We start from the raw sequence: 62,115 nt of genomic DNA, 5'->3' as shown, positions 1-62,115 counted from the left end.
AGGAATGGGTTACATTGGAGTAAGTGTAAATGATGGTATGCAGTGTGGTGTCAAAAACTGTTTGATCATTTTTGTGACAACAATAACACCTACCCTTTTACTTTTATTTTTTTCCTCCTAAATTTTACTCTCTTTTGCTTTTCACTTTCTTCAGTTTTGCAGGGTAGGCCAAGCGATGGGCAGATGACTTGTTTTATTCATTGGTGGTGGGGTTGAGGGTATTATAGACTTTTACCCATAACTCATTAAATACATCTATTTAGATGTATATATCTATGCTATATAAAGCACATTTTCTTTTGACTAAATCAAACTAAATATATGAGTTTACTAAATTCATAAATTGTACAAAGACAGAACACTTGGAGAGAAAAAAAAAAAAAAAACTTAATCAGGAGCTCTAGTGGAGTAGTGGTTGTAGAGCGGTTGGTTGTGGATGAGCAATATTTGGTGATTGATGATGACCTTATAAGATGGTAAAATATTGGTTGATCAATTCCAGTTAACAGAGTTAAATTATATAAAGATAAACCTTAGAGGTTGAAGTTGTGATAGTCTTTTAGGTACTCAAAGCACCATAGTCTAACATAGCGGAGTTAATGCCATAGGCTAGCCTTTCTTAACTGCTTGTGGTGGTTTGAGAGAGAAAGGAGAGGCATAATATGTATCTCAAAAGAAAAAGTAAATATCGATTGAAGTCATTCCGTTATTATAGGAACATACATAATCAGTCAAAACTAATTACTTTTGAGCCGTCTTTATTATGGCCAATTGGTAATGGGCAACATGTAGAATTGGCTAAATAGATTGGTGGTTGGACAAGATTTTCGTGATTATGAATGGGCTAATATTAGGAAGAATCATATTACAGTTTAATTTAAGTCACTTAAAGATCAAAGGCGTATTATAAAGTATATATTGTAACAACAATATAAGCTAGGTAAGGCTCATTATCACATTCAACGCGTCGTTGTTGATGTGGTTTGGTTCCTTCAAAACAAGGTTTGACTCTTAGTATACATGATGAGCCTGTAAGTTCTAATAATCGTGGTACCTTTCTTGAAGATTTGAAAAACGATATTATCAACGTAATGATGGAGACATGAAGTAGATAAGAAGGGTTATGACACACTTTGGTTGAAAGTCTTGTGATTGTTATGTGAAAAAGCAAATAGCGACAAATATAAGATATGCGGATGGTGGTTAAGAAATGACCGAACGATTTATCGGGTTTGCACATATTACTAGCATTTTATGCATCATCTTTGTGGATTAACATTATCTAGAGTTAGGTTATGATTATGACAGAGCTTGTCAAACAGATTGTAAAAATGTAATTAATAAATATTACGAAATTTATTTTCATCGTTTTGCTTACCAATTAGTCTTTTTGGTTACATCATCATAACATGCATGCCAATTACTTTTCTTAGTTTGATGGCGATGATTGTGAATACTTATATAGCTTCGTATAAAAGAAAAGGAATTCCAGGATCTTGGCGATAGAAATTGGCTTTCTTTCAAAAGTGAGCTTATTTCTAATCTTTCATAAACACCAAAATGTTGTTAGAATAATAAAAATGAGACTGAAGCGAACTTCTGAACCTCCAAAAGATTTTTAATACAAAAGGCTAAATCGATGAAATCTTACACCACTAGGATATAATTTGCCAAATGGATTGTGCAAGACCCTAAGTAACTAACATATGATCTGATGTCTGGACACACTCACCGCAACAGAGTACAAAAATAGAGTCGGACATAGCATTCCGTTTAGCCAACTCCATCAACTTGGGTAACCTCTCCAATTCAGCCCTCATAACAAGAATACTAACCTATTTAGGTACCCAATTATTCCATGTAATCACAAAGTTTCTGAGCTCCATAACTGATTCTTGCATATTATCTTGGTAATTGTTGATGGACCCATTACTAGAAAAGAGTAATGTTTCCTACGAAAATTTCCAACGCATTTCTTACGAACATTATTTCCGACAAGTTTCCAACGACATTCCTACGAAAAAAGAAAACCCAAAATTTGCAACGGAATTGTGACAATATAGTGACAAAAAGCAATTGTGTTGCAAATGCGTAGCAAATATTCCAACGCATTTACAACAAAAAATAGTTGCACGCTTTTATTTAACATTTTTGTGAGAAATGCATAACAAAAAAAACACATAATAAATAAATAATAGATTTCGTTGAAAATGCGTCGGAAGAATTCCAACACCATTAATCATGTTGATGTTTGCTTTTAATATAATAATTGTTTTATTTATAATTAAGTTATATTTATTGTTAGTAATAATAGTAATAGTATCACTTTTTTTTAATCTTGGGCTTGACTAATTTATTATTTATTAATTGATTTATATAAATTTTTTTATTATTTTATATATTTTGATAAAAAAATTTAAATGAGCATAACGCTAGCTCGAGCTCGTGTATACATTATTCATGTTTGAATTTCTAAAGAAAGTTTCTAATTTTTATGCCATTTCTGGCAAAAAAAAAAAAAGTTCGTGTTTTTTTTTTGTTTTTGTATTTTTTTTAATATTTGTAATTTTTTTTGTCAGAAATATGTAAGGAAAAGATAATTTAATAATATGTTCTTGTTGAAAATACGTTGAAAACTTAAAAAAAAACAATTATTATATGCTAATAATTATTTTCTTAAAGGTGACACACACACACACATATATATATATAAAGAGAAAAAACAAAAGACCACAGCTAGCAAGAAACTAGACAGGCCACAAACGGAAATACCGTTACAACTACATCAGGGGAGTCATCATATACTCGGTCTAAGTAAAACAACATTGACTATAATTAGGGGTGTGCTTTTTAACCGCACCCGAATACGAACCCGACCTGAATAACTTGACCCAAATTTACCCTACCCGATTAAACTCATATGCCGAACCTTAGATCAAAAAGTCGGGTCGGGTACTTGGGTTGAAATACCCAAAATCGGGTAGACCAGAACAACCGGAAGTAGGAATGATGCATGTATCCGATGCAATTATTAATACAATATATTAATATGTTTGTAACAAGTTTGTGTAAGCCATCGATTGGGTTATCTGAGAAGACTCCAATTCAAACATATCTATAAGCAATCCAAGACTAATGGATTCCATCCTTAATGTTGCTGACTCAGATTCAAGTTACAAAGCATATCTACTAGTAGCAGTATGTGTAAATCGCAATTGAGTATCAGTATCGTTCTTTAATAAATCGTAATTGAAAAACATATGGTTGTATGTTGAATTTTATTTGATTGTGGTTGTATGAAAGTTTAGAATATGGTTTTATTTATTTATGATATTATTAAAAGGTGAATAATTTTTTTATTTTCACTTGTTAAACCCGAAACCCGGCTCGAATGTACCCGACACATTCAACTCAAAACCCGAAAAAAACCCGGACTCGTATGGATCGGTTCTTAGGTCAATTTGCTTTGAGCTCAAACTATAACACCCTTAACTAGAACGACTATAATACCATAAAGAAATAAGTTGAAAAATATCGTCATAAAGACCCTCCTTGATTCCTTTCGATTGTGTAACATCTCGGATTTTTCAAACTCGTATTCGTTTACGTTTACTCGATTAGGGAAAGTATTCGGATCTTTCTTATTAATAAAATTATGCATTTATTAGTGAAATAATTATTTTTATCTTATTTTATAATTCCTAACTTTCATTAGTGCCAAATAGCCCTTAGAAACTCTTAAAATCGCTTAAAACGGCTTAAAAATGCGTTTTTGAAACTACAGGGACTAAAACTGTCAATATTTGAAAGTCTGGTGAAGTTGCACCTTCACGCGGCGCGAAGATGCAACCGGATCAGCAGTTTTCGTATTAGATCTTCGTTTAATGCTAAATATTTCCTAAATTAACCCTAAATCCCGAAATTTGAGCCACAAGTCATTGTATTTAGTGTTTAATGATGTCTGGGTTCATAATCTGTAATTATATCAATATATCGATGGATTCAAGACCCGATTTCATCCTTAATTGTATGATTCAGTTACCAAAATCGACCCGTTTCTTGTCCAACAAGTTGATTAAACCCCTATATAAACACATCATAACTCCAAACCCTAAAGTTTACTACAACTAAGCATTCCCAGCCGTCACCTACCCTCAACCGACGTTTTCTTGCTCGTTTTGCTCGTTTAAAGTGAAGATTCGTTAGCTGCAGTTTGACTTACCGGTTCTATTATCTTTGACCTTGATTTCCCGTTAATCTAAGCGTATTCCGGGTAAGTTGTTAACTGATCAAACGTTCATCAATACTCACTTGTCGATAACCCTCAATCAATTTATGAGATTGAGGGGTATTTACGGGTCAATTAGAGTCAAACCCGTTTAAGGGCAAAATAGTCAATAACTTTGACTATCCGTTTTCTCATACTTCTGGTAGGATTCAACGTTCAGTCCAGAAGACTTTTATTCTCGTAATGAAATTTTAAGACTGCTATCCAAAACCCGACTTCCGACTCGCTGTTCGAATTATGGTCAGTGCAGCTCGCTTAAACGTTTAATTCAACATAACTAGAGTTCTACTCATCCATTTGGATTTATTCCAACGGCATTAAGTTTGTTTTTATTTATAGTTTCATATCATATAGCTTCAGGTTCTGATTAGTAATCTCATTTGACGCGTTAGTGGACAACTCGCTTAAGCCTTACTCGTTTATTCGTAGTTATATTCACTTGCCTTTAATCTAAGGTGAGTTTTATCATTCCCCCTATTTTACTCAGTTTTCACAACGTTTTGGGTACATATGCGTATATTATACTATATATAAATATATATATATATATATCAAAATAGCAAACGTGTAATTGTGTGTGATTAATCAAATATACTTGTCATGTGCTTATTTGTCTTTGTATGCAATCGTTTGACATATCCCCTTGGAGAGGGTTCTCATTGACCAACTCCCAATTCGATTGGCAACGGTCTTATTGTCACTTGCTCATGTTTGATTACCAACGCCCAATTCGCTTGGCAAACGTTTAATCGACAACTTACTTGCTCATGGTTTGATTTCATTACCGCATTTATTACGTTTTGCTTATTTTTCTTATTTATTATATTAACATTATTTATGGTGTCAAAAACTGGTGATAAACTCACTCAACATGTGTTGTTGACAAAAACTCCATTTTCTACGCATATGCAGGTTGCTTGTATTGAAGATTGAAGTTTGGACACATAGACAAGACCTTAGGATATAATCAAGATAACCGTTATTAGAGCTCATATTCGTGTATTTGAATTGTTCTGTTATATTTGGATATTGTGGGTGTTATTTGAATAAATAATTAATTAGATATTGTCATTTATATTTATGATAGTATCTTCAAGTTGTGAACAATCAGATCACGCCCCGACATTTCCGCCTTAGGTTGGGGTGTGACAGATTGTAAGAGAGTGTAATTTCTCATTCTCCAAATAATCCACCAACTGATGATTAATTGATCCTGCTAAATCATTTTTAGAAGGAACTTGACGAACCGAACCAAACCAAGCTAAAATAGAGGAAGGAGTTCGATCCATCAATAACACAATTCCAAACCAAGCAACAATTTTACTCAAGATCCCAAGGATAAAAGGGCAACTACCAAAGGTGTGATTACTCGACTCATACAAGAGATTGCAAACTGAACAAAGAACATAGGGACATCATAATTTCTATCGACGTAGGAACAGGTAGGAAGACGATTCAGTAAAACCCTCGAAGCACAATTAGTCAAAATAGTGGCCACTGATAAAACATACTCCTAGATCGACTTTCTCGTTTCCTTAACCGAGAATCCCACCACCCCATTACATTCCCAATGCCAACAATCATTACCATCTTCGAGATGTTACTATATTATTATATAATTATTATATTTGTTATTGTGTTTGTATGTTAGTATGTACATAAGTACGTAGTATGTATGTATTATATATACAGGAGTTGGATCTAATATAGAGGAGATTCTACGTGTGAAGTTAAGCAAAGGAAGAAAAAGCTTGGCTCATGAGTTGTTTTTCAAGATTGGGTTCGACTCACTTATTATTTATTAATTAATCTATATACATGTTTAATTATTTTTATATATGTTGAGAAAAAGCTTAAATGATTGTGGAGTGTGAAATTATAAAACATATAAATGCAAAGGAGATAGACCAAAAATATACAAGGCTTGGTAAGACTCGATAAGCCTAAACTTATCGAGTCTCCCATACAAGGCTAGAGCTTGGGCTCAATAACTAACGAGTGTTATTTGAAGCTCGAGTTCGAAAAAGCTCAACTTGTTTCGAGTTTTTCATCAATCAGAGCTCAAGTAGCTCGCGAGCGGCTCAACTTGTTTCTAGCTTATTTATCAATTTGAGCTTTTATCAAGTAACTTTCGAGCGACTATGCTCCTTTCGAGCTTTTATCGGTCCAATTTCAACTAGCTCGCAAGAGGCGACTTGTTTTAATTTTTTATCGATCTTAGCTTAAGTAGCTCACGTGGGCCTCGACTTGAGCTTATAAAAGCAAACCTCGGCTCGTTTAGAGATTTTTGTTTGTGTTTCTTATACATATATATTTTATATTTATATGAATTATAACGGTTAGTTTATAACAACTGCCTTAATTGGTTCCCCCCCCCCCCCCACCCACTTTTAACACAAAAAAAATTCGATTTCCCTCCAACCTAAACCCAATTAACCCTCCCTATCATCCCAAAACAATTAACCTACCACTTTCTCTCAACCTCTGGCCTCTCTCTCTCTCTCTCTCTCTGTTCTCATTAACGAATGCTTCAAAGGTAATTCGTCAACCAGTTTCTTTCACTAAATCTAAGTGAAAAAGGCCTGTAGTTTTGATGTATATCTAATTAACATCCATGGTCTTGATTTTTGGGGTTGGTTGAGATGATTTACTTTATCTTTTTGCTTTGTTCCATCATGCATACCAAGTGTTTGATAAAATGTCTAAGTGAGTTTCCGTGTATTCATGTAGTGTTTGATAAATTCTTGAATATTTTGCAAACATAGATAAAATATAAAGTAGTTAAATTTGACTTGTAAATTTCTAAACAGTAGGAAAAAAAATTTGGTGTGAGTTTGAAATGGTGATTAGTAGGGGTGGCAAAACAAACCCATTTGGGTTGTTTTGGGTCAATTTGGATAACTTTTAAAATTGAGATGGGTCAGGATGGATCAAAAATTTTTTGCAAGAAGGTCAAGATGGGTTGGGAAAATACTAGTGAGTTTTGGTTATAGGTTAGAATGGGCTAAAGCAAGTTTTATCCAATTTTATTTCACAAAACCCACGGAACCGAATGGAAACCGAGAAATCGAAACCGAAATCGTTGAAACCGAACATATACCGAAACCGACCGAAATGAAAAAAAGCAAAACCGAAGCGAAAAAAAACTGAAAAAACCGAACCTGAACCAAGACAAAACCGAGTTTTTTTTTAATGAACTAGGAATGCGGGGGAAACATTTTAGTTATTTTACTTTTTGCGTTTTTGATTTATATTTTGAGTTATTATTTTTTTATTAATTTTTTTGAATATTTTTTTAAGTGGTTTTTGAATCCTTTGTATTTTAACCTTTACTTGGTTCAAGATAGGGGTTAACTTTACGCATCTTGAGTTCTTGAACTATATCCATCCTAAACCGAATGAAACCGAGAAATAGAAACCGAACAAAAACCGAAAACATTGAAACCGAATAGATACCAAAACGAAAAAAAAGCAAAAATGAACCGAAAAAAAAACCGAGCCTAAACCGAGGTTTTTTTTTTTTTTTTTTTTATGAATCGAGGACAACGGCGATGACATTTTAGTTATTTTACATTTTGCGTTTTTGATTTATATTTTGAGTTATTAATTTTTTATTAAATTTTTTAAATATTTTTTTGAGGGGTTTTTGAAACCTTTTGCATTTTAACCTTTACTTGGGTCAAGATGGATTAACTTTATCCATCTTGACCCATACCCATCCTAACTCTCTATTTTAAAAATTCATTCTGACCCATATCCATCCTGACCCAAACTCATCCTAACCCATCACCTAAATCCAAACCAACCCATTCATATTGACACATCTGGTGATTAGGGTACTTTTTATGTACATTGTTGTTGTCGCCATACTTAAATGCAGGTTTACTGCCATAGCAGAGCAAGCTAATATCACATCAGATATCTTTTGATTGCAGAATATAGTGTTGGTATGATCCTTTTCTTTTTGCTACATTGATATTTTTCAACATTTTTTAGTTGGTACCAAATTTATAATGACAATTTTATTTGATAGAGGTGACAATAATGTGATTGGCAGCATGAAGCTAAAATTGGTTAATCAATGATATCATTTATTATCAATTTGTTTCCATGATTTGAACGTGATATGTTTTTATATGATTATTGATTGTTGAATCAACATGTATTTTCTGTGAATGAATTTCAGCTATGTTATATTTATTCTAATGAAGTTTTTTGTTTTTGTTTTTGTTTTTGTTTTTGTTTTTTTTGTTGCTGCAGATCATGGCTTTCTTTATGCAGGTTTGCTAAAGTGGATAATCTATGGAGATGTAGTAAGCTGAAGCACATAGACCTTGCTTTAAGTTAATTGAAAACAATTGCATCATTTATTAAGGTAAGGCTGATTAACATTTCTTTAAAGTTTTTTCAATTTTTGAGTTATATATTTGCATGAACTTGTTGTATATTGTTAGTGCTAGGTTCGTAAACCAAGAGCCCAGACAAATTCATGCCCTTTACATTCCCTTGATAAACTACCTGAACAAATTGCAAGTCGATAATTGAAACCAAAGTGTCAGCAGCGGTGTTTCCGAGCCACCCGAATAACTGAAGCACCGATGGTAGCTTTGTTCAGATTTTGACTCAAACTGCGTTGACCTATTCCATACGTCATCACTACTTTACACCCAATGTAGCATGCGGTTAGTACCAACTAATTTACTTTAAATAAAGTATATTTGTTATCAAATTATATATACAAATATAATTTTTACTGAAATTGTGTGTATATATAATTATATTATGACGTCATCCGGTCCAACCGATCAAATTATATATACAGATATAATTTTTACTGAAATTGTGTGTATATATAGTTATATTATGACGTCATCCGGTCCAACCGATCCGACCTGTTGACCAATCAACTGTTAAAATGAGCGGTTTGATGTCCGATTTGGTTCAGAAGACATTGGGTATGATTGTTAAGCATATATATTTTGTTTTATTAATGATTATGTTTTAACAAATTTTTAGGTACAAGTAGTTCAATCCCAAATGAAAGAACATTTGAAAAAGAACGGACAACATGAGAAGATTTGGAACAATGAATGAAAGAAATGGAAAACTAGCGATGGAAAGTGAGGAAGGAATTCAAAAGTTAAGATTAGTGCTATATTATGAACCTTTTATATTTAAGTTATTGTATTTGCGGTTGATTTGTAAAACATGTTTTGTATTACATATAAGCTTTTATGCATTTTTAGCATAATAGATCTTGATTTTTATTTTTTATTTTTCATTTTGGAATTTATTTCTAAATTTGCAAGAAAAAAAAAATTAAAACTAAAACATTATTAGACACGTTGGAAATATGTAGGAAAATAATAATAAAAAATATTTGATGTGTCGAAAATGTGTAGGTAAATCTAAAAAACTAAATAAAATAAAATATTATGCGTAGGAAATGTGTAAGAAAGTGAAAATACATGTTTAATTATTTGTGTTGGAAATGCGTTGGAAACTTCCAAAGACATTTTTTTGTAGGTAATGTGTTGGAAAATGTGTAGAAAATTATTTCCCATGGGGCTTTTTCCCACATATCCGTTTTTGTTGGAAATGTGTTGGAAACAATGATTTCCTACACATTTCCAACGAAAAGTGATGTAGGAAGTCGACCAGTTTTCTAGTAGTGACCTTATTACCCTTACTTGCTAATCATAGGTTTCCACTTGAGTGTATATAAATATATAGAGAGAATAATTAGCATCATAACTTAACCCTAATCACACACGCATACCAGTCCGTGTGTCCCCTCTCTCCCAAAACCGGGTTCCTCTCAAGAATCCTAATCTCATCCTTAACTATACATCCTAAAGCAGAGCTGGCTCTGATAAAGCAAAAAAAAAAATTTGGGCCAAAGAAAAGTTTTTTGGGCCTTAAGTAAAAGTATTATTTTTGTTGGATTTAAACAGTTTAATTATTATATGGGCTTATTTGGTTGTAATTTGGGTTGTGCAAAAAACTTTTGTATACAAATAATTAAACATGTCTCAAGAGAGGCTAGAACCCACAACCTCTTGGTTGTGAGTAATACCCTTTGCCATTAGACCAAACTAGTAGTTATGTAATGGTGTTTAAACATTAAATACACATATTGTTTTTAATAAAAAAATATATAATTTTTTTTCAAAAAAAAAAAATTTCAGGCCCAGCAAGGTGTCGGGCTTGTGGCCGTCGACCACACCGCCACCCCCAGGGGCCGGCCGTGTCCTAAAGGGGAACTCGACCAATCTGACAATCATGTCGTATACATCTTTCTTTGTTACAGTTACTACTCACCTTATTGTAACAGGTTCATAGGTTTAATATTTATTACGTTTTCTATTAGTTACATGAAGAACTGATCAACATTTCATTATTATGCATTTCAATTAACGATGTTTAACTTATTACGTTGTATGATAGAAATAAATATATTTTCTAGGCCTGTAAACGAACCGAACGTTCATGAAATATTCATGAACGGTTCGGCAGGAAGTTCGTTTATGTTCGTTTATTTAGTAAACGAACAAACATGAACAAAAAATTTGTGTTCGTTTAATTAAACGAACGAACATGAACACATGTTCCGTTCGTTCATTTATATTCATGAACATTCGTTTATGTTTGTTTATGTCTATTTATTTACGTTCGTTTATGTATTAATAGAAAATAATTAAATATTATCTTGATAGGTCATCTACTTAAAGGTTTTATATTTGTTAAGTTGTGTTCATTTAAGTTCGTTTATATTTGTGTGCATTTACATTTGTTCATACATGTTTGTTTATCTTTGTTCAGTTATGTTTGTTTAGATCTTAAACAAATGAACACAAATGTCCATTTTTAAATAAACGAACATGAACATAAATATTTGTTCGATTAAGTGTCCGTGTTCTTTTAAAGTTAAATAAACAAACATGAACATGCCCTTGTTCATGTTCATTCGATTCGTTTACAGGCTTTCATTATTCACATTGATGAATATATCCGTCTCAATCTCTAGGCTCTGCCAATTTTATTTGTATTCGTGAACCGTTCGTGAACACATTAAATTCCTTAATGAACGAACACGAACATAAAATCTTATTCGGTAAGTGTTCGTGAACCGTTCGTGAACACATTATTTTCTTAACGAACGAACATGAATAAGGTCTTGTTCGTGTTCGTTCGGTTCGTTTACAGCTCTAATATTTTCTTAAAACATTTTAGGTTGTCGATCTTCTTCTTGAAGAGATGAATGTGTTATGAGTGTTTTACTAAGTCAAACTTAGAGTTGCTTACTTGTATTGTTGTATAGTGCCCCCTTGTCATAGAGATTCATTTCACTTTTAGGATCGTGAGAGGTTAATTAGGCCTGCGGAGTTATATTCGGAAGATTTTATTGGATTTGAACTATGTTAATTAAGGATACGAATCGACTTATACATCTCAACTCCTAAAAGCCGATGAAGTCTTTTTCTTTATGATCTTTATAATATTGGACAGCTTGTTAGGAAGACACTCGATATGAAGCATTACAATATGTATAAGCTATTATATCCTCTTTTTGAGTTTGGTGTATGCTATAACATTTTTTGTCCAAAGATTTTTTTATGATGAAGTTTATTAAGAACTAGCTTTTGTCTTTCGTATTACGGGGGTTATTTTACATTATTTGTTTATAATATTTATATATTTTTTGGATTTTAATTTTATCTGTTGTAAGGAAATTAATAATATACGTACTTACATAGGGTTTGATGATGAATGAGTTTAACAAATAAATGAGATGTTATAACCCGATTTAAAAACTATATGGGTTTGGTGAGACACATGACCTGCTTATTATTATTATTAGTATTATTATTATTATTATAAAATCGTTTCTTAATTACAAATAATATATTAAAAAACGGATATTAATTTTTTTGATCCATATTTATAGGATTCTCATATTAAATATTTGGTGAGATTAATTTTTAATTTAATGAGATGTTACCCGTTTAAGGGCTATCTGGGCTTGGTGAGACACATATCCATAAATTCGGATAAAATGTATGAGAAACCTTTATTTACAAATAAAACAATTTGTTGTGAGAGAAGATAAGAAACAACTAGAAAGTTTTTAAAGATTTTGTTTATATACATTTAAGTGTTTAGATAGATAATATTTTTTCAAAGATTCATTGTTGTGCTATATCTAAATATGAATGTATACCTGGTACCAAGAACGGTTTCACTATCATCTACTTCAAATCATATAAAAAAACAAAGTGTGACCCTTGATCAATATAAATGATTTGAACGAATGTCAATAATTCAACCAAAGTATAAAAATTAGATATGCGTAGGTAAAACAACAGTTTTCCTATGAGCCTTATCATAATTGCATTCTTGAAGATTAGTTTGATATATGTTAGACAAATGGCTTCTTTTTTTTTAAAAAAAAAAGAAAAATTTAACTTTTCATTTATAATAAAAGGATCCAACTACAATATAGTCAGCTAAGTGGGCAACAAGCTGCGCCGCTAACTAAAACCATTGGTATGAGACTTGTCATATATTGGTTGTATGAGCAACTGATATGGGGTTTATAAGCTAAATGAGTATCAATAAATAGGCTGTTTCACTATTTGAACACAAATAAATGTTTAACACGAAAATAAGTAGAGGTGTTCACGGTCCGGTTTTCACAGTTTTTAGGTCAAACCGTTAGTAACGTTTTTTGATTTTCGTAAACCAAAACCAAACCGTTGAACTCTTAACCTGAACCAAACCGAACCATTATTAACGGTTTAGTTCCGTTTTGATTTCACGGTTTGGGCTTATATGGGTTTAATACAAAACGTTCAAAATAATTTTATGATATTTAATTGTAGAGTCCCCGATAAGAATATTACACAAACCAAACTTATTCTTGGGCTCTCTCTTTTAAAATATTGAAAGGCCACTTGAAAGTGCTTTGAGTTTTGAATTTGGGCTTAACCCACTTTTATATATTGTAGAATTTATATATAGTAATGTATATCATATGTATTAATAATTTTTATTTAATTATGCCTATTACTATAGTTGTATACACATATATAATATATAAAACATTTATAAATAAATATATAATTAAATCATACGGTCCGGTCCGGTTTAAACGGTTGTACCAGTATAAACCGTAAACCAAACCGTTCGCTACGGTTTGAAAATTTTTAAACCGACCGACCGAAAGCTGAGAAAGAAAACCAACCGTAAGACCAAACCGATGACCGGTTTAGACGGTTTCATACTAAAAAAATATAGAAACTTATGAATATATTATTTTAAATATTGATTTTAACCGTAATTTTGTATTATCTAAAAGTCGATAAAACCCACGTGGACTGTTTAGATCTACGATAGATCTTGGTTTAGTTATCTATCAACTACCATGTAAACAGAAAAGGGTCCCCAGAAAGTCAAACCTCAAATTAACTTGAATCTATTTACAGGAGATTATCATATATTTTCAAGATAATCTAGTCTCTAATTAACTGATCTATAAACCTTCACAGGTCAAACCCATCATCGATTTGAATGCTCAACTTTGGTGGGTGTTGACGTATGAGATGGTTAGGTTTGTTGGATCAATGTTAATCAAAAGCCTCTTGTAATTTAACTGGGTGATGAGACCACGTCGTTTCCTCATCACACAACCTAAGCGATTATTCCCAGAAGCAAGTCTCCGTACCATGAAGTAAGTTTCCATTATTCCTATATTAATTAATTTCCTAATATTAGAGACACAGCAGTTATTAGTTGTATACTTTGAATATGTATTTCCCGGTACAAGTGTTGTTATTTATATTAATATTAATTATAGGCAATATTAATTATAGGCTAGCTTATGTCTCCATTGTATGTATACATACTCAGGGCCGGCTCCAAGAGTTCGACGGTTTTTGTAGGCCTTGCACTAGATATAAAAATGGGCCTCAAAATATATTAAAAAAATTTAAAAACTCATATAATATATCAAATATATTCAAAGATATTAAAGACTTATGGGCCTCAATCCTCGATGGGCCTTGCACGATTGCCTAGCCCACACATGCTCTAAGGAGGCCTGGTACATAATGTATAGTGGTGTCTAACGCATTATCATGATCTATGAAAGTCATTTTTAAACGACCTAGTTTTGCTATTCAAAAAGTCAGGGCCAGTGATGCAGGCTGCAGCTTGTTGTCCGGTTGTCTTCTATATCGAAATAAACACCACCTTACCTTTTAATGGGAAAAAAAAACTTAATTTGCTAATATTATAGACAACCTGAATTCCCACAATTATTAATTATCTATTTTGAATATGTAGTTCCTAGTTAAAGTGTTGTTAGTATTCATTATACCCCAGGTTATGTTCTTCTCCATTGTGTGTGTGTGTCGATATATATCATCATCATCATCGTACTCAGATGTCCCACCAATAGCAAAGCTATGGTAGGGTCTGAGGAGGGTAAGATGTAGACAGCCTTACCTCTACCCCGTAGGAATATAGAGGCTGCATCCGGTAAGACCCCAGCTTGATAGTAGTTTTGCATCAAGCCTTGGACATAAGGCACATAACACCTCAACCATCGGGACGCCGGCCGATTGGTGCATGTACCCCTGTCTTTCGGTTATCAACGCCACCACATGATGCCTGATTAACCTTCCGCCACTTTTAACGTTATTTTCACAAGATTAGTAAAATAACGTCAAAATTAGTGCAATTTCACTTTTGCCCACCTGAGGGTTCACACATATATTCATTATATGCGTGCACCGCAAGCAGGGCGCATACTTTTATCCTTACAAACCTTAAATATATTATGAAAATCACAGGACTCGAAGATTGTTTGGGATATCTGTTTCTCTGATTATCATCAATCTGGCCTCCATAATGGAGCGTGCAGATGAAAATCTTCTTCCATCAGTATACAAAGAAGTCAGTGAAGCATTCAATGCTGGACCATCTGATCTTGGCTACCTAACATTCATTAGAAACTTTGTTCAAGGTTTAGCATCTCCAATGGCCGGAATCTTGGTATTAACCTACGACCGTCCCACTGTTCTTGCCATGGGCACGCTCTGCTGGGCGGTATCCACGGGTGCTGTAGGCGGCAGCCACTATTTTAGTCAGGTGGCGTTTTGGCGGGCTGTTAATGGGTTTGGACTGGCCATTGTGATTCCTGCACTCCAGTCGTTTATTGCGGATACTTATAGTGATAGTGTACGAGGGACGGGGTTCGGGTTTTTGAGCCTTGTTGGGATGGTGGGCGGGATTGGTGGTGGTGTGGTGGCGACGGTTATGGCTGGGCATGAGTTTTTTGGGGTGCCCGGGTGGCGGTTTGCGTTTGTTTTGATGGCAGGGTTAAGTTGCTTAATCGGGTTTCTTGTGTTCTTGTTTGTGGTTGATCCTAGAAGGCTAAATGATAGTGATCATTGCGGAGAATCGAGTTATCTTGAAAGGTTTAAAAATTAAAATCATTCTGGGATTGTGTGTGTGCGCGTGCTTTTATTTTTGTTTTTGCGTATCTTTTAATTTTTTTGTTCATTTTAGGAATGAATTATTGGAACGAGGACGCGATTCTGTTTCTGTTTGGGCTGAGTCGTGGACCGCCATGAAAGCTGTGATGAGAGTTCAAACTTTTCAAATCATCGTGTTGCAGGGTCTTGTTGGTTCGCTCCCGTGGACCGCAATGGTGTTTTTCACTATGTGGTTTGAACTTATTGGTGAGTATGTATGCACTTACCGGTGTTTTTCATCTAGCATGGTCCGATTTAGGGGTGCCAATCGTGTCAGGTTGAGCTGTTCAACACGGTAGCGACTCATATTTTTATTCATGTCAAAAGCATCAACCATAATCCGCACGCACTTAATACCCTGTAACCTGAACATGACACGCTTAACCTATTTAGATAACTATGAATGTTTCAAACAGGTTGACGGATAATAATCAACTTGTAAACGTGATTAACGGGTTGTGGGTTTAAGGAAAAATGGGTTAAATGGATCATACACGAGTTAGTGGGTCGACATGTTTAATTAAGTTGGCTAAACATGTTAATCCGAACATGACCTGTTTTTTAAATGGGCTGGATACGATAACTCAAAGCCTAATTATTTTCGTATCATGTTAGAACACTTGCCATCACATGATGTTTTTATGTTGATTTTCACTTTTGCATATTTAGGTTTTGATCATCAGAAGGCTGCAACCCTTTTAAGCCTTTTCGGGGCAGGGTGTTCTTTCGGGTCACTATTAGGCGGGATCATAGCCGATAGGTTATCCCAACATTTCCCTCATACGGGCCGAATCATGTGTGCACAATTTAGCGCGATCATGGGGATCCCATACACTTGGTTTCTCCTACGAGTAATCCCACAATCGGTCGATAGCTACCACACTTATGCAATAACACTTCTCTTAATGGGCCTTACAATAAGTTGGAACGGAACCGCATGCAATGCGCCAATGTTTGCAGAAGTAGTCCCCACCAAACACCGGACAATGATATACGCATTTGATCGTGCATTCGAAGGATCATTTTCGTCGTTTGCTGCGCCCATGGTTGGGATCCTGGCAGAGAAGATTTACGGGTACGACCCGAAATCTGTGGACCCAATAGCGGGGTCCACTAGAGAAGCGTTAGCATTGTCAAAAGGGCTTTTTGCGATGATGGTGATTCCGTTTGGTCTATGTTGCTTGTTCTACACCCCGTTGTATCGGGTTTTTAGACGTGACCGTGATAATGTGAGAATGGCTGTTATAAAGGAAGAAGAAATGATATGATATATTCTTGTTTTGATTTATATGAGCAACAATAGTGTAGATTAATCATACATGTAACACAAACATATTGAGGATTGGATACTGTATTTTGTTTTAGGACAGTTATATAAACTTTACTTTTTTCTCTTCTTATAATCAAACCAGCGTTGTAAAACTAGCTAGGCCGTCCCTAGGCGGCCGACCCTCTTGTAGGGAGTACTCGGGGAGTACTCGGACATGGTAAATTTAACATAAAATAATTATTGGATATTATATATATATGTTAGGACAAGCATAATTCACATCAAAATAAGCATAATTCATATAAAAAAACATCATCATCATCGTACTCAGTATATCCCACCAATAGCAAAGCTATGGTAGGGTCTGAGGAGGGTAAGATGCAGACAGCCTTACCTCTACCCCGTAGGAATAGAATGGCTGCTTTCGGTGAGACTCCCGGCTCGAAAGTAGTTTTGCATTAGGCCTTGGACGTAAGGCACGTAACACTCAACCACCAGGACTCCGCCGATTGGTGCATGTACCCTTGTCTTTCGGCTATCAACGCCACCACATGATACCTGATTAACCTTCCGCCACTTTTAACGTTATTTTCACGAGTTAGTAAACGAGTTAGTAAAATAACGTCAAAATTAGTACAATTTCACTTTTGCCCACCCGAGGGTTCACACGTATATACATTATATGCGCGCACCGCAAGCAGGGCTCCATATATAAAAAACATAATTCAAAAAAATTCATGTTTTGTTATTTTTAATTTTTTACTAAAAGAAAAAAATTGGTGGCCGAGTTGACCTTGGAGGCCTGGTAATCCCGAGTACTCCGACTTTTGACTGAGTTGGAACTTGGCGAGTAACGGTGGCCGAGTTGGGAAAAGGCGGTAAGGTTGACGTCCGAGGACCTTGGAATCGCCGATTCCAAGGCCCTGGAATCCGACTTTTACAACACTGATTCAAACAATGCGATTTACCGACTAGAAAATCATGAAAACAATATGTTTTTTTGCGCAGTTATATGCCGTTAAACATGCCATAGCAAATTGTATGTATATAATCATAATACCTATCTTTACGCATCATCATAAATGTATTGAACATGAAAAGTAGATACTGAATAAGAGTTTCAGCCTTTCATGTGTAAACAAAAAACACATGAAGAAAGTTAAAGATATAAGTAAGGTTTTACAAAACATTTATGATTAAAAGAGTTGCTTCTTCCTAAAATTCATACAAGCAATATTTAATCAAATCATTTCTTCCTCTTTTTGAGTAGCGATTCGAACACTGTCACGATCGTGTTTAAAAACCCAATACAACGGGCTGTAAAACAAACAACACATCCCAAAAGGAATCCCCATCATAGAGAAAAGCGCCTTCGACAACGCTAACGCTTCTCTTGTGGACCCCTTGGTTGGATGCACTGACTTCGGGTCATACCCATAAACCTTCTCTGCCAAAATCCCAACTATAGGTGCTGCAAATGACGAAAATGACCCTTCCAATGCGCGGTCGAACGCATAGATCATGGTCCGGTGTTTGGTGGGGACCACTTCTGCAAACATTGGCGCGTTGCAGGCGGTTCCGTTCCAGCTTATTGTAAGGCCCATTAAGAGAAGCGTGACTGCATACGTGTGATAGCTCTCGACCGTTGGAGGGATTATGCATAGGAGAAACCACGTGTATGGAATCCCCATGAACGCGCTAAATTGTGCGCATATTATTCGACCTGAACGCGGGTACATTTGAGACATTCGGTCTGCTATGATCCCACCCAAAAGTGAACCGAAAGAACACCCCGCCCCGAATAGGCTGAACAGTATTGCAACCTTTTGGTGATCAAAGCCTAAAAAAGAAACAAAAGTTATATTTATGAATATTTTTAGAGGTGACAACTGACAATTTTAACCAGTTTATTTGATTGACAGATGCTCACCAATTAACTCAAACCACATAGTGAAAAACACCATCGCAGTCCACGGGAGTGAACCGACAAGACCCTGCAAGACGATGATCTGAAACGTTTTGACTTTCATCACACCCTTCATCGCGGTCCATGACTCAACCCAAACCGAACCAGAGTCACGTCCCCGATCCAACAACTCATTCCTATAATTCATAAACATGAAACATCTTAAAACACCAAAGCATTATAAAAGTAAAAATTCAATTAAATTTCGGTACCTTCTAGGATCAACAACAAAGAGGAACACAAGAATCCCGATTAAACAACTTAAAACCGAGATAATAACAAATGCAAACCGCCATCCGGGCACCCCCCAAAACTCATGACCAGCCATAACCGTAGCCACCGCACCACCACCAATGCCACCCACCTTCCCAACAAGGTTCAACAACCCAAACCCGGTCCCCCTCACACTATCACTATAAGAATCAGCTATAAATGATTGCAGTGAAGGAATCACAATGGCTAATCCCAATCCATTTACAGCCTGCCAAAATGCAACCTGACCAAAATAACGACTGCCCCCCATAACACCTGTGGATAATGCCCAACAAAGCGTGCCCATGGCTAGAACTGTCGGTCGGTCGTACGTTAGAACCAACACCCCGGCCATTGGAGATGCTAAACCGCGAAAAAAGTTTCTCATAAACATTAAGTAACCTAAGTCAGATGGTCCTATGCTGAATGCTTCACTGACTTCCTTATACACAGATGGAAGAAGATTTTCATCGGCTCGTTCCACTATAGCCGCCAAATTTATGATAATAAGCGAAAGAGAAATCCCAAAAACATTACGGGCCCTGTGATCATACGATGCAAGATATCATATAACATACATGGGGAGTTAAGCATATTATTATCACACATGTTACTTAAAATGGCGCCCTGCTTGTGGTGCGTGCATATAATGTATATATGTGTGAACCCTCGGGTGGGCAAAAGTGAAATTGCACTAATTTTGACGTTATTTTACTAATCTCATGAAAATAACGTTAAAAGTGGCGGAAGGTTAATTAGGCATCATGTGGTGGCATTGATAGCCGAAAGACAAGGGTACATGCACCAACCAGCCAGTGGTTGAGTGTTACATGCCTTATGTTCAAGGCTTGATGCAAAACTACTACCGAGCCAGAGGTCTCACCGGAAGCAGCCTCTCTATTCCTACGGGGTAGAGAGGCTGTCTACATCTTACCCTCCTCAGACCCTACCATAGCTTTGCTATTGGTGGGATATACTGAGTACGATGATGATGATGATGATGATGTTACTTAAAATGATATCTATAATGTTGCATAATCACATATTATAATTTAGAGTTGGATTTTAATAATCCCAACTTTCACAGACGGTCCACACTTTGAACACAATTTCCTCCAACAATCTCATGCGTATTTTCCACGCCATCAAAAAGCCAACAAGATTACTTTTCAGTTAGTATGGGATTGCTGGAGGAAAATACGTTCAAAGTTGAAACAAAGTACACATTTCCAGTTGAAACTCAGTACACATTTCCTGAGTTGGATTAATCCCGACCAATAAGTGACCTTTGAGATTATTAAAATTCAATAACGCTATAATTTATAGTGTTATACATGATTTAGGTTAATCAAATCAAGAACTCCTAACATATCATTAAATTCTGCATTCATGGAAGATAGAACTACAAAGTTGACTTTACAACTAAATAAAATGGGCACCAAATACCAATTTCACATCTGGAAAACTAATACAAAAATAATGACAAATAAACTGTAATAACCCCAAACGGTTAGAATTAACAGAGAAAACGACAAAACAGAAACAATCGAAACTCACTTCATGGTATGCAGATCAGAGACAAGAAACAATATCTTAAATCGAAGGTGACAATACGATGTGATCTCATCGGCCGGCTAAATCAGGACGGAATATGTATGATGTTGAAACGACAATGATGTGCACATAATACTGGTCAACACCCACCAAATTGGAACACCTAGATGAGGTATGTGAACAGCAATATCATCAAATGATCTTTACGAATCCGTGAAATAAATGAAAAACGACAACCAAATTTCACAAGTGTTTTGGAAAAAGTGGTGGGATTTGGTATTAGTACAATTTAAGGTTTGTAGTTTATTTAACGTAAATCGAAACAATCCACGTGAGTAATCTTTTATTTATACCTAGTTGATAATCAAATCTAAACTAAATAAGAAAATAGTATAAATAAACTTTTATAATTTATAAGTGTTAGAAATAGTTAAAACTAAACTATTGTTAAATCAAACTCTAAAGTCAGTGTTGCTTAGTTAAGACAACATAGTCTCCCAGAGTAGGACAACGTGACTCTTCAAATCAGAGAATGCGGTGAGTAGCCGGTGACCTAAACACACAAAAAAGTCACCATTCTAAAAAAAAACCTATTGTTATTTTTTATTATATGTTATAATAATGCATGGGTAGAAAGTGTAAATATGTCTTCTGTTTGTTAATTAGGATAGATTGTAAGAAGTTATCTTAACAGTGTTATTCGTCACGTCTATTTAATACGCTGCTTCATAATGTATATGCGGATAGTGGAACAAGAAACAAAGTTTGTCGATCATTTTGTATTTTTTATATCATAGATTCAATGATTAAGATGCAAATGTTCTTCATGAATGTGTTGATAACTTTGTAAACCGATTCCATCAAATTGGTATTAGAGGCCGAGAAAATGATTCGGGGTTCTACGAAAGAGATATTAACAAACTGGAATATCATGAGGTTACAAACTTACAATTGGTAAATGAAAAAAAATTTAAGTTTTCAGAAAACAAAGTAATCATTTCATGAATGTATTTAAATGATGGAATTTCGTCGTTCAAAAAACTAGTTAATTTTTTAATGCGTACATGATATTTTAAATTCAAGTTGGGAATAAATATTATACTTCACAAGTTTGTATTTTTGCACTTTGTGAGGGAACTGGAAAGACATCGTACCACTAGTTCTATAGGTCATTGGTATCCAATATATAGTTGTATTTAGGGTACATTATAGTTTTCGATCACTTAGTTCGGTTAAATATGTCAAACCCAAACACAACATGTTTAATTAAAAATGTTAATCCGGACACAACCAATTAGTTAAACAGCTCAACCAAAACACAACTTGTATTTTAAACATGTTTCATATACCAATCTAAAGTTCGATTATTTTCATATCATGCTATGATTGTATAGGAAATTGTCACCCATAAGTTTAAAAATATTAATAATTTAAATACTTCAATTATTTAACTTAATTAAAGATTATTGAGTTTTAGTGGTTCATAGGTGAAGACAAAGCCTTTAAAATATCAAAAGAGTTAAAAGTTTTCGAATTCAAGTAAACAGAAATTCGCCGTTCCCAAAAAAATAATTTAATTGAGGAAAAACTGAGCTTATTTAGTTGATATTAACGGAACCACATGCATACAACATCACACTTGAACTCAGCTTTCATCGATTCGATCATTGGAAGCATACATATTACACCAAACCAAGTTTATTATACGAAAGCATTCTTCAATATTACTAAACCGTTATTAATTTTATTATTAATCAAAGTTGGAATCCATAGTTTATTATTATTGTGCGCCAATTCAACCGTCAGTTCTGCATAATAGGAGAGGTCAGTTCTGCATAGTAGGAGAGGGTTTGCTATGCAAAACAGCCGTTTCAACTGTCAAACCCGGTCCAAATCCAAACACAACACCCCAGTCTAAACCTTCACCAGTGGTGCTTTCTCCATCCTCCATAGATTTATTTCTCATCTCATTAATAATAAACAACACACAACCACTAGTCATGTTTCCATATTCACTTAGAACATGCCTACTGGCCCTGAGCTTCTGTTTATCAAGGTTAAGTTTCAGCTCAACCAGGTCGAGTATGCGTCTACCACCCGGATGAACAACCCAAAACATCGAGTTCCAGTCACGTAAACCGAGTGGATGAACCGCTTTCATTAATATATTCTCTATATGTTCGGAGATCATATCGGGTGCATCCTTGTGCAAGTGAAGTTTGAGCCCATCCTCCCTCAAGTACAACTTTATTGCCATCTCAGTGTCCGGTATGATCGTTTGATTGGCAGAAACAATCTCAAACAACGGGCGTTCAACCGCCAAATCTGGATCCGAACCCACGATGATCGCAGCAGCTCCGTCCCCAAAAAGTGCTTGGCCGACCAAAGCGTCCACGTGGTCCTCGTTGGGTCCACGAAAGATAGTAGCCATGATCTCTGAGCAAACAACAAGCACACGCGAGCCCTTGTTGTTTTCAGCAAGGTCCTTGGCTAGGCAAAGGACCATGCCCCCTGCCGAGCACCCTTGTTGGTACATCATGAGCCGGTTGACCGAAAGGGAGAGACCGAGTAGCTTGGTGAGTTGATAGTCAGCACCGGGCATGTCGATTCCTGAAGTGGTGCAAAAGATGACATGGGTGATCTTAGATTTTGGGAGCCCCCACTCCTTGATGGCTTTTGTAGCGGCTTCCTTACCGAGCTTGGGGACTTCGGTGATCAGCAAGTCTTGGCGAGTATTCAAAGACGGACTCGAGTACTCGCACATGTTCGGGTTATCTTTTAGAAACTCTTCTGTAAGGACCATGTATCGATTCTTTATCATTGATTTGTCACCTATATACAAGTACATTATTGTGTTAATATAGAGTAAGCAAAATTCCAAGAATATTAAAGGAAGAAGACAAAGTACTTGGGACAATTTACTCTGTTTTCATATTAATTCTAGTTGGGTGTCCGCACGATATAGTAAGGTATGTATGTAATCGAACGTGTAACCGGTGTTAAGGTTTCAATAAGTGCTTGACTTCACAACAGTACACGCGTAACCCCACGATAGTATGCTCGTAATGCGGTATTGGAAGTTTAACCGGTGTTAGTAAGCACGTCACACAACGACTGTACGCACACAATCAAGTGGCGATGCACACGTAACGCTACGTTGAACACGTCTTGTCCCACAACCCGTTCGGTCGTCTGACACTGTTCTAACCCGAAATTCGTTTGGATTTGACCCTTTTCGACCCAAACCAAATTAAGCTTTTTTTGTATCGACCCATTCCAACCTTAACCTATTAGACCTATGACCTGAACGACTAAACATGCCCGACCCGTTTGCCATTCCTTAATGGTAATCAGGTAACACGTTAAGTTTTTAAAATGAGAAAAAGTATAGCAATAGCAGTAGTATCATACTCAAATTAAAGAGTATAAAATACTCATTTTTATGGTATACTGTTTTGTAAAAATATTAACGTCTGAAAAAGTTATAAACGTTTAAACTTCGTAGGGGTAGTTGGTTTAAAATAAAGGGTATATATGTAGCTATTCTATAAATTAATAAAATATGATTAAAGTTTGAATGACCAAACTTGTAATCATTTTTAAATAAATAAAAATCAATTGTATATTATTTTGCTAAAAGAAAAAACTATCAAAAGACATAATTGCTCTTAAATTGGCTTAATCTTATTCATTATGATTTGTATTTAAAGCAACAAGTTTCAAACATCTTAAATATTAACTTAAATATTAAAAGGCTCTCACTCATACTTTATGGTATAGAAAGACAAGTCATTAAATAGGAAACATTACTGGAATAATGAAAACATGAATGCATGAGAAGTAATTAAACATATGCCACTACTTTCACTAAATTAATATGCAGTTATTTCTCTTTGACTGAGGTCGTAGAATAAATCGTAACCGGGTCTTGGGTCTGGGCCGCTTCCGGGGTCATAAGCGGATCCGGGATCACATCAGTCATATCATACGTCTTCGGTGTTATTATGAACTGAAATTGCATGGGGCACAAAATTAATACAAGTAAATACTTACAAATACGTTTAAACTTGCTTTTAAGACTAACCATATGCTCGCTCTTTGTAACGCGGAAATAGTAGTCAGCGTAATCTTCCTGGATATAACAGTTGGGAGGATTTGCGGTGCCAATTGCAAGAATACTGGCAAGACGGTGTTGGGTCTCTCCAGTGTTTTCAGCATCTACAACCTTGTGAACTGATGTCATTTCTTTTCTAAGATTTGTAAAAACAAATGCTACAAATGATCTATTAAATAGGAGTCTCCTTCGGAAATCGGTCCGACTGATAGCATCAACACTTCTACAACTTATATTACAGGTGTCATGTTGTTGGGAACTCTACGTACGTGTAGGTTTATTAAATTATGTGGCATCTTCTCTTTATATACATTAGTTGTTTCTTTATGCTTTATACTTCAGGGAATTTAAAGGGGGTAACAAGTGAAACACGATCGTTTAAGGTGTCTACACAACTAAACAAGCATTTAATCTATCAAACAAACGTTAAGGATTTTAGTAGACGATCAACTAGCGGTGTGCAAGGTTTGATTCAGATTTTGGGCTAAAACCGAATCAAAAACCAAATTCGGTTTTTAAATTTTTATTTATCAACCCTATATATATATCTATAGGGTAAGGTTAAAATAAAAACCCATTTGAGTTGTGAAAACTCTAGAAACTCATTCTCAACCACATGTTTTTAATTAAAGTTTGAATTATGTGGTTCACAATTAAAGTTAATAAAAAATGTAAACATAAATATAATATTTTCTTTCTCCTGAAAACATATAAAAAATTAGTAAAAAAATGTTAAAAAATAGCAAAACAAATTTTTTTTATGTTTCGATGTTTTGTATTAAATTTTTTTAATATATATTACGTGTGTAACAAAAAAAAACGATGTTACATCAGGTTTTCACAACTCAAGTGGGTTTTCATTTTATACTTTCCCTATATATATATATATATATATATATATATATATATATATATATATATATATATAAGGAGAGGATCAAGAGAGAACTCATCCTTAAAGAGAGATTTAGAGAACTACTAAAGAAATATTTTTAATATAATTAAAAAAATTATTTTTTATTTTTTTTCTTTCATCATTCTTATATGTTGTTATTCTTCACTATAATAAATATATAAAGATAAAAATAAAATACAAAAAATAATTAAAAAAAACTCGTTGTAGTGCACATATGTAATACATCGACTTTTTTTATTGCATATATGTACTAATGTGTATTTTGATATGTACAATAGTGTTAAATAGTATATATGCAATTGTTTGTATTGTATTAGTGCAATAGTGTTTGTTATATTATATACAAAAATAAAAAAAAAATCAATATAGTGCATTTGTGTTGTATTACGTATATGCGATAGTGTGTATTGCATACAATTATTAGTGTTGTATTTGCATTGTTATTGAATAATGCAATTGTGTTATATTATATGCAATAAAATTCTATTGTATATATGTAATACATATTAGTGCACATATGCACTACATCGACGGTTTTTCTTTTTTTTTTTAGGAACAATATCATCTTATAGAAGGAGGAAAGAAAAAAAAACCCACAATATATATATATATAGGATCAGGATTATGTGATAATTTTTTGAGAATTGAGAACTATGAGAACCATTTTGGACCACAAAAAACCCAAAAATAAAAAAAAAATCATAAAACAAAAATAAAAAAAGTAAAAAACCACAAGTTCTTATTTATCATCCCGGTTTCTAGAAAACGTAAAAAAAATCTCGGTTTAGCTAAATTATACATATATGTATAATATGTACATATATGTACACATGTTTTTTTCCTATGCACATGTATAATTTAAGGTAAATGATAATGCACATATGTGTACATTACGTAACTAAAGATTAAATGAAAGTATGCATATGTGTATATGTATAATACGAATTAAAAAGGAAAAAAAAATCGTTTTTTTAATGAAATATAAGAATTTTGGTTTTTTTACTTTTTTAAAATTTTTGTTTTTTTTTTGTTTTATAATTTTTTAAATATTTTTTAGATGTTTTTTAGTGGTCTAAAATGATTCTCAAAGTTCTCATTTTGCCAATAGTTCTCTTAGGATCCTTACCCTGTATATATAATATAAAAGAAAACCCTAAAATCTTATGTGTCGCGATGTGGTCACTCCCCCCTTTTATGGAAGCCACCGGATTTTTTGATTTTTAAATAGAGATCTCTCATTGATTTAACCCAAATTCATGGGTATGGGTCTTACCAAAACCAAATATCTCTTAAACAGGTTATAACATCTCATTAAATTAAAAATTAATCTTACCAATTATTTGATGAAAATCCTTTAAAATAGGAATATACTAAAATTTAATATCCAATTTAAAAAGAAAAGAATATTATTTATAATTAATAAACAATTTTATAGTAAAAAAACATAAGTGGGTCATGGGTCACAAAATCCAGATAGCTTTAAAACGGGTTATAACATATCATTTATTTATGAAACCCTTTCATCATCAAACCTTAAGTATATTATTAACTTTCTTACAATAAAGAAAATTAAAATTCAAAAAATAAATATTAAAAAATGAAAAATGTAAAACAACCATTCTCTCAAGCCATCCGATTGCTTTATTTGTAAATGAAGGCTTCTCACGCATTTGACCCGAATTCACGGGTAAAGGTCTCACCAAACCCAGATAACTCTTAAACGGGTTATAACATCTCATTATATTAAAAAATAATCTCATCAAATATTTGATATGAAAATCCTATAAAATATGAATATACTAAAAATTAATATCCTATTTTATTTTAAAAAAAGATATTATTTATAATTAAAAAACAATTTTATAATAAAGAAAATAAACGGATAATGGGTATCACCAAACCCATATAGCTTTTAAACCGGGTTATAACATATCATTTATTTGTGAAACCATTTCATCATCAAACCTCACGTACATTAATGATTAATTTTCTTATAATAAATAAAATTAAAATCCAAATATACATATTAAATATTAAAAACGAATAATGTAAAACAACCCTCGTAATACGGGGAATAAAATTTATATATATATATATATATATATATATATATATATATATATATATATATATAGGGGGAGCGATCTTTTGAGAACCATTGTGAGTTTTAAGAACTTAAGAACTCCATTTTAGGCCACACATTTAATTAAATGGATTGTTATATATGATTGAGATTAAATCTGACAAAAAAGTCAAAGTATGAGAGAGAATAAAAATGTAAGTAGTTACATTAACTTTTACGTCCGTTACACATGTGTAAAAGTCGACTCGGTGCGTAAAAAATTATGTAATTTTTTTACGTGTATGTAACCTACATATGTTACGCATGTGTAAAAAAAATTCGAAAAAGAAATCGTTACACTGAGTTCTTAAAGCTCAATTGGGTTCTCATTTGAAATCTTCCCATATATATATATATATATATATATATATATATATATATATATATATATATATATAGGGGTAGGATCTAAAGAGAACTCCACTAAATGAGAGAACTAATACAAAATTATTTTTAACTTTTTTAAAAAAAATATTTTGTGATTTTTTTTTCTTTTCTCTTTCTAATAAGATGATGTTCCTTAAAAAAAAACGGTCAATGTAGTGCATATGTGCACTAATGTTTATTGCATATATACAATAGTGTTTTATTGCATATAATACAACACAATTGCATTATACAATACATACTATTGAATACATACAAATACAACACTAACAATTGTATGCAATACACACTATCACATATACGTAATACAACACTAATGCAGTAATGCACATATGCAATAAAAAAAGTCGATGTATTGCATATGTGCACTACAACGAGTTTTTTTTTTATTATTTTTTTTATTTTTATATTTTTTTCTAGTGAAGAATAACAACATATAAGAAGGATGAAAGAAAAAAAAAATTTAATTTTTTTTAATTAAATTAAAAATATTTGTTTATTAGTTCTCTAGTCTCTCTCTAAGAAAGAGTTCTCTCTTGATCTTCTTTCTATATATATATATATATATATGTATATATATATATATATAGGGGAGGGTTCAAATGAGAACCAACCTTAACTTAAAAACTATGAAAACTCTAATTAACCAATCACAAAATTTCTTTAATTTTTTCATTAATTTTCCTTAAAGGGTGTTTTAGTAATTTGAAATAAATTTATATATATGGTATTCACGTTCATCGTATGTGTCCCTTAATTCTCTCTTTATTTGTTTCATGGTTCATCAATATATTTGCAGAAGATCCTATTTCATGTATACATTCCTATTCGTTTGATATCAAAGCAATTTCACAACACATTGAAGATCAAAGGTATAAAATTTTCCAATTTATTATTTTTAGAATGAGTTGATGTAACCGTTTTTCAACATCAACATTCTTCCTGGTAACCATATCCCCGTTCGAGTTTTTGTCTCCAACCTATTTAACTCATAAATCAGGTAACAAAATGTACAATCATTTGTTATATACGCATATATGATTCATGTAGTTGTGATTGGAAATCAGAGTGGGATATTGGGGACCAAGGCTTGAGGTGGGAGCAATTAAGTTTGCTAGTAATTGGATAAAATTGGCAATTGGGACATAACAAGCACTTTAATGGATGTTGAAAATTGGCAGTAAACTATTTTTTCGTGTTATTACCCTATCTTCTATTATTTGTTTTGCTTTGTTTTAAAGCTCTGACTTATTGGCTAACATAATATTCCACTCAATCAAATAGTAATTTGTGGAGTTCATATACTACCATTCTTAATTATATATATGTATAGTAATGTTATTTGATTGTTTTTCAGCAAGGGATTCTTGAAATTCATGGAGGAGCATATTAAAGTAACAAGTGAATCGTAAATGGTTAAAATATCAAGATGAATGCAACACGTGTAAAGATAATAGCAACAAGTGAATTGACAACTTACATACATGCATCATGTCGATTTACATAGCATCCACAATTTACATATATGCAGTTTGTCAAGTTACATATGTGTAACTTAGTGAATATATGTAACAGATACATATATGCACCTTTGAATACCTATATATATGTATATATATATGTGTGTAGTTTGTCAAGTTACATATGTGTAACTTAGTTAGTATATGTAACAGATACATATATGGACCTTTAAATACCTATGACCATTGAAGTTGATCAACATATATGTATCCCAATAACAAGTTTCATTTGTTTTTTGGTTTTTTTGGTCAGTTTTTTCTCCTTTTTTTTCGTTATACATAAAGAACCCAATTATTAAGTTATCAAGCATTATTAACTATTTTACTGTGAATGCATTTCCTTCTTTTGTATCACATCCGTAGAGTTAATCTATTATTTTTATTTTATTATTGATGTAATGGCCGTCTTTTATATAATATTCCCAGAATAATAATGCTAGACATGTCTATAACTTCTTGTTACATATATGTAACAAATGATACATGATATCGGTAACTATTTGGTCAAACACAACATAGTTTTTTTTTAATACGTAATTTATTTTTTATAGGTTTATGTTTTGTTGTGGTCTTCATTTCATATTCCTCCTGTTTATGAAAAATTATATGATTTTCTTTTAAATGGTGGTAATTTAATTTAAGAGAGAGGTAAAAAGAGTGATTTTAGGAATTTTATAGAGAGAGAAAGGTATTTTAATATACCATATTTGCTCTTTCACCTTTTAATTAGCTTCCTTAATATTGTGTTTATTTATAACATTGCCATTGTGATTCTAACCATTGATTTAATAGATCAATGGTTTATATTTAATTTGGTGGTTTTCAAGAAAACTATGGTTCTCATTTGAACCCTCCCCATATATATATATATATATATATAGGAGGGATATTTTGAGAACCATGGTGAGTTTTAAAAACTTAAGAACTTCAATTCTAGCCACACATTTAATTAAATGGATTAGAATATGTGGTTGAGATTAAATCTGGCAAAAAAGTCAAAGTAAGAGAGAGAATAAATATGTAAGTGGTTACACTAACTTTTACGTCCGTTACACATGTGTAAAAAGTCGTGTAATTTCTTTACGTGTATGTAACTTACATATATTACGCATGTGTAAAAAAAATTCGAAAAAAAAATCGTTACATTGAGTTCTTTCGAGTTCTTAAAACTCAAAGGGGTTTTTAATTGAAATCTCCCCTATATATATATATATATAATATGTATATATAATGACACATATAAAAGACAAGTTAATACCAGATTGAGAATTTTTGAATGTATATACACGTTTAAAAGGATGACACACATTGAATATTTTAGGACCACGTCTTGTAAACCGTTGGACACTTGTGAAGAAGTTTGACATGTGTTAAGGCCATCTGCTGCGGTTCAGGTTTGGGGGCCTTGTAGAAGGTGTTTATATGGTACTAAGTGAGCTCACGCAAATACCCTACTACCTAGTCTCACTTCACGCGTGACAGGGTCCCAATGACCCTGGTCACACGGCTTATTTCACCCTTTGGCAAATCAGATTGTTTCTTTTTTTTTTCTTTTTGTTTTTAAATAATATAAATATAAATAACGGTGAGGAATGAGGTATAACATGAGTTGAGTGATGAGATTGAATAAAGGTGGCGTTGACGTGACGAATGATAGAGAATAGTGTAAAATGTTTAGGCTGGTAAGAGGAAATTTGGTGTGTGTGTGTAACTCCAAAAATTGGGAAATGAGAAACTAGATCTTCATCATCCATTTAATCTTATGTGTTGTGTGTGCACGCGCATACACGTGAGTTTAAAATCGAACTTCAAAAAATTGGGAATTACGGAACTAAATGTTGATCATTAATTTAATCTTGTGGTGCACATTTTGTGTTATTTGATTTTCTACATCTCTCATGACTTAATCAAACAAAATAACCTAAACCCCCCACCCCACAACGACACAAACAAGAAAAAAAAAAGAAAAAAAAACTAAACCCCCTACAATTCTAACCCTAAAAGGTAAATCAAGATTTTTTTTTCTTGATCGAGTGGTGCTAGATAAGCATTTGTTTTTCTAATATGTAATTATTTTTATTATTTTCTTGAAGAAGTTTTTTTTTCTTCTGGAAAATTATATGATGTAGGTGATCAATGGGTCACAATACCATGGAGAGAAAATGGTTCTTAAATTCCCCATTTTTTTAGAGCATTCATATCCTTTTCTTTATTTTCAAATCTAAAATTACACTAAAAGTCAGTATATTTTTTCTACTAGGTTATTGACCCGTGTATGGCACGGACAAAAATATAGAAATTGTCAAGCACGCATGTATATAATTTCAAACGACATCATACTTTTAAATATGTATTTTAAGACGGCAACATAATTTATAATTGTAATTCATATTCACACGACAACAAAGTACTGGAAAACATAAGATTATTAAAAAAATCTATACTTCTTAATAAATAAAACTATCCTCTAGCCACGTGTCCTCGGTCTAGCCCATCCTTACTCTCCGATTCCCGCTCTCACCACTATCCTTTCACAATGAGGGTTCAGATCCTTACCCGACCCGGAACAACTGACGTTTCGAAAACCCTAAATCATTCTTGCCCCTTTCCAGATGTGAGTCAGATCCCTCAAAGCGCATCTCGTCGATTCGGCCACCGGAATCTTCCGTTCCGAATCGTAAACGCCGATCCTTATCACTGTCTGTTATCATCATCCACATTTTGTCGATCATGTCACCAAAATCTTCCATTCCGAACATACACTATCTGTTATGCCCTGCTCCGTCGACTTAGGTATATAATTCGTTCTTAATTGGTTTTTTCTGTGTGTTATACGTACGATTTTGTATATATTTGTTGTTATGTCAGGGTTCCAATTTCAGTTTTGCTGTTATGTTTATTTTGCTATAGCTGTTATCATTGAAGGAGATGCATCATTGATGAATTCGTGGTCTCGGTGTTCGATTTAAGACTAAAGGATTGTGTACAGTTTTGTGTTCCATATGTATATCTTTGCTGTTATGTTCTACAATTTTGTGTTCCATATGTATTAGCTAAAGGATTTTCAAACTATCTGAGTGCATGCTCATGTGTTATGTAGGCTTAATGGCCATGTTAGAGCAACCTATAATTGAGTTTGTTTTAAGGTGTTTGGCACGCCTTTACCTTCAAAAAAACTATATCCAAGAACACATGATGCTGTTTTGTATACTTTTTGAATAAAACAAATTTAAATGACAAGTTTAACCTACCCTTCTCAACAAAATCTTACCTCTGTTCAATCGAGTTACTGGTAGAATGGTTCCCATATATTTGCTGTTGAATTTATCAATATATGATGAATTCGTTGTCTCGATGTTTTTAAACCTGCATAATTTATAGATTTGTCATTATGTGGATTAGCTAACGGATTTTGCACAATTTTGTGTTCCATATGCTACCTAATTCCCATGTTGTTTTTCGAAAGTTAAACTTAAAATGGCTTCCCTTTTTTTTTCTTTTTCTTAAAGAGCAGTCAAGATGACGCACAACTTAAAAGCTCCCCCAGCAAGGGTAATGACTTTTTCTGGTTTGAGGGGAGTCAATGATTTAGATGACATGGTCAACAACGTTCAGGTTAATTTTCAATTCATTACTTATTGTATATGATGATGCAGTGCGTTTTGAGTTCAACATGTAGGTTAATTGTTATTGTAAAAATATTGAATTTACAAACCAATGAACCATTACCATATAACATAATGTCAAAATACAACCCATTTCCACCCACTGTTTAATCAAAGCATCATTCCCAAGTTCATTTTACTCCAATACTATGCAAGTATTCAACTTCCATTACAAAAAAAAATGTATATTTTGTAAATATTTTAATTAGTTTACAACTATAATAATAATTTCAAATTCCAAATTAGTTGACTTTCAATCTGAACGAATACCATCCATTTATAGATATCTTAATGTTAGAATCATATCAAATTACACCCTAATTATAGTTGTCTAATTTAAACATTATCAAATTGAAACTAATATAAAATTTTCTCTGACTTTCTATATGATTTAATATATCATATGTAAAAAGAACTTCTAATATGACAATTTTCTAATTTTCATCATGATTATACATTTATACCTATGGTTGACTTGACGCCAAATGAAGAAGTTGATGCCCAAATTTTGCTTAAAGACCGCTTCAAAGGCAAATATATATATATATATATATATATATATATATCTTTTAAACACTTAGAATATAAAAATTTAAATTAATAACTACTATACGTATACATTTCTTGAACACACCTTAATTTAACAGAGTACTTTGTACATATGAACCAAAATCTTATATGTGAATTGTGTCATGCAAAATTAAGGAAAAACGAGGGTGGAAGAGGAAAAGAAGAAGGACAAGCTACTTATTTTCTATTGAGCTTCCGGATTTCAAAGATTCTCAACCAGTTTATCAAAATCTACTTCGCAATGTGGATACTAAAAGCTAAGTTTTTCTTAAAGAACGTTTAATGCTACAAGTTTGTACAATATGATTGTAACTAAATGTTGTTCATGGACCATGTTTAATGTAATTCACAATCTTTTTAGTTTTTTTTTATTAATTCATCACATGAGTAATTTGTATAACATATATTGTGTACAATCATTAACACATTAGTTAATATTTTTCTCTTAGCATCATAATTTTTGATACACTTACATTCTCTGGTAAACCAATAATAAGTTATCATAAAGTATATTTTTTCCCTCGTGAAATATCTGCTGCTACATGGTTACAAATGCTCTGTTTTGAAATTTATGTTTGATTGAGCATATTTTTCTTCTAAACTGTAGTCAAAGTTTAACCTTACTATCATACGAACATGATATCTATCATATAATATATTGTCAACTTATGATCAATGTATTAGTAAAAAAATATATTTTATTTAACAGTAATGTATATTTGTATTTTTATATATAGTAACCAAATTTATTTATCATGACTTTTTACTATTGATATATTGAATGTTTTGGACTTGTAATAAGATTAAATTTGTTGAACCCGTGTTTTACACGGGTACCAACCTAGTGTAGTTATATAGTAGAATGTTTACAACCATATATGTTTATATATTTGAAGGAATTGTTTGTTAGTGGATTTATTAGAGCATTCTCAATGGATTCTTCAAATTGTGTGAGGGGATTCTCTATTTTTTAGAGATGGTTAAAAATTGTTGTGAGAGGAGGAAAGAGAAAATGTTACTGGTCATGGTTAAATTTGAAGATCCACACTGTTCATCTCTATAATTTTTTAATGTTTTTGAAAGTGGTTGTGAGTGAATGAGAGAGAAAATGTAATGATAAAAGTATAAAAAAAATATTATTTAATTGAAATAAGAGAGAAAAGATGGTGTTTTTAGTGTAATTATAGAAATGAAGATGAATAATTGATTGGGAATGCTCTTAGTAAGTATATTATAAGATTAAAGCATGACATATTCGTTGAAAGTAAAAAACAATAATCAATGACCTGACGGTTTTTTTTAACCGAACAAGAACCCAACCCGTCCGTTTATATTAATATAAAAACTAAGAATACATAAATATAATGAATGACTTTTAAGTTAGAAAATACTATGATAATAGATTTATAGGTGTTTACTGTTCAGTTTGAAACCGTGAAACCATCTATTGGTATAGGTAGATTCATAATTCTTATTTTAAACATAATTTAGTATCAAATTACAAACAAAACCAGAACCTAACCATTGTGAATGCTTTGTTTTGTTGGGTTCAATTTTCAGTGGTCTGGTTTCAGTGTTTTGTTGGCATAAACATTTTTGTTTTTTTAGATTGTTTGTTTTTATTTAAATTTTAAATTATGATTTTTTTATTATTTTTTTGTAAATTTCTTTTAGGGTTTTTTTTATTAAGATCAAAAACCCCTCAAAAAATATTCAGAAGCAATAGTAAAAAAGATCATAAATCAAAATATAAATCATAAACAAAAAAAGTAAAAAATAAATAAATAAATAAAATGGTTCCTCTGTTGTCCTCGTTCGAAATAAAAAAACCACTGAGAAATCGAACCGAAACCGAAAAAATCAATGAAAATGAAACAAAAAGCCAAAACCAAACCAAACCAATCGAAATCGAAAAAATAAATATAAAAGGAACTAAAAAAAACTGAAGGAACAAAAATGAAACTGAAAAAATGGACAAAAACGAAACAGAAAACAAAAAACGAGGTTCGGATTTGACCAAAAAGAAACAAAAGAAACCAAAACCCAACCTGCCCCGTGTGAAAACTCGTGTTAGCTTGAAACCTTAACGAACCTGTTCCAATCTAAAATCCGTTTAGATCCGAAACCTGCCACATTTCCTTATGACACTAACCCACATCGATTTTAAATTTGTCGACCCATTTTGACCCAAAAATAACAAGATGAAATTTCAAATGACCCATTTAGTTAAATTTTTTTTACCCAAACCAACCTATTTAATTTTTAAAACAACCAAAATTGACCCATTTAATATGGTTTGGGTGAAGATCCCCCCCCCCCCCCCAATAACGCTTATAAAGAAAATCCATATTAATCGTATGACTTAAGCCTGCAAACGAACCAAACATTTAGCGAAATGTTTTGCAGGAAGTTCTTTTTTTTTTGTTCATTTAATAAACGGAAACATGAACAAAAAGTTTGTGTCCATTTAATTAAACGAACGAAGACGGACACATGTTCCATTCGTTCATTTATGTTCGTGAATAGTCATTTATGTCCGTTTATGTTCATTTCTGGATGCGTCATGTACTTAATGTAATGTTTTATAATTTTTCGTTTGCGTTCATTAAAATGTGTTCATTTGTGTTCGTTTACGTCTTTCCACATATTATATATGTTCGTGAGTTGTTCGTTTAGATTTTAAATGAATGAACATAAACGAACACGAGCATGCCCATTTTTTAAAATGAACGAACATGAACACAAATATTTTTCCGATTAAGTGTTCCATGTTCATTCCATTCGTTTACATACCTACGAGTGACATAACTTAAGTGAAATGAAATACTTACAAATACGTTTAAACTTATTTTTAAGGTCAATCATATGCTCACTGTTTGTAACACGAAAATAGCAGTCCGGGTAATCAGCTTGATTGTAACAATTAGGAGGAGTTGTCGTACCAATGGCAAGAATAGTGGCTAGACCTTGTGCCCGTTGGGTCTCTCGAAGTTCTTCGACATCTACAACATTATGAAATGATGCCATTTTTTCTAACTTGATCTACTAAAGAATATGCTAAATTTTAAACAATATATAAGCAGGAGTTACTCTACGAAATAAAAGTGCGTTGTTTTTCAACGATAGATGCTTATGTATTAATTGGTGGATAAGAGCATTCCCAGCCCATTCTCTACCCTATATCCGTATATATATCATATAATTACATTACAAATTACTGTTTTTTTCTCTCTCATATTTAATTAAATAATATTTTTTATACTTTTATCATTATTTTTTCTCTTTCCTCCACACACATCCACTTTTCAAAAATATTAAAAAATTATAAGGTATGAATAATGAATCCTCAAATTTAACTTTCCCCTATAACATTTAACTCTCCTCTACTCGCAACCACTAATAACCATACTATATAATTTACAAATTCTGCTCAAATATTTTAAGGGGATGGGCTGAGAATGCTCTAGCCATTATTTATCAACAACATATAAATAGGAGTTACTTCATTTTCAATTAAAATAAATAGGAGTTATTTTCTCAAACGACATAAGAGTTACTTTTTAACGATCTACATATAAACGAAGTGATTTTCTTCAAGATAATCCAATAAACATCACGAAGCATTAAAAGATATTAAAGAATATTAATGATAGTTACGGTTGACTTGTTAGATGCTATTACCGGAAATGAGTATGTTACTATTTTTAGTAAAGAAAAGTTTGAATAAAACTTATGGTTGAATATAAATACAAACAAGAAAAAGATATGTTGAATTGTCATCAGATTTAAACAGATATTTAATTGTTATTTTATCTTCATTTTCATGTAAATTTGTTTAAAACAGAGTAACACGTCATAAAATACATGTATCAAGCGTATACGAACAACTCATTAATTTTTTAGTATATAACTTTTTTCCTTTTTACATGGGTTTTTTATCGTTACAACTTGCTTATAAGCTTTTTTAAGATAGTGTTTCATATTTCGGTTAAAAAAATATTTCACATTTTAACGTGTTGCAACACGCATAGACGGATCAAAGTTTTAGCGACTTTTTTTTGTATGGTTTAATGCCTCTAAGGATGTCAATCACGCTTGGTTGGAGGAATGAAGAGTTTGCGGGTTGAATTGTCCATCATGAACACGACTCGTAATAGCCGCTAAAAGTGGATGATTCAAAATTCAATTTATGTTGACCAAAATTAGTTGGTCATATTAGGAGATATTCTCTCCTTATTTTATTCCTAGATTGATGTTGTACGTTTATATATATCTTGTATTTGACTTTATGAAAAATCAATCAATAATACTTTCATAACTCGCATATTACAATATTCTATAAGTATGCAACACGTGGGTCATATTTACTAGGGTGTGTTTGGTTTGAAGATTTTCTTTGAGAGAGTTTGAATTTATCAAATGAATTGGAATTTTAAAGAATTGGATTTGAAATTGAAACTTTTCAAGAAATGGAACTTATAGCACTCGAATCTATGAAAGGATTTTAAACTTTGAGAGTGTTTTTGGTTTCTGGAATTTTTTTAAAGGAATTGAAATTTATTAAAAAAATTGGAATCTACCACTGACTACAAACTACGGGACGAGTTGACCGATGTCAAAACTCAGGCGCATAAACCGAAGTAAAAAAGTCATGCGCGTTAACCAATGTCGGGCATATTAACCGGCCCCAAATGCGTTAACCCACATCAGACGTGTTAACTGACACCAGATGTCGAAAGAATTAATCGAGGTCGGACTTCGAACGCGTTAACCGGAGTCGCATGCGTTAACAGACTTCAGACGTGTTAATTGGCACCAAAGGGTAGCCGGTGTCGGAAGCATTAACTGACATCAGATACGTTAACCGGAACTAACGCGTAAACGATTACCAGTGTGGCACGAATAATCAAAACGTACGCTTGATGCTCTTGACACGTAATTGATGTTGGATAACAAACACCTTGACTGACATTAAACGCGTTGCCGACATTAGATGTGCTAAATTGTGTTAACCGGCGTTGGACGCGTGAACGGGAGTCGAACGGGTTAACCATTACCGGACACGTAACCAGTGCCAAACGCTTTAGCGGGCATCAGAGGCATTAACCGTTGTCAAACATTTAACTGGCGCCATACACAAAACCAACATCTAACGCGAAACCAAAGCCGGACATGCAACCGGGTCGGAGATTCTATATACATTGGGTGAAATCCTTCACATGCTAGAAGCATTTGTGAAATCATTTGAATTTGATGGAGTTAAATTTAAATTCCAATTATTAAAATAAAAATGAAACTAAATTCAATTCCATCGAAGTTTGTGAACCAGATTTAGAGTCAGAATATCAATTCCATCATATTCTGTGAACCAAACACACATATTAGGCAAATGAGCAATATAAATAGGCCTGCAAACGAACTGAATGAACACAAACAAGGGTATGTTCGTATTCGCTTATTAAAATTTAAACGAACACGAATTTTTAAGCGAGCACAGGCATTTAAGTGGACAAATACTTGTGTTCGCGTTCGTTAATTTAAAAAATGAGCGTGTTCATGTTCGCTCAGTTAAAATCTTAGTGAATGGCTCACGAACATATGTTGAACATAAATGAACAAAAAGATAGACAAACATAAATAAGCATACATACACGAACAAAAATAAACATAAATGAACATAGATGGGGATCAGATATTATATTAGGGTGGTATAATTTATTTGTAAAATACAAATAATATTTAATTGTTTTTTATGAATGCATAAACTAACATAAATAAGCAAACATACACAAACATGAATAAATGGGCATAAACGAACATTCAGGAACATATATGAATGAACGAGACATGCGTTGATGTTCGCTCGTTTAACTAAAAGATCACAATCTTTTTATTCATGTTAGTCGTCTAGTAAATAAACGAACTTGTCGTCAAACAATTTACAAACACTTCTGGATGTTGGGTTCGTTTACATACAAATTATCCGTAAATTTATATATAGGGGGTGTTTGGGATTCCTTATTTTCATCAACTTATAATTCTAAACTTTTTGAAAAGTTAATAAGGTGTTTGACAAACTATTAGACCTTATGGATTTTAACTTATGGAGAAGACAAAAAAAAAGAGTTTTGAAAAATTAGAAATATATAACTTATTAACTTAATAGGTCTGATTTACCTTTTACACCCCTTTACCCCTTAAAATCCATTACACTCCTTTTAAAAAGAGTGTTTTTTAGTTATTTAACATTCTTTTAAAATCTTCTTTTAAAATAATAAGTTAATAAGTGCTCTTAATAAAAAATTATTTTATTTTTTACTTATCTCAAACACACCCATTATGTGATGAGTGATGATAAAAGGTTAATTGCCTCGTCATGTCTATCCATCCAGTCTCCCATTGACAGCTGGAACCCAACCTAACCGAACCACCACTCTCACGCCGGCTCAAACCACGCTTTCATAACGGAACTGCTCAATTTCATCCGTACCTGGCTGTCTGTGTGTAGGACTGCAGTCTTCCGCCTCTAATTATAGTTATCTCCGTTTATACCGCCGCCGGAACAGGTCCGACTATCTCTCTCACTCTTTAATTACTTACCACACACACACACACACAACGCTATTATTACGCAGATAAGCTAGCATATGAAGCTATTACTGTTCAATAAAACACCTGAATCTGATTATTATATTATTATTATTTCTCATTTGATTTGTGGAGTTAGTTTTGTTCAAAAGGCTTTTGAATTTTGATTCCGATTTGATTTTCATGAAACGTCAATTGTGGCTATAGCAGGCGTGCTTAGGGCTTAGAGCTAGGCTTAGACTCAATAATGAAAGTAAATATTTAGAAACTTATATTAGGCGGTTATGTAATCCATAGAGAAAATGCTCTAAGTTGATCAGGTACTAGTGGTTTTATTAGGTAACATAATGCACAAATGATAAGATCTACTTGATGTGCTAACATAAAACACAAAGTAAGTAGTAATTACTGCTCGAGAAATCAAGGCCGACTTAGAGATTTAGAGTCCGGGAGATCGTCTTTTAGTGGGAATTTTTTAGTATGGAATGTTTTTGTAATTCATACAAGTAAAAATTTGGATGCTTATATATAGCACTTTAACACTAACAATTCAGTATACTCTCATGCTATTAACAAATTATCCTTTTGCAACTTGCAAAACACTAGCAATTGTAGCAAGTAGGAACTAATTAAGACTCAAAACACCAACATTAAACACTAAAAGTTGAAAATTAAGACTTAAAACCCTGGTATTGGGAATATCGGTGATATATCAGTGAAATATCGGTCAATATCGGTCAAATATCGGCCAATATCGCCGATATTATCGGTACCGATATTTTGACCAATATTTCACATGAGGACCGATAACCCGAGATACCACCAATATACCACTGAGATACCACCAAGATTGACTGCATAGATTTAAATGGATTACAGAAAAAAGGTTTTTATTTTTAGTTCATTTGGATTACATAAATATTCAGTTGCACTACCGTAAATTGCAATCAATGAACGGGAACATGATTTTTAGTTCATTTGTATGCTGTTGTACCGATGAAAGATTTTCGATTCGATGACACAAATATGTGGCATCTATATGTTTATGTGGTTCAGAATACAACTTTTCACATTGAGAATTGTGATTGTGTAGCTCAGCGAAACATTTGAGAAGGGTTTGCTTCCTTGATACTCAACCCTTATTACTTTGTTCGTTTTAATGTTCTATGCCGTAAAGATATGTTTCAAAGGGATTAATTTTGGCCACGTGCATACCGACTACATTTCTAGTTTGGCTAAGTCTGTCGTTCGTTTTCTTGTTAGTTTTTGAGGGTCATTCCTAGGTGACGTGAGGCATCGTCTTTAAGATAATATTAAGGCATCCTTAGTTCAGATGTAGAATGACGAGGAATGCGTATCTAAGCTAGACGAATAATCTTTTTTGCAATATCTGTCAATATTTTGCATCTCATGAATATATGGGAAAACTAATATAAATTGCAAGTATTATATTACACACATGGCACATACAAAAGAACTATTGGAGGTTGATAAAAACAGAACTAACATAAAATCTTTGTACCTAAAGGCTAAAGATGATGTCAATGTTAAGTGTACATGAGTTAAGTTTGGGCTCGGCATTTGCTTTGCGTGCTATAGCTGTAGAAGTACTTTGCACATGATGCATGACTAAAAATGGCATACTTTCACACGCATGGTTCTGGGGTATTGTTTGATTATATGTCAAACATCTCAAATACCATTATAACAACAAATTTGTGTGGATGGGGGGTCGCACGGACCAAAACTATCAATATAAAAGGTTGACAAAAAAGGAAATACTCAATTATTGTGGAACATCTTGAATTGGAAATTATTGCAACTTTATGAGATATTTGGGCTATTTTAAGAGAATATATGTTAGTTTTGAGTCATACATGTTTGCAAACAGGAAAATTTGTCTTCAGAATAATTAATTAAACTTTACTATGCTTTTTGCAATCATTTCTATCTCAAGACGCATTGTTCAAAGATCATAGTTTTTGACCAAATGTGATAATATTTAAAGATTTAACAGTTAAATTATCCAAGTTTTTGAAAGAGGGCATAATTGCGTGATGTTAAAAGACATTTTGATTTTTATAGATCTGAATTCAGCAGTTCTTAACGGCAACACAAGTTTCATAAAAATAACTAGCAAGAAGCTAGAATTACAAATCCAAAACACCTAACCTAAAGAAGTAAAGATGACTTGATCCTGAAAGACACCACAAAACTACTGAAAAGAAGTAAAGAGACCTCTAAAACTCCTGGGGATCTAGAATTATATGTGCAAGAATCGAAATCGCCTTCACTAGAATACTCTTGAATTAAGCAGAATTAGGACCAATTTGTGGAAAACAAATCAATACTCTTGAACATAAAGAATGACTAATTTTAACATGAGCTGTTAATGGATTTGAACAAGGTCAGAAAACTAAAGAAAGAAAATCAGTAAATTGGTGATGTATATGACTACTTCTTCTACTTTAAAGGGTTGAGCTAAAAGAGTAGACTATCTGAGTGGTTTGAAAGTAAAGCTGGTGCTTCTCCAGATTTTGTATCTGTGGCCCAAAATCCCAAATTAAAATTTGCAGCCACCTGGAAAGAGAAGTAGTTTTTGTGTATCAATTGTACTCTAGATTCTCTAGTGAATTCATCATCCAATCAAATTGTATTCATCTAATGTCACTATATCAAGACACATAATGCTATTGTTTTTCTGTGCTTGTAACTTTGTGTAACGAAACATAAAAAGTTAAATACCAAAGCAAAGAGTGCTGCTCATCTGCTGGGTTTTCTAATATAAAGTGTATGGTGTGCTTGTTAAGAAATCAGAAAATGTGTGTGCATTGTTATCATCAATTGGCGCTCTGCATTTTATTTGCCTTTGATATTGCATTAACACATTTTCTTTCTTCATTCATACTGAACTAAGAATTTTAATTTTGGTACATGTAATTCTGGTATAGATTGTTATCATCCTGTTGGTTATATCAGTGCAGTCATTTTGAATAATCAAATGCAACAATCAAGTTCCAGCTACTGATCTGATCTAGTGTAATTGTGCTTTTTAGATGCTTTATTATGAGCAATATCTATTCAAACATCATCTTCTATGAATGCTATCATTCTATCAAACATCTAAGCACATGAGATGTCTTGCTGTCTGTTTATTGAAAATATTTTTTGCGAGCTTTTCACATAATAATCAACATAATGATGAAAAGCTATCATGGTTTAGTTCATCGATTGATCACCATTCATCAGTAAATTTGATTTTTGCAGGTGCTTCTCGGTTATAATTCTAATACATAAAAAGTCCTGAAGTTGCTGAGAATTGTTGGGTGCGCATTGATATTCCAACCTGTAGTTTCATGGGGACCGGAGAGGAAAGCTCACCTGCCAAACATTCCAAATCTACCTCAAATCTGGTTTCTTACTCTTTCTTCTGTAAAAATATGTTAAGTCTTCTGTGTGTAAATACAAAGTTATCTCTCTCTCCTAAACAGGAAACTCCTCCACCTTCATATGCTGATTGGTCAAGCTCTATGCAGGTGCATGTTATAAACTCTTAACCTTTTTATCAATGGATTTATTAAAACAGATGTATGTTGATTTCGTAATTTTTAATGACTTATTTGTTCAGGCTTATTATGGCTCTGGAGTTCCTCCACCTTTCTTTGCTTCAACTGTTGCTTCAACTCCTCATCCATATGCATGGGGTGGTGGCCAGGTAATTATTTCTATTTACATGTTAAAAACTATTGAGATGCAATATGTTATGTAATAGTCGGCATTTATTTAATAATCTATTAAAATTATTTCAGCATCCTATGATGCCACCTTATGGAACTCCAGTTCCATACGCTGCACTATATCCACCAGCAGGAGTTTATGGTCATCCTGGTATGCCTATGGTAAGAATCATTTTTACATCATATGATGTAAACAGTAAAGTGAATAGTGTTATCTGATTGTCATTGGTTATTATTTTATTTGTAGACTCCTGGCACTGTGCAGCCAAACACAGAATTGGAGTCAAAAGCCTCTAATGGGAAGGACAACGTCAACAAAAAGACAAAGGAAACTTCTGGAAATGCCATTGGGAAGACGGCTTCAAGTTCAGGAAATGACGGTGCCACCCAAAGGTTTTCATATCTAAATTTATATTCACAAAATTATTGGTGCATTCTGTCAGAGATTTTATTCTACTTGCCAATCTTAAATTTTGAATATAAACAATAAACAGTGCTGAAAGTGGAAATAATGGCTCATCTGATGCAAGCGATGAAGATAACCAACAGGCATGGTTTTCACCTTAGTAGTCAGATTTTCAGTTTTGAGGTTAAAACTATTTTCTTTTTTTCGTTGTATACTGATATCAAATTGGTATCTTCAGGAATATTCTGGAGCCAAAAAGGGAAGCTTCCATCAGATGCTTGCAGATGGTGATTCTTCACACTTTCAAATATTTAAACTAAAGCTTACTAGAAAATAATTCTAAGTCAAACATCACTACTCATACCGGAACCATGCATCTAGCACACATTTCATATCCCTATTTTCAAAATCATAAGAGATCTGGTAACGGATGGTGCCTTAAGAATCATCTCCTTAGCTTTTCTTTCAACCGAAAACCTTCACATACCAAGACCACCTTCTCCCTTCTTCTATCCACTTACATTGATCACCATCTTCCGCCATGACATGCAATGCCATTCTCTCTTCAGTGACAGAGATCTCCCACGTCGAAGTTTACTGGGGTTAACATACCCGTTGCTAATGCTATGATTACAAGTATTATTCCCACCTCTCAAACCCATTCTAAATCGAAAACACACTAATACTGTACTTTCTTATAATACCTTACCTTGTACTAATTAAATATAATTTTAACAAACGATACAACTTACAAGTTAGGCAACTATAATAATACTTATTATTCACTAACTACTAACAAGTCCATGCTGACGTGGCAACAAGCGGCCTATCATGCCAGCAAAGCACCATCTCCGTCTGTTGCTTCGCCACGTGGAACCCTCCAACCTGTACCCGCCTCACCAAACACTCCGCCTGAAACTCAGCGAACCGACTCATCCCAACCGCCTTCATTCCCGCCATAACCAACACCTCTCTCCACGGCGTCACATTCCGGCCACCATACTCCACCATCTCCATTATTCTCGGCAGCAACACAAACATCTCAATACACCTCATCCACTCGCCTCCACCGACATTAACCGCCTCCAACGACTCCAGTATCGTCGTGTACAGCTTCAAACCGTCAATCACCGTCTGCCGGAAAACCGCCGGTCCGAATCCAAATCCGTTCAGTTCAGCGTCCACAAACACCACGACGCTCGGCGAAACTCGCCGGAGATCATTAACGAATCCGGATCCGATCCGTCGGAAAATCGTCGGCGAAAGAAGAGCCGCCGTCTTCTCTCTGTTTACGAACTTAATCGCTTTAAACGATACGATTTCGAACGCTCGAATCGATACGAAATCAATTTCAAATCGTAATTTCAAATCCGTACAGAAATTATATAAATTATCTCTAATTAACCTAGATTCCAATTCGTACTCATCCGGAACCACGGCGGTGATCCTCAACGCCGGTGAACTAACCTTCCGAGCCACCGCCTCCTCCGCAACCGCTTTCAGAAACGACGCCCATTGATTACCAACACCGATGTCAAAATCGATGACGTGGACTTTCATCGCACCGTCCACGGCATCTAATATCGCCTGATTAGCTGTAAAGCTGGAGAACATCGGAATCGGAGAGACGGTGGAGAATGCCTTTTGCGCTTTGATCACTTGTACAATCTCATACGACGTACCACTCTGAAAGCTCCGAGTTGACCCGGTGAGTAGACACTGAACCGCTTCTTTAAAATAAAACGCGGCTCTCTGTAGCGGCTTTCCGTTAGGCGCTGTTAGCCGCCGGTTGAGCCGCGCCAGTATCCCCTGCGCCAGCTGGAACGACTGAGTTTCGAAGCACTCAGCTAACATAATCAGCTCGTCCGTAAAATCAAACTCGTTTACGTCATCATGCTGACTCATCAAATCAAATATATTTTGGTTGGAATATGGAAAATATGGAGTTAACCTTTCGAAATCTGAATAAAGAAAGGGCGGGAGATCGGGTAAATGATCAAGAGGATAAACAGATTTATTATTATTATTATTATTAATATTAATATTATAATTATAATCATGATCATAAAGGCCTAATTCTCTGATGAGAGAATCAGAATCGTATTCTTCAAACTGATTCATCATTCCATATTCAAAAGTCTTCTCTTCTGAAGATGATGATAATAACAAAGTAGAGTTGTTATAATCGTAGGAGTTGAAGTCGATAAGCGGGCTGGGCGGGCTGCGGCGAATGTCAAGGACTGATTTGGGTTCGTAGCGGGTAGTATCGAGGGAGGAGACAGAAGGCAGTTTCATTACTCAAAGGTAAGGTAATGTAGTTCAATTGCAATTTTTGTGGGCGGGTATGGAGGGTGATGACTGCAGACTTTTTAAGCGCATGAATGATAGGAAAAGTATTAGTGGTGGGGACTGCCATGGATCCATGGAGAGAAATAAAGCATAAAGTGGTCTAGATGGGTAAAAAATATTTAGAATGGAAATTGGAAATAACATAAATTAACGATAGATACATTTTGATGTTTATACGAGTTGTATCTGACTATACTATTAAAACAACACAACCCAATACCTCATGTTTCAAACTAAATGTGCTTACCAACTCCACTAAAATGATAATTAGTTTGATTTCCTGACTTAACACATAACATTTTCATAATTTACAATATGACATTTTCTTTGCATATCTTTTTAACACAACCATTTAAGATTGTTTATCGCTTCTCTCTTTATTTTAAAATATAATATATTTTTATTTATTTATTTTTACAACAAAACCTTAGTGTTTGTAAATTTAGTTTTTAAATCTATGACAACATTTTGTTATAAATATCATTTTTACAAACATAATATTTAATATAACAATATCGATATGAATGTTTTATTTGAAATAAATCAAACATCAAGATTTGGTTTTCAACTTAAAATTATAGTGCATAATATATCAAAAACTTAATAAAAAAATCATAAATAAAAATTATTATATAAAACAATTGAATTTACATATTACCTATAATAATTTTTTATTTTTATTATATTTTTTACCGTATGAAACACGGGCTCTAACGTAGTTGTGTATCATATCATATCATTGAAATAATGAACTTATATAAGCAATTTTTGTTTGTCATAAACGACCCGTTAGTAAACAAGTGGTTTTGTTCACTGTGTCTTAACCAAATGTGTTCAAACAAATCATACGAACCAGCATCACCTGGTTGGTGAGTATACATCAGACACAAAGTAGGATGAGCTACCTCTTGGTTTGAATTTTTATATTTACGTTATTTTTTGTTTATTGACGTTTAAATGAGTGTTAAATGATTTGGAGTCAAGTTGATTCTTCTACACCCGTAACTCTGTGTGATCTAAGGTAATTGCAACATCATCACCAATGGAAAATCAATTTCTGTTTTAGCTAACGTATTTTATGAAAGTAGAAACATACTTTACACAACTACTTTGTTTATTATTATTTTTTTTAAATCTTTTCTTACCAAGACAAAAATTATACAACGATGCTTTGTTTTCTTAAAAAGTTGTAGGAATTTTATAATATACACCCTTAAAAGATCCTAAATAACATAACTAAAATTTTCTTTTAAATTTGAGGAACTTTATGGTTCAAAAAAAAAAACAACAATAATAAGCGTATTGTATTTTGGATTGGGGGTTTTGATTAAGGTGTATGATGGAGAAAGAGCGAAATGGAACCTTGACTAGGATCGATTAACCGAGAGGTTTGTTGGGATCGATCGTCTTATTAGACCAAATGCGTTGATTGGGTTAACTGTTGGGAGAATGTCTGACACCAAACGCTGAACAAGGATTGGAGGATAGATCAAGAGGGCATCCGCCCGTGTATTTAATGCAAGTAGGATGGCTAGGGAAGCCGACTAAGCCTTATCATGCTTTTTTGGGGCAATGAAATATGTAAAAAGTATATGAGACTCATTTCAATCAATTCAAATATGACACATGTAAAATGTAGTAAAACTTAGCCTACAACTTTAGTTTCTTAGCTGGCATGCCTAACTCTTAACCAGATTCAAGATATGTGTTTATTCGCTTAGCTGGCTCATTCTCTTCGCTTTTAGCAGGCTGCAACTTGGCTCGCGAGCTAAATCTTCACTAAGCCATCTTCTTTTTTCCATTTAGCTGCACACTTTTAGCCGCCAATATCAAATATTTTTACCTACATGATCAAATACTAGTACTTCTTAACAAGAAAACAGTAAGAAGTAATTTGTTGTTATTATTATATTTGTTTTTATAAGTGTTTGCTGTTATTTTTTGTTTGTTTTTGCTGATTTCCGGTTATCAGACGTTATAAGTACTTGTTAATTTATATTTTGTTGATATTATTAGCTTTTTTGTTTTTGCTGTTATTGTTTTGTTGCTAATTCTGATTATTTTGTTATTATTATTAGTTTTTTTCCTTTGTTATTATATTGGTATTGTTTCATACGTTCTCATTTTTTATAGATTAATAATGTTTTCTACGTTCTCATTTTTTATAGATTATTTCTCTCTATACAAATTTAATAAAATTTGAGGGGTAGACTGTGAATAGTCACTAGGTTATAAATTTTCATAATAGTTAATAAAGTTTGGACTTTTTCCGACGTCCTCTCACGTCATTCACTCCACCGACACTCTACTTACATATAGTAAGTCTTAACTACTAAATTATATGGTACTTATACCAATTTTTTTTAAAAAATAAAATCTTTAAGCCTTTTTGATATTCAATTTGGTGGTATAATGAATTGATTGTTTGAAGTGATCTTTATTTTGTTTTAATCATTAGCTCCTGTTAAAAAACAATTAACATTTTCAAAATTTCAAACAGATTCAAACCAAGCTTATAATATTTCATATCGGCTCACTTGCTTTGATTTGATCGGTTCAACCGATTCAACGTTTTCAGTAAATCTCCCCAGTTCATATATTTTGTCTAATTATCTAGGCAACGATTTTAATAAATCCCCTCATGTTATATATGTCGAATTGATAATAAGTGTTTATATACCTTATATTGCATAAGACCACCACAACCGTAGTTAAAATCATGTGTTAAAAGTTAAAGCATTGTAACTTTTTTTTCCTTTAGTAAATGGATTATGTATTTGTAGTCAACGCTAGGCTTATGAGCAGCATATAATGCACACATGAATGAATATGCAAAAAATATGTTTGAAATCCACATATAGTAATGAATATACTATATAAATTAAATCACATTAGTGTATAAATGGTGTTTACTCTAAAGTTCTTAGAATCTAATTGTATTGTATAAATTAATGAGTACACTAAAGAGATGTGTTCATTGTTTGATTTAAAAATATGAAGCCGTCAAAACTGATCATTAATTTGGTTTTGTTATCAACTTTTAAACGTTTTTGGTTCAAACTGCACCGAATGTTTTGTTTGCATTTTGCACCTTAACCAAGAAAAAAACGAAATGGATCGTTAGATTTGGGGCTACATAAATTATATTATTTTACTTGGGCTCTTCATTTCTATTAGTTGGACTATACATATGATTGAGTTTTGATTATCAACCAACGCTAATGTTTTTAGTTTGTTCAAGTGTTGCAATCAATATAACAGATCCCAAGACTTCACTCGTGGTACCAGGTATTAAACATAAAAATTCATAACTTGTTTGAATGGTTTCATTTTTAGATTCGCTTGTTATTTTTAACAAAGTATATTTGTGCCTATGCTAAATATAGTTCACAAGACCCAATCAATATCAAGTGTAACACATAGACAATTAACAAACATGGCCCCCCCTTTGTGCGCCTAAAGAAAAGAAGTAAAAAGAGAAAACAAAAGTAGTCCACAAGTCTATAAAAGTTAAAGGACGATTGGACGAATATATTCTTCCGACACTACCAAGTAAATAACTTCATTTTTATTTTTCAAATATATATACGCAAAATATATTAATCAAGAACATATAAATCGGTTAAGTTTCATTTCGTTTCTTTAGATCAAAGCGCAAGAAAACAGTATACAGCTTAACGAGCTGTCAACAAACACTCGACACTCAAGCTTATAGCTTAAAGAAATCAAGTTGAACTTGAAGTAAAAGTGCGTAATATAAAAAGTAATTTATTTTGTATAAATCATGTTTACACGTTTTCTTTCTACGAGTTTATACTTTATAGGGGATAGTGTTAAGCATAATTGAAAAATACATCTTAATGCATAATAAATCTATTTATAATTACTGTTTTCTTAAAAATAATTATGGTTAACCTGATCAAAATGCATTCACTTTGATACCTGTAGTAAATTGTAACATTTCCTTTTAATGTAATGAACATGGGAAAACCCTATTATATGTATTTGGAGATCTTACAATAGTAACTTTATGTGTTAAGTTGGATATATTTTGGCAGTGACGAATCTAGACATCAGACTCCGAGGTAATGTTCAAGTAATATTTTTCTACCGTACTTCAAACTATGTAAACGAAACAAAAATAGAAACATAATAATAAATATATTTTTCAACACATATGGTGCAGATTTCTTCTTTTCGGTTTTTAAAAGCTTAAAATCTAGTAATTACATCATCTTCTTTAGCTTATTATATTTTTTTTTTCATTCTTTAAACTGTACTTACCAATATGCGAGTTGTTCTCACAAATCAACTTTAATACCCCCAAGAAAGAGACCTTTTCAGCTTTATTATGACCACGAAATGATAAACTATTTTCTAATAATAATATGTAACTATGAACAGAACCCTATAATAGATATCAATTTGCAATCTTTTTTCCATACTACGTTCGTGACATTCGCCTCATAGAATCGCTTTTGATTCAAAAGATTGTTATATTTTTTAGCCGTACACGTAGTTATAAAGATGTTTTTCAATACATTAAATAAAGAGATCTGAGATCCGTACGTGTAATTATAAAGATGTCAAACTAAAAATATTTTTCCGATACAGTTATTCGAATAAATCATGATAAAAGTAAAGTTATGATATGAAATATACTTGTAATATGCACTGTATATATGTAAACGGTTGATAAAATAAAACTAAAAGCTTTATTGGTGTAACTTTTTTGCTTTTGATTTTATGTTTAGTCTTTTTTTACGATGGAGGGCTAAAATGCTAAAGTAATCCCACTTTATAAAGACGTTTTTTTAGGAATTAAATGTGATTTAAAAATTAAAGAGTAAATTGCTATTTTTGTCTTTGTGTTTGGCAAATAATGCGAATTTAATTCAAAAAGTTTATTTTTTGCACGTGGACTATCCACGTTTCCCAATTCTTGTCAATTACATCCAAATAACTAACTCTGTTAAATTGAAACGTTAAGTCAATGGTAGACATGTCTTTTCACTTTATTTATTATATGAATACAGTGCCAAAATCGTCCCTGAAGTTTGATCGCATTTGCGAATTTCATCCAAAAATAGTTTTTTCACAATTAGACCCTCGATATTTCCCAACTGTTGCCAGTTCCGTCCAAATTGTTAACTCGGTCTAAATTCAACGTTAACTCAGGAGTGGCACTGTCCTTTTATATGTTTGTTTACATTATTATTATTATTATTATTATTATTATTATTATTATTATTATTATTATTATTATTATTACACTGAGCTAAACCCTTTATATGACTAAAAATAAAGAAGAATAAACAAACAGATACTATATTGGATTCAAAATAGGAATCGTGAGATGTTATATATGTCATCGAACAAACACATAATAATAATAATAATAATAATAATGTAAACAAACATGTAAAAGGACAGTAGCACTCCTAAGTTAACGTTGAATTTAGACCAAGTTAACAATTTGGAAGAAATTGTCAACGGTCGGGAAAATTGAGGGTCTAATTGCGAAAAAAAATATTTTTAGACGAATTTCACAAATGTGGCCAAACCTCAGGGACGATTTTGGCATTTTACTCGTATAATAAAGAAAGAATGAAAAGACATGTCTAGCCCTGACTTAATGATTAAATTTAACGGGGTTAGTGATTTGAATGTAATTGACAAGAATTGGAAAACGTGAACGGTCCATATGCAAAAAATAAACTTTTTAGGCTAAATTCGCATTATTTGTCAAAGTTTTGCCTACAAATCTTGTCGCTTCGATAGTCCAACCGCACAAATTATATGTGTTTTCTTATCAAGTTTTTTGTATTGTTATTGTCCATGTCTGTTCAAGCTATTGAATTTGTGTGTATATAAGATGTCAAGTTTAAAGTTTATTTCCCAATTATAGTGTCATGATTCATGATAAGTGATGTTTATTATTGAAGGTCAATTGTGATTATAGGCTTTAAACGGTGTACGGTTCGTGTTAGTGAAGTACATTAAATATAATATTTTTCATAAACTTAAAACTAAACTAACAGTTTTACATCGTATCTCTTAAAAAAGATATTGATTAAATTTTCAGTAAATTTGTATTTGACATTTTTACAATCGAATACAAGATTTTGGTTGGTGGTTATGGTGTAAACTTGTTTTATGTTGGCCTCGAACGGTGTATGATTCGTGTTAGTAAAGTACATTATTTTTTCTAATATAATTTTTTTTCATAAACTTAAAACTAAACTAATAATTTTACATTGCATCTCTTAAAAAAAATATTGATCAAAATTTTCAGTAAATTTGTTTTTGGCATTTTTACACTTGAATACAGACTTTGGTAGTTTGGTTGGTGGTATATGGTGTAAACTTTGTTTTATCATTTATGTTGGCCTCAGGATATTCAGTTGATGACGTCAGAAACTTAGCAATTAAGGTTGGAAAGAAAGATGGGCCAAAGGGAGATGCTTGTTGATTACAAAAGATAGATTTATATATGAAAGTGGTATTAAACATATTCCCTGCCCATTCCCCTTTTAATCATTCATCCACTAATCACTTAGAGCATTTTCGTTCGGTTCCCTAAATTTTTGTGAGAGGAGTTTGTAAATTATGGGGTGGGGTTTTGAGTGGTTGTGAGTGTAAATTATAGGGTGGAGAGAGAAAATGTTTGGGCTGTCATAACATGTCGAACACGACACGATAAGACATGATGACCTGTTGTGCTAAACACGAACACGACACGATAATTAATCGTGTCATTTATTCCAAACACGAACACAAACCTGTTTAGTAGCAAGTTAACCTGTTAAGACCTGTTAAGGGACCTGTTTAAAGACACAATGTATAATACATGTGTAACGAAACCAAAATTTTCAAAAACGAGCATAAAAGTCTTAATTAATAGATAATCCATAACATATATGAAACAAAAAACCACAATCCATTACATACTAGAAACAAAAGATGCACATACATAACATACTTAAAACAAAAAACCATAGATGCAAATCATAACATCCATAAAAAGTATATTATCGGGTTCTGACGGGCATTAGTGAAATATCGTTTTTAAGTATGACTTTAGATTTAAGACTTTAAGAGTTTATATATATTTATTTTTTTAAAATAAAAATTTACACAGGTTACTAAGAGGTTAACAGGTCTTTAACCTGTTAGGACACGAATTTAAACATGTCTTAAACAGGTTGACCTGTTTAAGACACGAAACCTGTTAAGCTCAAACCCAAACCTGTTAAAATCCGTGTCGTGTCGTGTTAACAGGTTCGTGTCATAAATTGACAGCCCTAGAAAATGTAGCGTTTTTCTGTAAATTTAGGGAAAATGTAGTGATTTATAGGGTAAAGAGAGAAAACTGTAATAATTAAAGTATAAAAAAATATTATTTAATTAAACATAAAAGAGAAATGCTCTAACATCTGTTCACATATATGCATTACTTTTACAATTTTTAATACCAATTTAAATATTAAAACATACCAATTGCAAAAAGATAGGATTATCATCAAAATTCAGTTTACTTATATGTTCTATAATAGCATAATACAATCTCATAATACTTTGAGATAAAAGTAAGACAAAAACTCGTAAAGATGTGACATATATCATGTCGAATAATATTTTATAAAAGGAACATATATTATTGGTTTTAAGGAAAGCTACAAGAAGTCATTGTTGTGTTTTTTCTTTTTCTTTTTTTTTTTCACTAAAAGACACTTTTTACTTTAAATTCGTTTATGATATGTAAAGAGGAAGAGACAAAAGGTAGAAAATGGGTATCTTTTTATCTTCTATGGGACAAGTAATTAACCATGCAAATGCAATAGCAATATTTTGTAATGGTCCTTTGGGTTGTTTTATTCAAAATAATATCGTGGGTGATTCATTTGCTTTCACAACAAATATTCGGACCCATTTAATTCATTGTTCTTATTTTTAGGTAACAAAGTGTCACGGAGTTATCCTTAAGACTCTGTGTGACGCCCGAATGCCAGCCAATTGGTCCGCTCATGATGAGGGTCTGTTGGTTTCATCTTGCCTTGGACTCATCAGGTGAGCGGCGACAGCTCGCAACCAGCGATGCGTTTATCATGCAAGCATGACTAGGCATGTATGCCTTCCATCCTGCTGAGGCCGTGCCCAATGAAGTCCGGGACGAGCCAACAAACCCAAACGTTTCAACACAAATTAAGCATCTCAATCTTTAAATATTTGGTCCGTGACAAAAGGCTAACAAAATAAGATTAGTGCTAGACTGCTAGGATTGGTGAAGCCAAGCTTTGGGCTTTGGGTTTACTTTTAGTTCACATGGTAGAACTATTGGGCCGAGTTATTATGAAGTTAATTAGGCCCGTATATGTTTTTTTTTCTGAGATAGAAACCATAATCCTAGTTATTTATATCAGTATATCACTATTGTAATTGTAATCTTTGCCTAATCAATGAAATAACCTAGTTGTACACCGTGGATCTAGGTCCTCCACTAGAACCGAACCATGTAAAATTCTTGTGTCGTCTATTATTATTATTTTCTATATGCCTGTATATCGTTTTGTGCATATTTATGTGCTATCTCCTTCGCATTATCGCCTAACAATTAGTATCCAAACAATGTCGTTTAATTCATCCCAAACTCATTTCTCAAAGATTAGAAGTGGTAGTAATGTTACACCTTCCATCAATGTCATAAATGCACCGGGGGTTCTTCGCCTTAAGGCTTTTGATACCTAGGGTACTAGATCATGGCAAGCCAATATACTATTTAGGACCTTGGCGAACCAGCTTGTAGCTATCTATACGAGCTTTGGATGCTTCTTTTGGCTTTGTTTGGTTGACATAAGGAGTTAGGCAAACCGTATGATCATATAATCCACCTTGAATTGTACTTGATGTTATGAACTTTTAATTGCGCATCTCACTACTGTAAAGTTTTTTTTTAAAAAAAAACTTCTCTCAAAATGATACCAAAATCAGTTTCAAAATAGATGGAAAACGTATATATTCTTTAAATTTGATTTCCATCAGTCAACCATAATACAGATTTAAATCCAATTCAAAATTCAAATATGTGGCTATACCTCTTAAATTGATTATGTAACATAAGAAAGTTGTAACGATGAAAGTATGATGATACGAGGATGTGACCTAGTGTAAGGAGGGGTGATGCACATGTGCTCAAATAGGTGCTGATGGCGGCAACCATGAAGGGATGTGATAAGAGGATTGACATGAGAACTAACTTAACTTGTGATTTCGTGTGTACTTGTTTAATAATAACTTAATAACCATTGAATAATAAAAAGTTGTCATCAAACGAAAATAAATAGTAACCGCCAAAATTGTCACAATAAAATTACAAGTTGTTATAGTTTGACATTAGGGAAGTTTAGTCGAGAACCCAAATATTGCAAAAATTTTGAAAAACCAATATGAAGCTCATTTTTTAATCTTAAAAAAGCTAAAAACTACAACAAAATGATACAGCAGTAAAAAATTAAATTGTTTTTCTGCTTAAATAACTAACCAAGTCTATCTACACCAATATTAAACGCACATTTTATTTAAAGTAACTTTCTGTTCGTTTTTTGTCGACATGATGACATAAAAGGATCGACTAGAGATTACAAAATAAGTACATGTTTTATTTGTTAACTAATTTTGTTGCCTGTTTGTTTTCTGTTACGATGTAATCACTACCTTGCTTATTACAATTACATTTTCATTTACTTTCATTTTAGTTTCGGTGACGGAAAAAGAAAATTTAAGTCAAAAAAACCTTTTATCAACCACATCACATAAAAATAAGTTATGTTCAATAATTTTAAAAAGTCAATCTGTACAGCTGTTGAGATAGGCAAGGACGTATGATAACGATAAAAAGAATAATCAAAACCAAGATAGATAACATAAGTTATAACTTATAATCAAATATCCAAGACAGACGTCACAATTCACACACCACTATGCTCTAACAAAATAAAAATAAAATAAAAGGGAAGACAATATTGTTATCATTATTGATAGTAATACAAACAAACACTAAAGATGGCTATCCATCATACTCTCCCTGATTGAACTTATTCTCGGGGTAAAAACTCGCCACCACTTGGTTCCCGCCAAACTTCCTTCCGTTCAATCCTGCCCGAGCTTTTGTTGAACTCTCCGTGTCTGCATACTCCAAGAAAACCTACACAGATAAAAATAGCCAACCACTAATTGTAAGTTTGTTTTAATGGTGATTTAACGATAATAAAAAAAGAGTTGAAAAAAGTGAGCTAACCTTGCCAACCCCTGCAACAGGTTCACCATTAGGATTTGGACGTGGGATGACCACATTGACTAAACTACCTGCAAAATTATATTATAGCGTTTTCGATCATAAATTATTATTTGGCATAAATATCACATACTGAAATAAAACACCATCTTACCGAATTTTCCACATTCTACTTTCATATCTTCCAATATGTCTTCATACTCTTCATCATTTACGAGCTCTTCTTCAGTTACCACTTGTGTCAAGGATAGCACCTTAGTCGGAGGTGTGCCAATGCCAATTGCCCCAGGATGCAACATTAATTTCTGCAAACGAAATGATGTTAATATAACAAAATAATAATAATAATAATAATAATAATAATAATAATAATAATAATAATAATAATAATAATAATAATAAAGTAAAAATTCAAACCTGCAATGTAATTTGTTGTTGTGCGTGTAAGAGTATGCTCTCCTGTTCAGGCTTGGGTTGGATTTGACCTTGGTTTGCCCGTCTAACCGTGAGGGTTTTATCACCCATTTTGATACCATTCAGAGCTGCACAAGCAATATCTGTGACAGATAAATCCTAATACACACAGAATGCATAGCCTTTTGAGTTGCCAGTCTCTCTGTCTTTCACACGATCAAATCCCCGAAGAGCGCCAAAAGACTCCAACAGCTCTTTAACCTGAGCCTCAGTGAAATAGTAAGGAAGTCCACCGACAAATATGCGGTCAGGACCCTCGAGCCCGCCAGCTGAACCAGGGTTTAACCCAACAGCAGCCAGGTTCAGGTTGGGATTAGGTTGACTTGGACCAAGAGTTGCAGCTAGTGAGGGATTGTAATCACTTGGTCTCCTGACCTTGACAGGTGCACCCTGCAATGAGAACAAACATGAAACAAAGATTAACAAAATGACTATACAAAAAGATTATTAATTAGTAGAAGATACCTCAAATATAATGCCATCCAAAGCCATTGCATTACTAGCCTCCTCAACAGATCTCATCTCCACAAAAGCAAACTTCTTTTCATGATTAATGTAAACATTAACAACGGCATCACCTGACCATATTTAAGGAATTTCATTTTAGATTTTAAAATGTTAAGCTAATAAGGCCGCTGTTTTGTTTTAAATCAACATGTAATGTACTAACCTGGACCAGCAGTATTTCCTCCAATTGCAGCCATAACATGGCTGAAAAAGGTAGCCACAGTCTGCAAAAAGGAAAAGGAAAAAATAAAAGAAATGTTTACATATAACCAACAGAGGAAAACAAATTAAAAATTTACATATAAAATTATAGAATATGAAGTTTAAGAGAGACCTGCTCATTAGCAGATGGTGAAAGTCCACCAACATAAACCCGTCTTGCATGTCTAGTGGCCTGAATTGCATTATTTATAAGTATTTCACTCAGACCAAAGTAAACAAAAAAAAGACACATGAAGTGTAAAATAACTATGTCATACAACCTGCTGAGTCATTGCTTGAACTGGCATGACAGGAAGAGCTCCAAACTGCAAACGAACACACAAGGATAAAAAATGTAATAAAGTATAAAAACAAGTTACAGGTGCGAATAATCTTGAATAGATAATAGATTAATAAATTACCTGGCCAGATGACAACGGGAACATGTTCTGAAACATTCCAGGAACGGCTGGGGAAGGCCCCGGAACTTGACCTGTAATAACCGACAACATTACGTCTCTAGATAAAGCATTTAATATGAAACTTCTCTCGCTCAACCATAACAATAATGAACCAGTACTTTAAGGTTTGTCAAATTATTTAATCTACATTCATGCAGCAGATGTAAAGCTACCAAAACAAGCAATTCCCACTTGAAAACGAACAAGACACATCATACCATTGCACTGATCTTCCTTGTATAAATAAGCGGCTCACACCCATTCTCAGCATAGTGGGGCTAGTAGCCCAAAATTGCCTTCTTAGACTTAAAACAAAACATAGAACAAACAAAAAACACCAAAACACAAGACAAAACAAAAACATCTCTCAGTTCAAGATTATGTCACCAAGTAAAGAATATAAATTTCTGAATATTTTAGGGATGATGACACTGGGACTTTGTTGGCACAAGTAAATTTGCTTACCAAAATAACACCATGCATTTTTGTACGACTTTTCCACACTATATCAAAGACAAAAATGAAAAGTTATCAAGATATTTAACTTGGTTACAAATGGTTGGACATGTACCTGGAGTAATAGCAGCAGCACCAGCCAAGATTGCAGAAGCTGGAGGAGCCATATCAAAACCACTAACTCTTTTGCTGTACAAACACCAAATATAAGTATAAACTTCATAAGCATATATATGTGCATGTTATAGGTTTCAGTAAACAGAATAACACATGCAAGATAGATGGCCAACAATGACTAAAGGTGTATGTGCCATCCACCATTAGCAATTAAAGTAGTTATAAACAAGCTTTAAATTTTTTTAAGAATTTTATAAAAATATTACTCATAAAGCATATTAGGTAAAGAGGTGCTTTTAAGAAAGAAGTTTGGATTGTAAAAGATATTTCTTTGCAGTATTAAACTATTAGTTACATCTGTTACAAGAATGCATACTGCATTTCTTAAAGCTATAACTGAACCAGATAATACATGGACAGAAGAATAAGTCAACGAAAATGATTAAAATTTACCTTTTGGAGCGTGAACGAGACCGTGACCTTGATCTATGTTCAGACTTAGCTCTTGAGCGAGAACGAGATCTACGTCTACTGCGTCTATCTTCTCTGTCTCTGTCTCTGTCTCTGTCATAATCTCTCCGCCTGCAAACAAATTACAAAATCAGAACAAACTTGAACTAGTAGATAAAAATCATTCACAATTAGACAAGTATTGCAGAAACTAACTTGATGAAATGCACAAAAATGAAATTTAAAGCATCAAATAAGGATAAAAGAGGTAAACCAAACCATCAACCATGAATATGAACATATAAATGATGAAGTTTCCAAGATTCACACACTACAGAAAGAAAATAATGCAATGTAAAAAAGATGCAATTTCACCTATCATAATCTCGACTCCTGCGATAGTCATCATCATCATCTCGATCACCTCTTCCCCTTCTCTCACTCCGTTCCCTGTAATGGTCTCTATGCCGATCACGATCTCTGTCACGATCCCTTTCTCTGTCTCGGTCTCTGCTTTTTTCCCTGTCCCGGTCTCTGCTTTTTTCCTTATCTCTGTCCCTGTCCCTCTCTCTATCCCTATCACGATCTTTATCCCGCCCCCTTTCCCAGTCCTTTGACCTGCTTTTTGAAGGCTCTCTTTCATCGTCACGAGAACCACGCTGCAAAATACAACAGAAAATATTAATATCCACACATAATATCATACAAAGTTACCAAAAAAAAAAGCTACTCCAAACTTCTAAATGATCCTAGTCCTAATGGTAAACGCATTAGATTTACAATCGCTTTGACACATATCACTCCTAACAGATATCCATACAACTTTATCACTACAAAATGTTCAAACATGTCACGCATGGCACTGGGCACATAAGTTCAACGTACTGGCATAAATATCTCCTAATATTAGGAAAACTCTTCAAAAAATCTAAAAAAAACACATGATCTCCAAACTCATCAAGCATACAAAATTAAAGTATTTCCTATTATGCTCAAACAAACCACCACCCCTTCCAAACCAAAATCAAGAACACAAATTAGCTTCCACCAATCCACTTTCAAAACCCTAAATCACAAATAGATACAAACTCAATACAGTTTACAATATTAACGAACGAACATGAACAAGCTCAGTTCCTTAATGAACGAACATTGACACAAACTTTCGTTCGGTAGAGTGTTCGTAAACCGTCCGTTTGTCCCACAAAAGCTTAACGGAGCCAAAAGTTGAATGTACTTGCAAAATTCATAATATTAGAAAAACTCTTCAAAGTATATATGATCTCAAAACTTATCATTCATTCAAAATAAACAATAGCACCTTCTTTTAAGGTAAATAAATAAATTAAAAACGCAATTAACCATCCAGCAAGCCAATTTCAAAACCCTAAATCAATCTAAAATCCTAAAAGACGATGTGCTAAACAAGCAACAGTGAATAGAAATTGATAATTGGATACCTGTGACTTAGAATCGGAGAAGTCTTCCGTTGCGGCGACCAGAGGCGATGCATCTCCTCCGGCGAAGTTGTTGTTAGCTTCGTAATCCATTATGCTCTTCCTTCCTTGCTTGTGTCCCCACTAATAATCTATTATGATTGTATTGAAATTTTAGGGCTTGTAAATTATATATAACAACGTATGATGCGAGATATTATATTTATATGATGATATTAATATACGCTAGGCTCGGCTCGGGAGACTTCTAATGGCGTTTCTTTATTACTATTATTATACTTTTGTTATTTTATTAATAGTAATAATAATAATTTTGTTTGGTGAAATCAAATCAAATAAATTTTCCTAATCCTCACAATCTAAATTTTTTATTTTAATGACGAGATGAGAATCCGGGGTATTTTACAAATTTTATTGTTGTAGCCTTTTTTTAAGGCTTATACGTTATAACTTGTAA

General features: G+C 33.1%; 4 protein-coding genes and 2 pseudogenes across 7 annotated transcripts; 2 read left to right on the top strand and 4 right to left on the bottom strand.

Annotated features, from left to right (window-relative positions):
* Window positions 1–13,947: 13,947 nt before the first annotated feature.
* Window positions 13,948–17,115, top strand: LOC143582468 (uncharacterized). Its single transcript, XM_077065024.1, has 4 exons — window positions 13,948–14,018; window positions 15,142–15,768; window positions 15,860–16,032; window positions 16,495–17,115. The coding sequence occupies exons 1-4, from the start codon at window positions 13,948–13,950 to the stop codon at window positions 17,091–17,093; spliced, it is 1,470 nt and encodes a 489-aa protein (XP_076921139.1). The 3' UTR covers window positions 17,094–17,115.
* A 1,221-nt stretch (window positions 17,116–18,336) lies between these two features.
* LOC143582467 (uncharacterized) lies at window positions 18,337–20,957 on the bottom strand. The gene is made up of 4 exons (XM_077065023.1): window positions 20,871–20,957; window positions 19,274–19,855; window positions 19,026–19,198; window positions 18,337–18,935 (listed from the first exon to the last, which is right to left on the bottom strand). The coding sequence occupies exons 1-4, from the start codon at window positions 20,873–20,875 to the stop codon at window positions 18,337–18,339; spliced, it is 1,359 nt and encodes a 452-aa protein (XP_076921138.1). The 5' UTR covers window positions 20,876–20,957.
* Window positions 20,958–22,692: 1,735 nt separating this feature from the next.
* LOC143582466 (chalcone synthase-like) lies at window positions 22,693–37,188 on the bottom strand. 2 transcript variants are annotated; one of them, XM_077065021.1, is made up of 2 exons: window positions 36,993–37,188; window positions 22,693–23,699 (listed from the first exon to the last, which is right to left on the bottom strand). In XM_077065021.1, exons 1-2 carry the CDS (start codon window positions 37,186–37,188, stop codon window positions 22,693–22,695), a joined length of 1,203 nt encoding a protein of 400 aa, XP_076921136.1. The 2 variants fall into 2 exon arrangements, with proteins under 2 accessions (XP_076921136.1, XP_076921137.1); XM_077065022.1 differs by lacking the exon at window positions 36,993–37,188 and adding an exon at window positions 24,921–25,110.
* Window positions 37,189–40,655: 3,467 nt separating this feature from the next.
* On the top strand, window positions 40,656–45,091 carry LOC143582465 (G-box-binding factor 1-like). 2 transcript variants are annotated; one of them, XM_077065020.1, is made up of 7 exons: window positions 40,656–40,727; window positions 44,017–44,162; window positions 44,241–44,285; window positions 44,378–44,464; window positions 44,559–44,648; window positions 44,734–44,879; window positions 44,981–45,091. In XM_077065020.1, the coding sequence occupies exons 2-7, from the start codon at window positions 44,106–44,108 to the stop codon at window positions 45,051–45,053; spliced, it is 498 nt and encodes a 165-aa protein (XP_076921135.1). In that variant the 5' UTR covers window positions 40,656–40,727; window positions 44,017–44,105; the 3' UTR covers window positions 45,054–45,091. The 2 variants fall into 2 exon arrangements, with proteins under 2 accessions (XP_076921135.1, XP_076921134.1); XM_077065019.1 differs by lacking the exon at window positions 40,656–40,727 and having other exon boundaries at window positions 43,865–44,162.
* A 573-nt stretch (window positions 45,092–45,664) lies between these two features.
* Window positions 45,665–47,187, bottom strand: LOC143582464 (scarecrow-like protein 15 pseudogene; annotated as a pseudogene).
* A 10,099-nt stretch (window positions 47,188–57,286) lies between these two features.
* On the bottom strand, window positions 57,287–60,941 carry LOC143582457 (splicing factor U2af large subunit B-like; annotated as a pseudogene). Its single transcript, XR_013143975.1, has 12 exons — window positions 60,577–60,941; window positions 60,205–60,333; window positions 59,750–59,823; window positions 59,140–59,210; window positions 58,999–59,043; window positions 58,851–58,910; window positions 58,680–58,740; window positions 58,475–58,587; window positions 57,953–58,399; window positions 57,690–57,840; window positions 57,539–57,606; window positions 57,287–57,445 (listed from the first exon to the last, which is right to left on the bottom strand). The product of XR_013143975.1 is annotated as a splicing factor U2af large subunit B-like (transcript).
* Window positions 60,942–62,115: the final 1,174 nt, after the last annotated feature.

The sequence above is a fragment of the Bidens hawaiensis genome, unplaced genomic scaffold (assembly GCF_021521415.1).
Source record: "Bidens hawaiensis isolate Kalapana, Puna unplaced genomic scaffold, B.hawaiensis_p1.1 tig00031751_1, whole genome shotgun sequence".
Classification (NCBI taxonomy): Eukaryota; Viridiplantae; Streptophyta; class Magnoliopsida; order Asterales; family Asteraceae; genus Bidens; species Bidens hawaiensis.
This window is presented reverse-complemented; position numbering and strand designations above follow the sequence as displayed.

What these genes read in the sequence shown, in the direction of transcription:
- LOC143582468 (XM_077065024.1), top strand. Translation starts at nt 13,948, where the DNA reads ATGAGACCACGTCGTTTCCTCATCACACAACCTAAGCGATTATTCCCA. An exon ending in GCAAGTCTCCGTACCATGAA is followed by an intron (nt 14,019 to 15,141) that starts GTAAGTTTCCAT and finishes TGAAAATCACAG; the next exon opens with GACTCGAAGATTGTTTGGGA. An exon ending in GAATCGAGTTATCTTGAAAG is followed by an intron (nt 15,769 to 15,859) that starts GTTTAAAAATTA and finishes TGTTCATTTTAG; the next exon opens with GAATGAATTATTGGAACGAG.
- LOC143582467 (XM_077065023.1), bottom strand. An exon ending in TTTGTTGTTGATCCTAGAAG is followed by an intron (nt 19,199 to 19,273) that starts GTACCGAAATTT and finishes TATGAATTATAG; the next exon opens with GAATGAGTTGTTGGATCGGG. An exon ending in TATGTGGTTTGAGTTAATTG is followed by an intron (nt 18,936 to 19,025) that starts GTGAGCATCTGT and finishes TTTCTTTTTTAG; the next exon opens with GCTTTGATCACCAAAAGGTT.
- LOC143582466 (XM_077065021.1), bottom strand. Translation starts at nt 37,188, where the DNA reads ATGGCATCATTTCATAATGTTGTAGATGTCGAAGAACTTCGAGAGACC. An exon ending in AAATAAGTTTAAACGTATTT is followed by an intron (nt 23,700 to 36,992) that starts GTAAGTATTTCA and finishes ACTTGTATATAG; the next exon opens with GTGACAAATCAATGATAAAG.
- LOC143582465 (XM_077065020.1), top strand. Translation starts at nt 44,106, where the DNA reads ATGGGGACCGGAGAGGAAAGCTCACCTGCCAAACATTCCAAATCTACC. An exon ending in CCAAATCTACCTCAAATCTG is followed by an intron (nt 44,163 to 44,240) that starts GTTTCTTACTCT and finishes TCTCCTAAACAG; the next exon opens with GAAACTCCTCCACCTTCATA. An exon ending in GTCATCCTGGTATGCCTATG is followed by an intron (nt 44,649 to 44,733) that starts GTAAGAATCATT and finishes TTTTATTTGTAG; the next exon opens with ACTCCTGGCACTGTGCAGCC.